Source organism: Vigna angularis, chromosome 2, assembly GCF_016808095.1.
Source record: "Vigna angularis cultivar LongXiaoDou No.4 chromosome 2, ASM1680809v1, whole genome shotgun sequence".
Taxonomy (NCBI): Eukaryota; Viridiplantae; Streptophyta; class Magnoliopsida; order Fabales; family Fabaceae; genus Vigna; species Vigna angularis.
The window spans coordinates 22,156,673-22,228,761 of NC_068971.1; the positions used below are offsets into that span (position 1 = coordinate 22,156,673).

At 32.3% G+C, this 72,089-nt stretch overlaps 2 protein-coding genes and 1 long non-coding RNA gene across 10 annotated transcripts; 1 reads left to right on the forward strand and 2 right to left on the reverse strand.

Annotated features, from left to right (window-relative positions):
• The first annotated feature begins 21,273 nt into the window (after nucleotides 1-21,273).
• Nucleotides 21,274-30,772, forward strand: LOC108328481 (putative E3 ubiquitin-protein ligase RING1b). The gene is made up of 10 exons (XM_017562354.2): nucleotides 21,274-21,437; nucleotides 21,759-21,798; nucleotides 25,335-25,393; nucleotides 27,876-27,957; nucleotides 28,083-28,203; nucleotides 28,288-28,326; nucleotides 28,889-29,353; nucleotides 29,987-30,094; nucleotides 30,174-30,359; nucleotides 30,474-30,772. Exons 1-10 carry the CDS (start codon nucleotides 21,389-21,391, stop codon nucleotides 30,537-30,539), a joined length of 1,215 nt encoding a protein of 404 aa, XP_017417843.1. The 5' UTR covers nucleotides 21,274-21,388; the 3' UTR covers nucleotides 30,540-30,772.
• A 9,044-nt stretch (nucleotides 30,773-39,816) lies between these two features.
• Nucleotides 39,817-40,183, reverse strand: LOC128195222 (uncharacterized). Its single transcript, XR_008246784.1, has 3 exons — nucleotides 40,109-40,183; nucleotides 39,958-40,006; nucleotides 39,817-39,874 (listed from the first exon to the last, which is right to left on the reverse strand). It is a non-coding gene; the product is annotated as an uncharacterized LOC128195222 (long non-coding RNA).
• Nucleotides 40,184-47,856: 7,673 nt separating this feature from the next.
• LOC128195595 (inorganic pyrophosphatase 2-like) lies at nucleotides 47,857-52,156 on the reverse strand. Of its 8 annotated transcripts, XR_008247257.1 has the most exons (5): nucleotides 51,381-52,151; nucleotides 50,795-50,929; nucleotides 50,318-50,375; nucleotides 48,915-49,050; nucleotides 48,409-48,774 (listed from the first exon to the last, which is right to left on the reverse strand). XR_008247257.1 is itself a non-coding variant. In XM_052873707.1 (3 exons), exons 2-3 carry the CDS (start codon nucleotides 50,372-50,374, stop codon nucleotides 48,058-48,060), a joined length of 402 nt encoding a protein of 133 aa, XP_052729667.1. In that variant the 5' UTR covers nucleotide 50,375; nucleotides 51,381-52,153; the 3' UTR covers nucleotides 47,857-48,057. The 8 variants fall into 8 exon arrangements, 2 of the variants coding, with proteins under 2 accessions (XP_052729667.1, XP_052729666.1); XR_008247258.1 differs by lacking the exon at nucleotides 48,409-48,774 and adding an exon at nucleotides 47,857-48,402 and having other exon boundaries at nucleotides 50,318-50,929; nucleotides 51,381-52,153; XR_008247259.1 differs by lacking the exons at nucleotides 48,409-48,774; nucleotides 48,915-49,050 and adding an exon at nucleotides 47,857-48,402 and having other exon boundaries at nucleotides 51,381-52,148.
• Nucleotides 52,157-72,089: the final 19,933 nt, after the last annotated feature.

Consider the following 72,089-nt stretch of genomic DNA (forward strand, 5'->3'; position numbering starts at 1 on the left):
TTTATAATTTTATAATTTTATAATTTTATAATTTTATAATTTTATAATTTTATAATTTTATAATTTTATAATTTTATAATTTTATAATTTTATAATTTTATAATTTTATAATTTTATAATTTATAATTTTATAATTTTATAATTTTATAATTTTATAATTTTATAATTTTATAATTTTATAATTTTATAATTTTATAATTTTATAATATTATAATTTTATAATTTTATAATTTTATAATTTTATAATTTTATAATTTTATAATTTTATAATTTTATAATTTTATAATTTTATAATTTTATAATTTTATAATTTTATAATTTTATAATTTTATAATTTTATAATTTTATAATTTTATAATTTTATAATTTTATAATTTTATAATTTTGTAATTTTATAATTTTATAATTTTATAATTTTATAATTTTATAATTTTATAATTTTATAATTTTATAATTTTATAATTTTATAATTTTATAATTTTATAATTTTATAATTTTATAATTTTATAATTTTATAATTTTGTAATTTTATAATTTTATAATTTTATAATTTTATAATTTTATAATTTTATAATTTTATAATTTTATAATTTTATAATTTTATAATTTTATAATTTTATAATTTTATAATTTTATAATTTTATAATTTTATAATTTTATAATTTTATAATTTTATAATTTTATAATTTTATAATTTTATAATTTTATAATTTTATAATTTTATAATTTTATAATTTTATAATTTTAAAATTTTATAATTTTATAATTTTATAATTTTGTAATTTTATAATTTTATAATTTTATAATTTTATAATTTTATAATTTTATAATTTTATAATTTTATAATTTTATAATTTTATAATTTTATAATTTTATAATTTTATAATTTTATAATTTTATAATTTTATAATTTTATAATTTTATAATTTTATAATTTTATAATTTTATAATTTTATAATTTTATAATTTTATAATTTTATAATTTTATAATTTTATAATTTTATAATTTTATAATTTTATAATTTTATAATTTTATAATTTTATAATTTTATAATTTTATAATTTTATAATTTTGTAATTTTGTAATTTTGTAATTTTGTAATTTTATAATTTTATAATTTTATAATTTTATAATTTTATAATTTTATAATTTTATAATTTTATAATTTTATAATTTTATAATTTTATAATTTTATAATTTTATAATTTTGTAATTTTGTAATTTTGTAATTTTATAATTTTGTAATTTTATAATTTTGTAATTTATTAATTTTATAATTTTGTAATTTTGTAATTTTATAATTTTATAATTTTATAATTTTATAATTTTATAATTTTATAATTTTATAATTTTATAATTTTATAATTTTATAATTTTATAATTTTATAATTTTATAATTTTATAATTTTATAATTTTATAATTTTATAATTTTATAATTTTATAATTTTATAATTTTATAATTTTATAATTTTATAATTTTATAATTTTATAATTTTATAATTTTATAATTTTATAATTTTATAATTTTATAATTTTATAATTTTATAATTTTATAATTTTATAATTTTATAATTTATAATTTTATAATGTTATAATTTTATAATTTTATAATTTTATAATTTTATAATTTTATAATTTTATAATTTTATAATTTTATAATTTTATAATTTTATAATATTATAATTTTATAATTTTATAATTTTATAATTTTATAATTTTATAATTTTATAATTTTATAATTTTATAATTTTATAATTTTATAATTTTATAATTTTATAATTTTATAATTTTATAATTTTATAATTTTATAATTTTATAATTTTATAATTTTATAATTTTATAATTTTATAATTTTATAATTTTATAATTTATAATTTTATAATTTTATAATTTTATAATTTTATAATTTTATAATTTTATAATTTTATAATTTTATAATTTTATAATTTTATAATTTTATAATTTTATAATATTATAATTTTATAATTTTATAATTTTATAATTTTATAATTTTATAATTTTATAATTTTATAATTTTATAATTTTATAATTTTATAATTTTATAATTTTATAATTTTATAATTTTATAATTTTATAATTTTATAATTTTATAATTTTATAATTTTATAATTTTATAATTTTATAATTTTATAATTTTATAATTTTATAATTTTATAATTTTGTAATTTTATAATTTTATAATTTTATAATTTTATAATTTTATAATTTTATAATTTTATAATTTTATAATTTTATAATTTTATAATTTTATAATTTTATAATTTTATAATTTTATAATTTTATAATTTTATAATTTTATAATTTTATAATTTTATAATTTTATAATTTTATAATTTTATAATTTTATAATTTTATAATTTTATAATTTTATAATTTTATAATTTTATAAATTTATAAATTTATAATTTTATAATTTTATAATTTTATAATTTTATAATTTTATAATTTTATAATTTTATAATTTTATAATTTTATAAGTTTATAATTTTATAATTTTATAATTTTATAATTTTATAAGTTTATAATTTTATAATTTTATAATTTTTTAATTTTATAATTTTGTAATTTTATAATTTTGTAATTTTGTAATTTTGTAATTTTATAATTTTGTAATTTTGTAATTTTATAATTTTGTAATTTTATAATTTTATAATTTTATAATTTTATAATTTTGTAATTTTGTAATTTTGTAATTTTATAATTTTGTAATTTTATAATTTTGTAATTTTATAATTTTATAATTTTATAATTTTATAATTTTATAATTTTGTAATTTTATAATTTTTTAATTTTATAATTTTGTAATTTTATAATTTTGTAATTTTGTAATTTTGTAATTTTATAATTTTGTAATTTTATAATTTTATAATTTTATAATTTTATAATTTTATAATTTTATAATTTTATAATTTTATAATTTTGTAATTTTATAATTTTATAATTTTATAATTTTATAATTTTATAATTTTATAATTTTATAATTTTATAATTTTGTAATTTTATAATTTTTTAATTTTATAATTTTGTAATTTTATAATTTTGTAATTTTGTAATTTTGTAATTTTATAATTTTGTAATTTTATAATTTTGTAATTTTATATATTTTTAATTTTATAATTTTATTATTTTATAATTTTATACTTTTGTAATTTTTTAATTTTACAATTTTGCAATTTTATAAGTTTATCATTTTTTAATTTTGTAATTTTATAATTGTATAATTTGTTAATTTTATAATTTTGTAAATTTTTAATTTTGTAATTTTTTAATTTTATAATTTTGTAATTTTTTAGTTTTGTAATTTTGTAATTTTGTAATTTGTAATTTTTTAATTTAATAATTTTGTAATTTTTTAGTTTTGTAATTTTGTAATTTTGTAATTTGTAATTTTTTAATTTAATAATTTTATAATTTTATAATTTTATAATTTTATAATTTTATAATTTTATAATTTTATAATTTTATAATTTTATAATTTTATAATTTTATAATTTTATAATTTTATAATTTTATAATTTTATAATTTTATAATTTTATAATTTTATAATTTTATAATTTTATAATTTTATAATTTTATAATTTTATAATTTTATAATTTTATAATTTATAATTTTATAATTTTATAATTTTATAATTTTATAATTTTATAATTTTATAATTTTATAATTTTATAATTTTATAATTTTATAATTTTATAATTTTATAATATTATAATTTTATAATTTTATAATTTTATAATTTTATAATTTTATAATTTTATAATTTTATAATTTTATAATTTTATAATTTTATAATTTTATAATTTTATAATTTTATAATTTTATAATTTTATAATTTTATAATTTTATAATTTTATAATTTTATAATTTTATAATTTTATAATTTTATAATTTTATAATTTTATAATTTATAATTTTATAATTTTATAATTTTATAATTTTATAATTTTATAATTTTATAAATTTATAAATTTATAATTTTATAATTTTATAATTTTATAATTTTATAATATTATAATTTTATAATTTTATAATTTTATAATTTTGTAAGTTTAGGTTTATAGTTTTATAATTTTATAGTTTTGTAGTTTTATAATTTTATAATTTTGTAATTTTATAATTTTATAATTTTATAATTTTATAATTTTATATATTTTTAATTTTATAATTTTATAATTTTGTAAGTTTATAATTTTGTAATTCTGTAATTTTATAATTTTGTAATTTTGTAATTTTGTAATTTTATAATTTTATAATTTTATAATTTTATAATTTTGTAATTTTATAATTTTATAATTTTATAATTTTGTAATTTTATAATTTTTTAATTTTATAATTTTGTAATTTTATAATTTTGTAATTTTGTAATTTTGTAATTTTATAATTTTGTAATTTTATAATTTTGTAATTTTATAATTTTATAATTTTGTAATTTTATAATTTTGTAATTCTGTAATTTTATAATTTTATAATTTTATAATTTTATAATTTTATAATTTTATAATTTTATAATTTTATAATTTTATAATTTTATAATTTTATAATTTTATAATTTTATAGTTGTATAATTTTATAGTTTTATAATTTTCTAATTTTATAGTTTTGTAATTTTATAGTTTTATAGTTTTATAGTTTTATAGTTTTGTAGTTTTCTAATTTTATAATTTTATAGTTTAGGTTTATAGTTTTATAATTTTATAGTTTTGTAGTTTTGTAATTTTATAATTTTATAATTTTATAATTTTATAATTTTATAATTTTATAATTTTATATATTTTTAATTTTATAATTTTATTATTTTATAATTTTATACTTTTGTAATTTTTTAATTTTACAATTTTGCAATTTTATAAGTTTATCATTTTTTAATTTTGTAATTTTATAATTGTATAATTTGTTAATTTTATAATTTTGTAAATTTTTAATTTTGTAATTTTTTAATTTTATAATTTTGTAATTTTTTAGTTTTGTAATTTTGTAATTTTGTAATTTGTAATTTTTTAATTTAATAATTTTGTAATTTTTTAATTTTTTAATTTTATAATTTTTTAATTTTGTAATTTTTATTATTTTGTAATTTTGTAATTTTGTAATTTTTAATTATGTAATTTTGTAATTTTTTAATTGTGTAATTGTGTAATTTTATAATTTGGTAATTTTGAAATTTTCTAATTTTTTAATTTTATAATTTTAAAATTTTATAATTTTATAATTTTATAATTTTATAAGTTTATAATTTTATAATTTTGAAATTTAATAATATTTTTAATTTTATAATTTGACAATCTACTCAATCTTATAAAATTACTATATAAAATTTATACAAATGATAATGTAAATATATAAGATAGTATATAATTATGATATTGCAATGATCCATAAAACATCCACCACGTCTAACAACATATATAAATGGAGAACTGAAGAAATATATATATATATATATATATATATATATATATATATATATATATATATATAATATGATAAAACATAACTTAACTATATTGTGTATTTTCTTTATCCGGTATTACATTTTCGTCTCCTCACACATTTAAGGTCATTATTGCAAAGAAGAAAAATAGACAAACAATAACACATGAATAACACATATGAAAAGGTAAGCTAATGTACCAAAATGTTTTATCTAAACATTTATAATCTATCAATTTATAAAATAAATACTCTGTAAGTCAATAATATAAATTCGTACATTGATACAACAATTAATACTAACTTAATTATCCAGATATATGTCTTTGACGTAGGCGTGCACTTGTAGTGATATTTATACTCTGTAAGTCATAAATAAAGGGGTTATCACCCTATCATCTACAAGGTTATTCTCATTTGTGCCTAGGACTAAATCAGTGTCCATAGACTAGGACCTCCTGTCACTCTCTCCACATAACTCATTATGCTCTATTTGAGTGTGAATAACTATTAGAGTTCAGGGTATCTCCTTGATGGCCTCTTCATATGTTAATGCATACACTAACATTACCACATAATGTTAGAAGTCCCACATCGATTAGAGATAAGGCCAAATTATAATATATAAGTCGGGTGCAAGTCTCACCATACAAGCCGGTTTTGTGGAGTTGAGTTAGGCTTAAAAATCCACCTCTTAACATGGTATTAGAGTCATGTTTAAAGCCTATCCTAGTGATAACAATTGAAAAACTATTATTTTTATACTTAATTTTGACCTTAAAGTCAACCTATATGACTTAAAAATTAGCTTGAAATCATCTTTTTACTTATGTTGTGGAAATAAGAGAGTTGGATAGGTTTTATGCTTGGTTTTCCTTGTTTTAGAAGGTTTTAAGATGAGTTGAATGAAAGAAGTGAAATAGCCAAAAGTTGGACTCAGAGAAGGAAGGAAAAGTGCACAAAAGAAGAGTTGTAGTTACCGCTCAGCACCACTTTTACCGCTCAGCAGTGCTCTGAAGTCTCGCAGTCACCGCTAAGGGGCAAAACTGCAGCTGAGCTTCAAAATAGAAGAACCGCACTTACCGCTGAGCGCTAATTACCGCTGAGCGCCATTTAGTTTGGGCTTGGGCCTATTTTCTGTAATTTTTAGGAATCTATATAAGGTTTTAGCCGAATTAGGGTTAGTATCTTTGGACAGAAAGAGGCGAAATCAAACTTTCTTCACCCCTTGGAGGAGGATTTTGGATGCTCAAGTTCTATTCTTCAACTTCTAGGGTTCTATCTTTCATTCTTTCATTGTTTTTCATCTAGTTTCACCATGTCTATGGTGAACTAAACCTTCATTGTTGTTGGGGAACCGATGTAATCCTTTGAAACTCTCATGTATTGAATTGTTCTTTAATCTATATGCTTTCTTTCATTAATTGTTAGGATTTTTCTTCTATACTCTATGCATGCTTTGTTTAACTCATTCAATTGCATGATCATTGATGTTATTTGTATGGACACATATAAGTAAATCTAGAACTAAAGAAATTCTCCCAAAAGCAATATTGCCTAGACATAGGGATATGAGGATTAATTGCCTTTAAGGTTCTGTGCGAATGTAATGCATGAATAGTTGCTAGGGAGACAAGACATTGTAAACTAGTGATTAGGAGTAGGCTTTCTTCACCGAGACATCGGGTTTAAGGTAAATTAGAAAGTGGCATTAACATTAATGAAGAAAGATGAATTCTTGAATACATGAGAGTGGATAGGATGAATCGGAAACCCCAACAACATAATCTTTCATATTATACATCAATTTTTTTTGCATCTTTCAAGTCCATTGATCAAAACTTTGCATTCATGTTTATTTTTCATAGTTCAACAACAATATTTTCGGTTACAAGTATAAGATAATCAACAAATCACATAATTGTTTAGGCCGTGAGTCCTTTGGGAAACGATACTTGGTCTTACCATTTTATTATTACTTGATATGATTTGGTACACTTACCAAGGGTTAACAAGTTTTTGGCGTCGTTGCCGGGGATTCGTGGTTTAACTATTTTATTTGTGTGATTATTGATTAACTTTGACTTAATTTTTATCTTTTTGTCTTTTTGTTTTTTTTTATCTTTATATCTTTTTATCTGGTTATCTTTTTAGTTTATCTTTTCTATCTTTTTGTGCTAACAATTGTTTCTAGGGTTTTGTGTTCTTATGTATGCAGGATACGATTTGGACTAGGAGCAAGAAAACTTCGAAATCTCTTCTTGAAGGATTGGACGAAAGCATAAGGAGAAGGAGGATCCGAACTTCTAGAGAATTATTTCCTTCTTCGGAAACACTTCTACAACCCTCACCACAAAGATCTAACCAGAGCACTGAAGAGATGGCCGAAGAGAACAATGTTAGACGTACTCTGGCGGATTACACTAATGTTGTTGGCCCTCATCACTTTAATAGCATTGCTAGGCCGAGGGTTAATGCTGCAAATATGGAGGTGAAACCGGCGTTGATACAATTGGTAAAAAGCAACCAATTTAATGGGCTATCACATGAAAGTCCATATGATCATCTCACCACATTCAACGAGATTTGCAACACTGTAAAGATCAATGGTGTGCCGTATGAAGCGAAAAAACTTAGGTTGTTTCCTTTCTCATTGGGAGGCAATGCTAAGTTATGGTTGAATTCTTTTCCGGAAGGTAGCTTTGTTGAATGGGAAGTCGTGGTTTCAAAGTTCCTAAACAAGTACTTCCCACAATCCAAAATCAACAAAGGGAAGCAAGAGATTTCTTCTTTTAGACAAGGCATGGAGGAGACGCTAGGTCAAACATGGGATAGATACAAGAGCTTGTTGAGAAAAACACCCACTCATGGCTTTGATGAAGCAACAATAGTCCTTCTTTTCCTTGGAGGTCTTGGTTCATAAACAAAATTAATGCTAGATGCCTCAACTGGAGGTAATATTAAATGCAAGACTCCAGAGGAAGCCACATAATTGATTGATAACATGGCTACTAATGACAATGAGATACATAATGAGAGGAAGCTCAAATTCAACAGAAAGGAGTTCTACAATTGCAATCAAATGATGCCTTGGTTGCACAAAATAAAATCATAACTCAATAGTTGGAGAATTTGACAAAGACACTCGCTCAGTTGCCAAAGGAGCTGAAGAATGTTTCATAAGTGCATCAACAACTTTGTGAATTATGTGGTGGAGACCATATCAATGGTCAATGCGCTTTTCCAGTGGAGGCTTTAGAAGACGTAAATTTCATGGCCAATCAATTTCCATACCGCCAAGGTAACTTTAACCAAGGATGGAAACCTCACCCAAGCATGGGTCAAGGTCAGAATGGACAAGCTGGACAAGCAGGACAATTTAATACACAACAGCAGCAACCATCACTATGGCAACAAGTCTCTGCACTAAATGAGAGATCAACAAAGTTAGAAGACACTCTTCAACAATTTATGTAGGTAACAATCTCCAACCACAAGAGCATTGAAGTCGCCATTAGAAACTTGGAGATGCAAGTTGGCCAATTAGCTAAGAAGTTGGAGGATATGCCTGATATGAGTTTTGGGGCTAATACTGAGGTTAACCCTAGGGAAGAGTGTAAAGCTATTGTAAGTGCAGATGATAAGAGGGTGGATGAGAAAAAAGAGAGTGTTGAGTTAGATAAAAGAGAATAAAAAGAAGATATAATAAGTGAGGATGAGAGAAAAGAGAAAGACAAGAAGAAGGGAGAGAAAAAGATTGAGAAAAATGAAAAAATTCTTCCTTATCCTAAGGGGAGTGAAAAGATTGAAAAAGAGAGACAATATGGGCGCTTTAAAGATATCTTCAGGCAATTGGAGATTACAATACCTTTGAATGAAGCACTGTAACAAATTCCAGCTTATGCAAAGCACATGAAGCAAGTCTCCACAAAGACGAGATATCTAGATGAAAAGGGAGATGGCAGTGTTATTGAGAAGAAGCCACTTCCTCCAAAAGTGAAAGATCCAGGAAGTTTTACTATTCCTTGCGTTATTGGGAAGGAGAATATAAGGAAAACCCTAATTGATTTAGGGTCAAGCATTAATTTGATGCCTTTATGATGGAAACCTAATTAGGCAAGCCATCCAAAGGAGTACTAAGCTAAGGCTAGGAAAGGAAAGTTGAAGAAGAACTTTTAAAGGCTCTTTCTTGATTTTCTTTCTCTATGTCTTAGAAGGATTCCTCTTTTAATATTATATGGTTGTTTTGTTTGTAGGATACAATAAAGGCAGGAACCATGGCCAACCAATCAGATTTGGAAAAAGCATTCTTCAAGGAATCAGAACCAAGGCCGCTCTAGCGCCCTCAGACAGGGGGGCTCCAGCTTAGATGCACCAAATGGACTTCTTGGCTCACGTACGCTCTAGCACCCTTAGACAGGGGGGCTCCAACGCCAGCGAAGCACCCTGAAGCACGTTTTGGCAGCATTGTCCATGTGACCCAGCATGCTTCCCGTGACCCAACTGACTTGGCCTCCAAGCTCATCTTTTATTTTGAATTTTGGTGGGAAATTAGCTCAGAATTGAGGCCCTTCTTCACCTATAAATAAGAAGGCCTCCCTTTTGTAATTCTCAGTTTTGAGCTTTAGTGAAATGTTGCAGAATTTTAATTCTAGCCCTATTTGCTCTTGACTCACTTCTTCTCTTCACTTTCTCTACCCTTTTCTTTAGCTTCCTTCCATAGTAGGAAGGCCTTCTGAGCTGAGAGGTCTCTACACACACTCCTTCCATTAAAAACACACCAATCCTAGGCAGGCTTGTTGTTTGGAGCTGCACCTACTTTGCTTGTTGTTTGGAGCTGCAACTTGCGAGTTCCAATCCTAGGCAGGCTTCCATCACTTTATCTTTACTCAAAAGGATTTTTGATCTTGAAGTCAAACCAACAAAGGTGACTTTTATAATGGCGGATGGATCTTCAAAGGAACCCTATGGTGTGGCGGAAGATGTGGTGGTTTGCATAGACAAACTAAAATTCCTGGTATATTTTGTGGTGAGGGAGATGAAGGAAGATGAGAAGGTCTCAATCATTCTTGGAAGACCGTTTATGAAAACGAAAAAGGTAATCATCAATGTGGATGATGGGATGATAATGCTTCAAGACCGAGGAGAAAATGTGATCTTTAATGTCTTCAAAGTGGAGCAACAGATTCAAGGAAAGGAAGCTAGTCATAAAGCTGCATGTAAGGATGCACCTTTGACTAGTTCAAAAGCTGCAAAGTCGGTCTTCAAAGGTAAAAATTGTTTCTTGTCACAGGTTAGGGAAGAAGAAAAATATGGTAAAAGAAAGAAGGTTCATGATGACTTGATGGAAGCACAACTAAAACTTGGCACATCGGTAAGATTCAAGAACAAGTTATGGGTTGTGAAAGACTATAAAGAGAATGGAGTGATAGAGATTGAAGCTCCATATTCAAGGAGAGTAAAAAAGGTGGGCCAGAAACAGCTGATGAGTTGGTGTGATGAAAGAAAGAGGAACACCAACATTGAAGATGGAACTTGAGCTTTATTGGGTCAAACTAATGACATTAAAAGAGCGCTTACTGGGAGGCGCCCCAGTGATTTGAGAACATTAATTTCCTGAATTTTGTTATTTTGGTGATGTAGTTTTATAAACTTTGGGACATTGATTTATGTTGTTTTGAGATTTTGTGGTATAGCATCTACTGATGGATGCTACGTGGTTGAGTATCTACTGAAGGATACTAGGTTAGCAGGCACCTACTGATGGATGTTGGTAAGAAAGATTTGCACTTACTGAAGGGTGCTGGAGGATTTTGGGTTAGGCTCATGACGTTAAACAAGCGCTACCTGGGAGGCAACCCAGTTGATGAACTTTATCTCTATTTGTTTTGATTTTGCTCTAGTTGCATTTTAGGGATTGAATGTATGAGTGATGTGAGAACCTAAATGCATGGGGTGAGTGAGAGGCATTGGTATAGGACACCTAGGGCAAGCTAGAAAGAAGGAGAGTTGGTGCCGCAAATGCCGCTCAACGGTAATTACTGTTGAGCGCGACTGCTGCAGATTTGGGTGTATTGTTTTGGGCTCAGCGGGATTAGGCCCATTAGATTATTTTTATACCCTAGGGTGCGACTTTGCTTCCACTTTCAGATCTTACTCTTTCCATACACTCTCAAGCACTCTCCAAAGAGTTCTCTTCACTTTTCCCTTCTTCCTCCTTCACAAAATCTCTCTTTCAAACATTTTTGCACCAAGTTTCCACTCAAGTTTAGGGGTTTGGTGAGAACATTGTTGTTGGGGGATCATTTCTTCACTTTCTTAGAGCCTTTTTCACTCATCTAGCATCTCTACCCACATAATTACAAGCATTTTACATTCTAGGGTTTTTGAAAGCATGGATTGATATGAACATGGTTGTCTAAGCATATTCTTTAGGGATTTTGATTTTTATGCATGATTAGATGAATTAATTGTTGTTTGAACCGATTAAAATGCTTGATTTGGGTCTGGAACTAGGAAGATTGCATATCGGTGGAGATTATAACATGTTTTGGGCATTTTTTAAAAATTTGCTGAATTGCCGCTCAGCGGAAATTTCCCCTGAGCGCGATTCCTGCAGAGTGGTTTTTAAGCTTGTTTTGGTTGCTGGCTTGATGTACAGATTGCGCTGAGGGGTTCTGTTTGCCCTCAACGTTGATAGGAATGGTTTTAGGGTGTTGTTTGTGGTTTACTAATGCTTAATGATGTTTCTTGTGGTTTTGTGAATTGTGTTTGATGTAGGGATGACTTCCTCATCGGGCAAGAGGATCAAGACGTTGGGATCAAAGAGGAAGGATAAGGAACCAAATCGCTCCTATTCCGACAAGTTCCTTTCTCGCAAGCATGAGCGCCACTTCAATGTTGTTCAAGATAGGAGGCTATTAATGGAAAGGAAGGTTAGACTGATACCTGATTTTGCTCCACAGTTATGTGAGTAATTGGAGAATAGGAACTGGGGAAGGCTAGCCACTTATCCTGCACCAGCTAACATAGTAGTGGTGAAAGAATTCTACATCAACGCAAGGAGGTTGGGTGATCATCCTACTGAGGATTATTTGAGCTATGTTAGTGGACACGTCATTCGGTATGACCCAGATTCCATTAATAGATTCTTAGATATTGAATGGGCTGGTGAGTAGTGTCAGTTTGCTTTAAATATGGAAGAAGGAGCGGACTTTGGTGATGTGGAGAGTGTGATATGTGTGCCTGGAGGGCACTTTCAGAGAAACAGGAATGGTGCAGTTGTGAACATCAGGAGAGGTGATTTGACTCCTCTAGCAAAGTATTGGATGGCATTTTCTCGTGCCAACATCCAGCCGTGTTCACATGTCTCAGATATTATTGTCAGCAGGGCGCTTCTTTTGTACTGTGTGCTCAGAGGGATGAGCATTAACATTGGCCAGGTTATAGCCAATGAGATATAGGTGTGCGCCAACACTATGAACAAAAAAGCACCCTTGGGGCATCCCTCTTCGATTACACACCTATGTGAGCTAGTTGGGGTGAATATCTCTGCACCACCATTTGAGAGGGCTAGGAAAGCTATTGATGAGACCTATTACAGAGTATTGTGGAGGTGATGAGGCAGCTCAGCCAATACCACCACGCCGTCCTCGCAGAGAGAGAGGACCACCATAGGGCCAGGCATCTGTAGAGCCTCATGAGGTAGAGCCATTTTAGATGAGGGATATGTATACTTCTCTTCTAGATGCTAGGATGCAATCCATTCACAAAGGGAAGGTGGCCACAGCTGAGATGATTATTGAGATGTATGATACACCCGCAACACATAGGTGGACCATGGATGAGTTTCATAATGTGGTGTCGTGGCCAGAGGAGCAAGCCCAAGGCAGTAGAGCTAGAGCAGCTGGAGCTTCAGCTATGGATGATGAGGATGATGAAGAGGAGGAAGATTCAGATGACATCATGGGTTGATAAGGAGCTGAGATAGCATCTACTGATGGATGCTATCACCTCTAGAGCAGGATTTTTTTATCTTTTGTTTTGTATTGTTGAACTTATTTGCTTATGTTATTAGAATAGGTTGTGATGTACTCAGTTTGAAACTTTATCTGCTATGATGGTTTGCTTGTGATTTATGCATGACGAGTATTGCTTGATGATGCTTAGATATTGATTGATGTTGAGATTGTGCACTATATGCTGATATACAGGTGGTTGGTCACGAGCTGTGTGTATGTGGAGTGTTGAATGAGCCTATATGTGTGGTTTTGAACTCCAGAGTTTTTGTTAATGAGTGTTATTACTTTGAAATCATGAATGACTTTGCCCAGGTTTCTATGGTTGAATTACTTGCTTGTATGTATCATATGATCAAGGCCATTTGTTGGTAACCCTTTATTAGCCAAATGCATGATTTTAGCCCAATAAAAGAGAGCACAATGTGTTCTATCCTTTGAACCCTTAGCTTTGAACATCATAGAAAATCCTTTTTGAAAAGCTTTACCTTGAGTTGAGTTGAAGATATCTTGTGGTATTGATAAATGTTCAAGTTTGGGGTTGTTGGGAGGTTTAAAAAGGGAATATGAAAAGCATTGTGCTAAGCAGGTGAAAAGTAAAATAAAAAGGAAAAGAAAAGAAAGAAAAAGAAAGGTTCAATGCAAAAGAAAGTTGGGAAGAAGGAATGGTTGTGTTTAGATGATTCACTTTACTCAAAAATTTTGTGATCCAGAAAAACCAATTTTCTTGTTAGCCCAACCACATTATAAGCTATAGAAAAGTCCTTGTGAATGTGTTTGATTGTGGTTAAATGAAAGGCAAAGTTAATTCATGTGACATTGTGATAAGGAGTGACCTCTTATACACTTGTGTGTTTGAGTGAAACACTTTATCTGGTGAGGAAAGATTCCATGAGCACATGATTACATATATGCTTAGTTAATAGATCATTCATGAGAATAGCATTTGTTGGATACTATGTGATTATGTGAACATTAATGCATGTGTGCATCGTGACTAAATTCTTTGTGATGAGCTGATTTGAGTAATTACTTGTCTTGGAAGAAAGAGTTTTGAATGTGGTGAACCATTGTATGGATTGGTGGAAGATTGAGTTACATCTTGTGTGCTTGAGGACAAGAAAAGTTCTAAGTTTGGGGTTGTGATAACAGTTGAAAAACTGTTATTTTTATACTTAATTTTGACCTTAAAGACAACCTGTATGACTTAGAAATTAGCTTGAAATCATGTTTTTGCTTATGTTGTGGAAATAAGAGAGTTGGATAGGTTTTATGCTTGGTTTTCCTTGTTTTGGCAGGTTTTAAGATGAGTTGAATGAAAGAAGTGAAGTAGCCAGGAGTTAGACTCAGAGAAGGAAGAAAAAGTGCACAAAAGAAGAGTTGTAGTTACCGCTCAACGCCACTTTTATCGCTGAGCGGCACTTTGAAGTCTCGCAGTCACCGCTAAGGGCCAAAACTTCAGCTGAGCATCAAAATAGAAGAACCGCACTTAATGCTGAGCCATAATTACCGCTGAGCACCATTTAGTTTGGGCTTGGGCCTATTTTCTGTAATTTTTAGGAATCTATATAAGGTTTTAGTCGAATTAGGGTTAGTATCTTTGGACAGAAAGAGGCGAAATCAAACTTTCTTCACCCCTTGGAGGAGGATTTTGGATGCTCAAGTTCTATTCTTCAACTTCTAGGGTTCTATCTTTCATTCTTTCATTGTTTTTCATCTAGTTTCACCATGTCTATGGTGAACTAAACCTTCATTGTTGTTGGGGGAATCGATGTAATCCTTTGAAACTCTCATGTATTGAATTGGTTCTTTAATCTATATGCTTTCTTTCATTAATTGTTAGGGTTTTTTTTCTATACTCTATGCATGCTTTGTTTAACTCATTCAATTGCATGATCATTGATGCTATTTGTATGGACACATATAAGTAAATCTAGAACTGAAGAAATTCTCCCAAGAGCAATATTGCCTAGACACAGGGATAGGAGGATTGGTTGCCTTTAAGCTTCTGTGCGAATGTAATGCATGAATAATTGCTAGGGAGACAAGACATTGTAAACTAGTGATTAGGAGTAGGCTTTCTTCACCGAGACAACGGGTTTAAGGTAAATTAGAAAGTGACATTAACATTAATGAAGAAAGATGAATTCTTGAATATATGAGAGTGGATAGGATGAATCGGAAACCCTAACAACATAATCATTCATATACATCAACCGTTTTTGCATCTTTCAAGTCCATTGATCAAAACTTTGCATTCATGTTTATTTTTCATTGTTCAACAACAATATTTTCGGTTACAAGTCAAAGAGAATCAACAAATCACATAATTGTTTAGGCCGTGAGTCCTTTGAGAAATGATACTTGGTCTTACCATTTTATTATTACTTGATACGATTCGGTACATTTGCCGAGGGTTAACACCTAGCGAGATCTATGTGGGCATTTTGTTCCACCCGTTGGCAGGCCACTATCGGACCACCCATTAATTCTACTCTCACGCTTGAGATGTTTATACCTAGGCGTGAAGGGGATGTGTTGGAAGTCCCACATTGACTAGAGATAAGGCCAAATTATAATATATAAGTGGGGTGCAAACCTCACCGCGCAAAGTCTTTCCTAACGAGATTTATGTGAGCATTCTGTTCCACCTGTTTTCGGGCTGTTATCGGACCACCCAAAAATTTATACTCTCACGCTCGAGATTTCTATACCTCAGCGTGAAGGGGGTGTGTTGGAAGTCTCGCATTACTAGAGTTAAGGCCAAATTATAATATATAAGTGGGTGCAAACCTCACCTTACAAGTCGGTTTTGTGGGGTTGCGTTAGGTTTAAAGTCCACTTCTAATATGGTATCAAAGCCATGGTTGGAGCCTTTCCTAGCGAGATCTATGTGGACATTTTGTTCCACCCGCTATCGGGCCACTATCGGACCACCCATTAATTCTACTCTCACGCTCGAGATGTCGATACCTCAACGTGAAGGATGTGTGTTGGAAGTCCCACATCGACTAGAGATAAGGCCAAATTATAATATATAAGTGGGGTGCAAACCTCATCATACAAGCCGATTTTATGGGGTTGAGTTAGGCTTAAAAGTCCACTTCTTAATACATTATACAATGTTTTCTTTAAATTCTCTCAACAACATCTCAAATCATATTCTCTGTCCATAAAAATAGCGTCATACATATTAAGCATATATAAGCACCATAATCAATCTTATATCTATAAGAAACATGCATAGAATCCAAAAATAAAGTACTCAAACTAACACTCAGACTAACACTCAAACTAATGTTCAATGCCAAGTCTCGTTGTTCAGCACCAAAACTCTCACATTTTTACTCCCTCAACGAGACACTCTCGTTGCTCAACGGAAAAGTGAGAAAATAGCTTCAGACCTGCAATTAAGACAAGATCGTCTAGAGAATGAAAAATCTAAACAACTCAGGTTTTGAAAAGTTGTTTTAGATGTATACTTTAATGCATTTTTCATTAGACGATGTTCTTTATAAACTTCTTTCATTTACAACACTACTTTTAGATGTAATTCCTTTAAGCTTCAGTGTTCAATAAAAGATATTTCAACTTGAGAGCTTGAGAGCATATCCTACTATTTTGCACATATTTCTAAGAGAATTCCTTCATGACATATGTTTCTTCGTTTGTATATTAGTATAAGTTCTTAAGTATGTTATCTCTAAGGCTTTCAAGTAGGCTTTCCTTAATGATCAGACGTTTCCTATAAACAATATGTTAGATGATATATACCTTAGAGAAACGTTGTTGTGTATGTTCTTACTTTCAAAAGACTTTACATTAGTATTTAAACAATTTACGTGGCTTCTCGTATAAACCCTGAAGTTTTGATTTGACTCGAGTAAGTGCTTAGATGTTATAGGTCATGAAGACACTTCTCTTCCTAAAAGGATATTTACCTTTAATACTCTCCTTATACAAATTAATTTGATGATTTAAAGATTGAAAAATAAAACAAATATCGAATCAAACATTCCTCTTATCATAGTGATGGACAAATTTTCTTGTCAAAGTTTCATTTATTGGGATAACTTTGTACAAAACACTAACTCAAACAAAGTATGTCATTCAAGAGGAACCATTCTTAAGGTAAAAATATTAATAGATATTGACCAATCAAAATAAAATCACTTAAAATATATATATATATATATATATATATATATATATACACATATGTATATATATATGTATATATATATATACATATGTATATGTATATATACATATGTATATATACATATATATCGAATCCATCAGGTGGGCTTAACCAAAATCCTTTATGGTGACTAGTATATAATTATGATGAACAAATATTTGTGTGAATTTTTTTATTAATTAATATAACTTGAGCTACATTCACTTTGAAAAGGTACATTACTCAAAGATAATAATGTATACAACAATGTGAATAAGCATATAAGTAATGAAATAGAAATAAAATATCAAAAATGAAAAATGAAATAAAAATGTAATAAATATAAGATTGGTGGTATATTGAATCCATCAGGTGGACCTAACCAAAATCCTTTGCCGATGATTAGACCGAAATCATGATGAGAATATTTTTGTGTCAAAGTTTCAATGGATAAGATAACTTGATTGTGCAATACTCTAACCTTAACAGGGTACATTACCCGAGGCTAATAATGTATAAAACAACACCATCAGTAAATGTTTAAGTAATTGAATAAAAGTAAAATGAATGAAGATGACAAAGAAAATAAATATGTAAAAAAATATAAGATTGATAGTATTGTCATATCAAATCTATCTGGTGGACCAAATCAATACCCTTCACTTGTGATTGAAATGTATGCAGAAAAATTTTGCGATAAAGTTTATTCGGTTGAGATAACTTTAGTGTATATCATACTAACCCTAAGAAGATATGTTAGCCAGGGACAACAATGTGTAAAAAGAAATTAATAAATATTGAAGTAATTAAACAAAAACGAAATTATTGAAAATGAAAAATAAAATGAAAATTTAAATAAATATAAGATTGATGGTAATATTAAATCCATTAAGTGGACCTAAAAAAACCCCTTCAAGATGATTGGATCGTAACCATGACCAACAACTTTTTGTGTCAAAGGTTCAATGGTTAAGAAAACTTGATTGTGCAACACATTAACCTTAACAAGGTACATTACTCGAGGCTAGTAATGTATAAAATAATAATGTCAAATAATATTTAAGTAATGAAATAAAAAAATAATTAATGAAAAAGACAAAGAAAGTAAATATAAGATTGTTGATAATACCAAATCTACCATGTGGACCAAACGAAAACCATTTCATTGTGATTGGACTATATTCTTGATGAAAATTTTTGTGATAAAATTTTTATGGATTAAGATAACTTAAGTGCACAACATATTAATCCTCATAAGATATGTTAATTGAGGACAACAATGAGTAAAATAAAAATGTTAATTAAAAAATTAAATAAAATTGTTATTAATTAAATTGACATGAAATACATTATGTGGACATAACAAAAACTCATTTTTGATGATTGGACGGTAACCATGACCAACAATTGTTTTGTGTCAAAACAGTAATGGTTAAAAAACTTGATTGTGCAACTCATTAACCTTAACAAGGTACATTACCCGAGACTAGTAATGTATAAAATAACAATGTCAATTAATATTTAAGTAATGAAATAAAATAATAATTAATGAAAACGACAAAGAAAGTAAATATAAAATTGTTGTTAATACCAAATCTACCATGTGGACCAAACGAAAACCATTTCATTGTGATTAGACTATGAAACTTTTTGTGATAAAATTAAGTGCACAACATACTAATCCTAATAAGGTATGTTAATTGAGGACAACAATGTATAAAACAAAAATGTTAATAAAATATTCAAGAAATTAAATAAAATTGAGATTAATGAAAATGACATGAAATACATTAGGTGGACCTAACAAAAACCCCTTCGTGATGATTGGTTTGTAACCATGACCAACAATTGTTTTGTGTCAAAACTTCAATGGTTAAGAAAACTTAATATTGCAACTCATTAACCTTAACAAGGTACATTACTCGAGGCTACTAATGTATAAAATAACAATGTCAATAAATACTTAAGTAATGAAATAAAAAATTATTTAATGAAAGCGACAAAGAAAATGAATATGAGATTATTCATAATTCTAAATCTATCAAGTGGAACAAACGAAAACCATTTCTTTGTGATTAGACTATGAAATTTTTTTTGATAAAATTTAATTGGTTAAGATAACTTAAGTAAACAACATGCTAATCCTAATAAAGTATGTTAATTGAGGACAACAATGTATAAAACAAAAATGTTAATTAAATATTGAAGAAATTAAATAAAATTTAGATTAATGAAAATGACATGAAATACATGAGGTGGACCTAACAAAAACCCATTCACCATGATTGGACTGTAACCATGACCAATAATGTTTTTGTGTCAAAACATCAATGGTTAAGAAAACTTGATTGTGAAACGCATTAACCTTAACAAGGTACATTATTCGAGGTTAATGATGTATAAAATAAGAAAGTCAATTAATATTTAATTAATGAATTAAAAAAAATAATTAATGAAAATGATAAAGAAAGTAAATATAAGATTGTTGGTATTACGAAATTTATCATGTGGACCAAATGAAAACCATTTCATTCTGATTGGTTGTATCCTTGATGAATTTTTATTTTGTAAAATTTAATTCGTTAAGATAACTTGAGTGCACAACATACTAATTTTAATAAGGTATGTTATTGGAAGAAAACAATGTATAAAAAAAATGTTAATTAAATATTGATGAAATTAAATAAAATTAAGATTAATGAAAATGACATGAAATACATGAGGTGGACCTAACAAAAACCCCTTCACGATGATTGGACTATAACCATGACCAATAATGTTTTTGTGTCAAAACATCAATGGTTAAGAAAACTTGATTGTAAAACGCATTAACCTTAACAAGGTACATTATTCGAGGTTAATGATGTATAAAATAAGAAAGTCAATTAATATTTAATTAATGAAATAAAAAAATAATTAATGAAAACGACAAAGAAAGTAAATATAAGATTGTTGGTATTACGAAATTTACCATGTGGACCAAATGAAAACCATTTAATTGTGATTGGGTTGTATCCTTGATGAAATTTTTTGTCATAAAATTTAATTCGTTAAGATAACTTGAGTGCACAACATACTAATCGTAATAAGATATGTTAATTGAGGACAACAATGTATAAAACAAAATTGTTAATCAAATATTAAATAAATTAAATAAAATTGAGATTAATGAAAATGACATGAAATAAAAATTTAAGTTAATATAAGATTGATGGTATGAAATCCATCAAATGGACCCAAAGAAAATCCCTTCGAAATGATTGGAGTATAATCATAGTGAACAAATTTTTGTGTTAGTTTTATTAGATAAAATAAGGGTATGTTATTTGAGGCTAACAATATATAAAATAACAATGTCAATAAATATTAAAATAAAAAGAAAATAAAATTAATGGAAACAACAACTAAAATAAATGTAAATAAAAGTAAGATTGGTGGTAATATCAAATTCATCCGGTGGACCCAGCGAAAACCCCTTCGCATTGATTGGACCGTAACTATGATGAATACGCTTTTGTGTCAAAGTTTCATTGGTTTAGAGAACTTGAGTGCACAACACACCAACCCTAACAAGGTATGTTTTTAGGGGGCAATCATGTATAAAAGAGTAAAAGCCTCACCATTTCCTTGTCACCTTTCTCTTGCTTCTACCACCTATTCTTTTCTTTCTTCACATATATTAGAGAAGTGATTCTATGGAACACAATTGAAAACCTCTAAACCAAGGTTATCACTATGAAAAATAAGAGAAACAAGCAAAATCTTCGTCGAAATGCACCCAAAGGTTAGTTTTTTTTTCTTTACTTAATTATTGTCTAATTTTTTCGATAATGATCGACCATTGAAATTTCAGTCATAATGTACCTAAATTTTTTGTTTAGGGGTATGAGATATGTGTATTCTCAATTTTTTATAAAGTTAAAAACAATGGTGAAATTTAAATCATGATTGCATTTTAAAACATTAAATTTTGTTATCAATTTTCCAAATCATTTAAAGATCTATTCTATATATGTGGATTTTTTTTAATCCTTGGCTTTCATTACTTATGGCACTTGTTGGGTTATTTTTTGTTTACCTTCTCTTCTCTTACATGTTTTTGTAGGTCTTACAAGTCAATTAGGGATTGAAGACGATGATGAAGTGTATGTTAGTCCAATTTTTATTACCTATTTCCTATTTTATTAAATTTAATTTCCCATTTTGATTTAACTTTATTTTTAATTTTTTGCTCTATGAACTTTTTTTATCGGTCTGAACTTGATTAATTATACCATAATTAATTGTGTTATTGTTTTACAATTTGTGTCAATATATGCTAAAAAATCTTAATAAAGGTTTAATATTTTAATCATAAATGAAGTAATGGTAATTAAATAATGTTTTTGTTTCTTGAAATAATCCTAATTGAAATATTTGTCTCCTATACCATAATTGTGCAATTTTAGTTTCTTGAATTGTAAATAAAATCTTCATTTTTTATCAACAATAAATAATAGATATAATAGGAAAACACTTGGATTGTTCTAACATTTTACAAAAAGACACTAGTAAAAAATTGCATTTTAACTCGTACATTATGCTTCGATTTTTCTGGAACCGAAGCATATCAAAACGCGGTGGCAGTCTCATAATTTGGAAAACACTATATGCCTCGGTTGTTAAGCAACCGGTGTCTAAAGAGAATACTGCCTCGGTTGGTAGGGTGAACCGAGGTATAAACCTCACGTGGAAAAGATATTGTCTCGGTTGACAGATGGACCGAGGCATATAAGCCTTTCTAATGGGACTTAAAGCCAGTAAAACCTAGCCTCTTAGTAGTGAAAGAGGAAACTTTTCCCCAAACACCAAGCACCTCTCCTCTTCTCCTTTTTCTCGAAGATGTGCGATGACGGTGAGAGCCTGCGACGGTGCGACGAGAGAGCCCGCGACGGTGCGGTGAGAGAGCAGCGACGGTGCTGCGATGGCGGAAACTCTTTTCTCATGAAGTGGCGAGGACGCGACGACGGCGGCGTGGTGGCGGTTAGGCGCTAGATCTACGTTTTTGGTTTTTGGTTTTTGGTTCTGTTTCTCTGCAGGTGAATGGCGAAATGGATAGTGTTTGCGGTTTGGTTCTGCATCTTAGTTTGCTCTGCGGGGCTTCTGATTGCTTGCTGGGAAAGAAGAGAGTGAAAGAAGGGAGCATCTTGATGGCAACAGTGGAGTGGTTGAAGCGTCCCTAGTAAACATTGCTCCAATCTCCGCTGGACTTCAACCTCAGCCGCTTGGATCTCCTCCGCCGTATACTCATGAAAGGTGCAGCGCGTGTCGGCAAGCCTAGCCGCCATTCCAATTGCGTCCTTCTGCTTGTAGAACTCGATCCTTCGGTTAAGCACGTCTCTCTAGCGCCTAAGCTCCTCGATTTCTCTCACCATCTTTGTTCTCTCCCCTACCGCCCTCTCGAGCTGCGTCTCCGCCCGAGTCTTGGTCAGCGTCCATATTTGAAGCCTATTGGAGAGCTCCGATTGCACCTCCGTTAGGGAACTGAGCTCTCTCTCCGCTTCCTATTTCCCCCTTCTTAGATTGGAGCAATCATTTGAGTTTGTCAAAAGTAATTTTGCCTCCACTTGTGTTAAAACATGGATGAAATAAAATTGCACTGCTTGAGATTAAAAAAGAGAGAGAAGTTTAAGGCATAAAGAGAAGGAAAAGAGAAAGCAAAAAAGCATATAAAACATAACAGAACGAGGAACCAGTGATCTCGGTTGAGATTAAAAAAATTAAAAAACTCTACTACCTCGGTTGTCTGTGAACCGAGGCAGAATCCGAACTCTTTTGACTCGGTTCAGAACCGAGACAAAAATCCTATCCCTTTTTACCTCGTCTGTATATGCTTCGATTACGGAACCGGTGTCTATAAGCAAAAATAACCAGTATCGTTTCCCTGGACTGTGCACTAGTGAGATGTTTCAACCCTCTTAAAAAAAAATTCCTATGAATGTTTGAAGCTATTGATGATAAGAGAAACAAACCAAAAGATAAGAGAATAACACAATAATCTAAAGCGTTAATATCACACATTGTCTTGTTGTATTTTTTTACACCAAAATTCAGTTGTAAAATTGCCTAAACTCTCTTTCAAAAAAGATATAGACTGAGAACTTCACTTGGATTTTGATATTATGTTTGTATCTTGCAAAGTTACTCTATCGATCTTATTTTGGTTTTTCAGTCTTGTTTTACCTCTAGATATCAATTCATCCAAAATTTTGGATTCTTTCTCGGTTATCAAAAGTATTTTTATAAAGATGTTAATGATTCTAATATTTTGTTTTCTTCATAAAGGAAAGACATTTTTTTCTGGTGAATTATTTTACGCAAATCAATCTTTAGTTATATTTATGCATGAACTTATTTTTGCCAAATTTACACCATTTCTTTGAAAGACAAGTTTTCATTATCAAATGGAGAAGTTTAGTCAAGAATTTCTATTCAAAATTTGTATAACTCATTCAATCCCATCGGCTATTATAGCCATATGTTAACAATATAGAGTGTATGCATATTTGATTTGGAAGTGTTGTTCCAAAATGTTGTTTAGGCTTTAATTATTAATTTTATTAATTAAAAAACTTGCAAATCTATGTTCTCTTTGGAAATTTTTACCATAAATATTCTTTTTTATTGCTCTTCTTAGTTTTGAGAGGTTTTGGATTTTGGTTATTTTCTTTAGGAGACAAAATTACATAGAAGAGTTATTTACTTAACTTGATATTTCCAAGGAATTCTACAAATAATTTGAAATAACATGTTAGCACTAAAAAGGGTTAAATAAAGTTTAAACTTTTTTTTATTTTTTAATTGCTGGAAAATACATAGTAATTGGTTAATGGTCTAATAGAAAAACATCTATACTTTTAAAAAGGCTTTTGATAAAACAATTTTTACAAAAATTTGAATTCAAATGTTTAGCATAGTAAACAATATACAAGTGTAATAGATAAACATTCATTTTTGTACTGACGTACTCCTCTTATGTTATTTAATTTTCCTTCAAGTTACTATTGAAGGGTCACACTAAATTAATCTTGATTATATAAGTATTATATACTTCTATTTCTATCTTACACCAGTACATATGTAACTCCTAGAAAATCTCTTAATCTCTCATGAAGATTTATAGCACAAAAGTATTCTTTGAAACTAACTTTAGTATTTTTACTAGTTTGCTTTTAGGCATAATTTTATTCTTTATAAACTAAAATTAGTTATGCATAAACTGATTTGTCAAAATTATCTAAGAACTTTAAATTCATATTTTAAGAATGTGTAACAACACCTAGAAACCAAAAACCAAATTGAAATATTTTATATATAACTTTAATTCAACAAACATAAAAAATTTAACATTACTTTTAACTTCAAATTTTAAAACAATGAAGTTTATCAATTTTTATCTTATATAGTGTTTAATTTTATAATTTTTATCTAATGTAAAACTTGTATCTGGATTATTCTCAACAGAATTGTTTTTTTTTTCTGTTGTGTATTGGTTATTGCCTCTTATTTCTTTTTATTTTATCATTATTAATGAATTTAATATATGTTTTCAAGCTACAAGAAAAAACTATAATTAAAAAAAAATGTATCAATTTTGACGTCTCTGAGTTTTCCTAATGTCCTAACTTTTGTTTTTTTATAGGTTGTATCCTTTAGACCTGGCAGACCTACGAAAGGATGTCGAATGCCCAATTTGCCTTGGTATGTATAAACATTATTTTTAGAGAATGGAAATATAATGGAAGCAAGGTTTTGTTGAAACATAATTGTTTAAGAATAAAATAAGGCAATTGTGATATTTTTTTTAACAAGATAAATGTGATAAAATGGTATATTATGATAAATCCATGCTATCTTTTAATGAGCAACAAATTTTGATAAAAAAAAGAAAAAACAAACTTAACTAAATGTCTTAGGTGGCTTTCGATGAAGCTAATCATGAAAATTAATGTATAAAATTTCATGTTCTGATAAGCTTTTTGTCAACATTTCACTTTTCCATTCCCTTTATTTTCACATCTTTATTGTCTTACAATGATGCCACTTCAAGAAGTGTTCATGATTCAGAGACAAAACATTAGTGTGTAGGATCAAAAAGGCTATTTATAACCTAAAACAAAAACAAGCTCCTAATAATGTTTCATAGGTTTCAGTCTACTGCAATTTAATTTTAATGCCAACAAATCCACATCATTTTAATATAATGTAGTGGAATTTTTATTGTTACTAATTCAAACCTTAATCACTTTGTTCAATATTCAATATTTTTCTTGATTGATAATTGAGACTACACATTCTACTATAGATTTAAAGACATATATATTCTTCTCAAATTTATCTTTCATTTGCTCCTCACTATATTAAGGTCTAAACTGTGAGTGATCTACCCTAACTAAGTTAGCTTGGACTATTAGAGATAAATGTTCTCCCTTTTTGAGATTTTTTTTTTCTTTTCTTTCTCCTCCTAACATTATGTAAGCTCAAGGGCTAAGAGAGTTCAACAGAGGCCATAATCACATGAATTTATAGTTGCTCAAAATCTAGACTTTGATTTGGGGTTTAGTGATTAAGATTTATGCCAAAATTAATAGACATCACAATTAGGAGACGTAAAAGTCGTAGCACATACTATAAAAAAAAATATTTTTACACATATTATTTTACATTTATTTGTTATTATCCGTTTTTATTTTTTATTTTATTTTTAGTTGAAAAACTATAAAAGGTTAGTCTTTTTTTGTAATGTGTCAAATAAAAGTAATATATGTCATCCTATCATTACTCTGTATTATATTTGTCTTAAAATAAACTTAATATTTTTCTTAATTTTTATTATCTCTTTATTTCACCTTTCTAATATATATAAAATGAATGTAAATGTATCTCAATTACAATTACTTTGAATATTTTTTAACCAAAGTTTTTTTAATTGGCATTAAGAATTGAATAAACAGATAAGTAATTTGGATACTTCAACTTTTTTACATTTGACACATATTCCTTACTCTGGAATCCTAACATTAGTCGGTGTAATTGTACCCTATGTTGAATTCTTTTTCAGTCTCTTATATGAAACATCTTCATCTTTCTTAGAACAAAGTCATTTTATCCGATTAAAGATTATGACATTATGATTTTTAAGATCATTTTCTTCATCCTGCCATTCCTGTAAACCAGCACACAACTAATAAACAAAATGCAACAGGGTCTAACGGACCTTTACCTCATACATTAGCTAAATTTTCAATATTCTTTCTTAAATGAGTAGTTCAATCTAACTTATTTTGTTCTTCAGTTTTCTTACTCTCAAAACCTGAAGCGCATATTTTTAGCTGAGCACTTCCAAATATACAAACCTATTGTAAAAAGTCTAGTTCTAAACCCATATAAATCTAAATATAATTTAATTAACTTACTGTAAAATGTCTTATTTATTTGGTAAAATCTCTAAAGCATAATAACACCACTCACCTGGAATTTGATTTCTTGGCTAAGTTTTGTAAGCTTTTCTTTAATTTTCAATTGAATGAAAATTACACACAGGATCTTGAATTTTCATGATACTCACTATTTTCTCATACACAGTAAAGAAGAACTAACCTGGGTCCATTGTGCACTTCTTCCTGTCTCTTCCTGTCAAATGTTCTCTCTCCTCTTACTCCTCCTTAATGCCTTCTTGATGATATAGAAGTTGTAGGATGATTTTCTCTGTCAGTTTCTATTCTTTCCTGAGAACGTTACGTTCTCTATATCTCTTCAGAAACTTAATGTGTCACCAGAACTAAAACTCTTTCCTCTTTTATGATATTTTAATTAACTTTAATAAAATACCAAAATGCCCTTTTAGAGTGAGAAGAGAGGGATTAACTTTAATAACTCTAAAATAATCCCAATAACTTTAATACCTTATATTCTAATAATCATCACATTAGAATCCTTACATCAAAGTTATACTTTAAATTACATGAACCAATGTAAATTATTAATATAATTTAACAAGTTTCAGTGCACAAGATTTGTAGAACTCCATAAAAAATATTTATGCATGTACGAAACACACAGAAGAGATACTTAAAACTAGGAATATTTTAAATTACAATTTCTTAAAGCGTGATAGGGATATGGATGTATAATCTAACTTGTTATGCTGTTCTCTATTTTGATGGTGGTCTTATATGTGTAGGGATCATTCGAAATACAAGAATGGTCATGGAATGCATGCATCGCTTTTGCAAGGAGTGCATAGAGAAATCCTTTCGCCTCGGGTTTATCCTCAAACAACCACTATTTTTGTTTAGATATAAACTGGGATGACTGTGCATTTTTTCAAACTTTGTTTTTTTTTTATCATTTATATGATTTTCAAAACAATGGAATGGTTTTGTTGCAGTAACAATGAATGCCCTGCTTGTCGTACTCATTGTTCAAGCCGAAGATCGCTAAGGGAAGACATCGTCTTTGATGAAGTGATTGCTGTCGTTTTTCCAAACATTGATGAATACGAGAAAAAGGTAATAATATCCATATGTTTTGCACATTGGCTTGTTTTTCATTTTTCAAAATGGAAAAAACTCATTAGAATGTTTTTGACCCAGGAAATAGCTTTTTCGGATGATGCAAAGAATAATATAAAGGTGAGATTTATACGTTAATTTTCCTTAATTTTGTTTCTCATATATTAATCCTCTGAAGTGCTTTAGTTAATGCACAACTAGTCAACCTAGACTTGTATTTAGTTATGTGGGTATGTACACTGAAATAAAAACTTTTAACTCAGGCAACTTATTCAATGACTCTTTTTTCTTAGTTAATAACTCTAACAATTTTATAATTTCTTATAAACTTTAACCAATATAAGAGATTGAGTTAGGAAGAATATAGTCACCAATGTCTCATTTGATTTGTAAATATCCCAATGCCCCCACACGGTCACATGTTCCCTCAAACTCTTAGAAAGCCTTTAATTATTTTATCCTTGACGTATCAACTAGTAATAAAACAGTTTTGTAAATCATATTTTTACAAGATTGAATTAGAGTTAAAATTTACTTCTTAACAATTATTCATAATTCCTTTAATATTTTTATCAATTTTAAAATTGATTAAGAGCTAGGGACAGAGACTAACATGATGTCCACGAGACCTTTTACTTGTGTCTGTAATTGTGAGAATTGAGGTGTTTTTGTGATTTGGAAGTCAATGCAAGAAGCGTATGGCCAGACTCTTGAACGACAAAATGAGGCACTGAGAAAGAAGGCTGCTGCTGCTGCAGCTTCTGGGTCAAAAGATAAATACTCAAGGAGTGGAACTCAGACACTGAGAAGAAGTGCAAGAAATGAAAGTGCATTTTCAGAATCTAGTTCTAGCAGGGACATGACATTGCCTCCTATTGCTGAAGAGAGAGAGACACAAGTCATACCTGTCAGAGACTTTGCTGATTTACAGATACAGCCACAAAGCTCTCAGCATGAGACTAATGCAAGAACAGTTGCAGGTGGAACAATTCAAAGTCTCATTGCCTCATCTGATAAACTTGTATGGGGGCGATTTGGCCCCAGGAGTCACACCAACAGCAATGCTAGGCATGCCGCTGCTTTGAGGAGCAATCGCTTGGAGAGATTCATTGATCATCTGCAAAACTCCAATCAAAATGATGATGAGGTACTTTCTTTCTTTAAACCTTTATGTATCTCTCTATTTTATATAAACTTACAAGTAATGGTACCATGAAATACTGTTATATTCATTTGAAGAGTAAAATGATTATAAAAATGTAAATTTTTATATTTTTTTAAAAAAAAAAGTGTGTAAAAACTAAGAAAGGATAGTATTAAATAAATGTAAAAAATTTAAATGTGTCAAAGAATTAGTTTTTATTTACAATCTATAGTTTAAGGATTTCATAAATAGTTTTTTTCCACTGTTTATTAATGAAATTGTCATTTTATTATTTCCATGATAGGGTTGGACAAGAAAACCCTTATAAATGCATGCATGCAGACCTTTAGTTATTTAGGATTCAGGTGTTCCAATTTGGACAAGGGTTTGAGTGTTAATTGGCTGATTTCTATTAAAATCTCCTTAAAACTTAGGTATAAACTATAAAAAACAATTAAATTAACATCTTATTGTACATATTATATATGTGGATATAAGCCTTCTGTTGAACAGCAGGTCAAAAGCATGTTATCATCTCTTCTCCATATTCATTTCTATTTTCACTATTCTGATTATCAGTTTTCAAACTACAACAATTAATCTTACATATACAATGATTTTTAAACCTAATTTCAGCTGGACATCTATATCAAACTTGTCTCTTTTGAGGAAGAAAGAGTGACAAATTTGGCAAGGCCATACCTTAACTGCAGACCTACTCTCTCAATCGACCAACTTTGCCAGGTTTTTCTCTTCCCATCTCATGAAACCTTTTATTTTAGTATATGTATTTTTGGTGCTAACGTTGTTGTTCTGTCCGCAGTATGTTGCCATTGAAACCTTGCTGCAAACTGAAGAAATTGAATTGTACGTGGTGAAGGGGTGTGAACCTGGCTTTGTAAGCGGTCGTGAAAAATTTGTTGCAGACAAATATGAGACTCAATTTCTTGAGAGAGGGGATAAAACTTTGGCTGAAATCATACCAAACAATCTCAGCCTTGGCCATCTGGTAATAGATTTATTCTTTAAAACTTGAACATGTTACTACACACGTTAAATTAAAACAAATAAACCATAGCTTTTACGAATTTTAATAATTGTCACTTTTTGTCTATGTTTTCAGGTCTTAGCTTACAAGAGGAAGAAGTGGAACTTGAATGAAGTGTTATCCTGCTCTGGTTCTGAATGATGAGTTTCTTACCTAAACTATGATGCGTTGAATAAATAATATACTATTAAAGCATGAAAACTTTCAATTATGCTATTTATGACTCTCTTTCTGGAAGCACAAAGAACTTGACTTTACAATGCTTATAATAAGGTACCCTGTGTATCAGTCATGTTATGAACATGAAACCATTACAGTTTGTTAAATGTTGGTATTATCTGACATTGGATACATATTTCATTGTCTCTTTTCTATTTTTCTTTCTTGGCTGGTAAATTTATACTCCACATATATGTAGGAATTGTTTAGATAACTTTCTCCATGAATTATATATTGAAAATAAATGTAAGAAATTTTGAATTGAAGGTTTTATTTTATAAGTTAAAATTATTTTATGGATAAACTCATTTGTATATAATTTTTTCAAAATTTGATTTTGGACTTGTGTACATAAGTTAATTTTAGATTACACAAAAAAAAAGTGTTTTTTTTTTTCTAAAAGGCCTTTTATTAGTTTGATACAATAGGTTGAATTTTCCTTATGTGAAAATCACGTAAAAAATGTTTTTAGGTTAAAAAAAATTACATATTTATTCCTCTAAAATAACAATTTTATGAGAAACGTAGTGTTGGTTGTAACTGAAATACCCTTTTACTACCATGAATTGATCGATGAAAAATGGCTCAGTCTTATTTTTAATGGTCTTAGGTACTTGATTAACTTGTTAAATATTCTTATTATTTTTTATTATTTTTTGGTTTTGTTTTTTATCACACGATGCCATGCTAGTCAACACTAACTTATATATGCTCGACAAAGAGTAAATATTTTACACAATATCAAATATTTGGCATCTTATACATGTTATTTTGTAAACTAAGTTTGTAAATTATAATGATAAGTAGAATGAGTAATGAACTTTTATACATTGTTTTTGAGCTTATATCGATTTTAAGGAAACATTTTTATTATTATATATGAATATAGATAATATTTAATTTTTTAAATTAATAATGAAACTGGAATAAGTATGTATATATTTATTCCCGTTTCAATACATATCACTGTCATTATACTTATTTTCTTTTTAAATTATTAAAATTATTTTAATTTATTAAATTATATAAAACACTTGTATGAAATATTTTTTCTTAGTTTCTTATCTTATTTTTAAATACATTCGATTATTTTTACTAGTTTTAACTTATTTTATCCTTTTCAATTTGTTATTTTATAATTTTATTTGATATTTATACCATTCATTTTCTTCTTAATATTTTTTTGGAAGAGAAAATTGTTTTCTATATATATATATATATATATAATATTTTCTTTGTCACAATTTTTATTTTTTTAATAAAATTATTTAATTAATATTGACAAGAAACGAGGATAAGATAAATTTTTATTCTAGAAAAGAGGACAAAATACTAAATCTGCATCAACTTCACTCTTTATCATCTATAATAATAAAAATAAATATATGACATGGTATATTATATACTTTAAAAATGTTTTTAGCATATATTTTAAACCTATGTCTTTAGTTTTTAAATTTTGATGTGAAATTAAAACTTATTCATCCTAAATTTTGATACATTTTAGTCTATAAACTTTAAAGTTTTAAATACTCTATCATTTTCTAATCACTTGATTCTTTCAATTAAGATATGTCTCAATCTTTAATGCTATAACATAAGGGATTTTTAATTCCCACACATTGTTTTAACCCAACCTCAAACATGCATAGGATTATAAACAATGTGGTTTTGTAATTTAATAGGGTAAAGACCATCACATAGGTCACCATAATCAACAATTTTCAATTTATTCTTTAAAATAAAATCAAAATCCATAAAATTAAAAGAAAACACCATATGTGCAAGTTAAGAAATGGAAATTAAGTTCTCTAAAACTAGGAACATAGAAGATTTTTTTCTAAACAAAAAGTAAAACCATTGCTTAAAACTAAATTGCATGTCTTAATGGCCTCCACATGTTAACTTATCTTGCTTCCTCAACAGATACAATGCTTACTTCCCATTGGTCTCTTTAGCTTTTGTATGTGTTGTATGGTATTACAAACATGGATTGTAGATCAGAAACTTAAAAGAGTATCCAACAACATCATACTTAAATAGAGAAACTAAGTTTTTAGTGATGCGATACATAAAAAGTATCCATCAGGTGTAAGAGAAATACAATTTCAACTATCAAACGATAGGTTCTGATAACTTCCATTGAAACCTTCACTTTATTCCCCTTAAAGATGAACTTCTCATTTCGATTTATGTTTTGGGTTGAAAGGAACCTCTACATCACATTAGAAACATAAGTCAAACATCTAGAATCAATCCACCAAATAATATGGGAAACTCCAGTTAAGTTTGATCCGAAACATAAGAATTATGTTCACCTTTCTTTTCAAACCATGCTTATTTAGGCATTTCTTTTGGAAATGTCCAGACTTCCCGTAAAAATGAAATTTATCATTTTTCTTCTGGATTTTAGTATAGGACTCGTCAATCTTTAATGGTTCTTTATTCTTTCTATGTTTATTAATAGTTTTCTTTCCAGCTCATTGATTTCTCACATAATTAACAAAGTGGCTTCCTAAGTTCTTTAGTCTGGTTTCCTCTTGAACTAACATACTATGCAATTCATGCACATTCTATTTGTCTTTCATGGTGTTATAATGAGTTCAAAATGAATTGCATAAGAAACTTTTCATCCATTGTCATTCCTAGAGAATTGGGTCTTGTTGTTATATTTGTCATATCAATCATGTGTTCATGCGTGATACAAGAACCATTAAACTTCAAGGTGGTTAAGTTCATTAATTAATGACCTAATAAGGGACTTGTTAGAAGTTTAAAAACGCTCTTCCACAAATTTCATAAATTCTTTCACATTCTTAGTTTTGGGAAGAGTGAACTTAATGTTAATTACTATGGTCATTGTTGATAGGAGGAGCACTGTGATAGTTGAACCCAATTCCTATGATATTTTTTGATGATGACAACACATTGTTAATAAAAATACATGTGTATGTATTGCGTTTAGGGCTGGGCAAAAATAACTGATTTATACTGTACTATAGTTAATTGTACTATATTATACTAAAAAAAATTGATCCATTTTTACTAAAAGTTAAATATATTGTTTTATAGTTCAGTTTTAAAAAACTAAACTTATGAAATTTTCTGTTTAGTTAACTATAGTTAACTGTATTGTGTTTTTACGAGACTAAGGCTCCCTTGTGTTTAAGCCCCTTCTTCCTTGCATCACTCTCTCTCATCTTCCTCCAACATCAGATTAGGGTTCGAGTCTTGCGATTCACAGTCTCTCACGCAGTGTCTCATGCTAGCCGTTAACAACTGAGATTGAAAGATGGGCATGCTTGTTTTTTTATCAGACTATCAATTCTGTGTTCCAACTATGAGATCGATTTCTTTTTCCACAATTAATCGAGTAGATTTCTGTAAATGTTATAAATGCAAATAATTGGAGTGCACTCCCTGCTGTGAAGTGTGAACAGGGGAATCGCGTGAAACACGATTTGGGATTTTAATTATATTAAAAGTAACGTTTGTTTTCACTCGAAACATTTTCCAATATTAAATCACTATGACAGAGTTTTTATTCCAAATAAAAAAAGAAATTTTTTATTCCAAATAAATCACTGTGATAGAGTTTCAAATCACTGTGACATAGTAGTGACATCCACCTTATCAAATTCTTTATTCCAAATAAAAGAAGAAATTGTTTTACAAAAATTGCAATCAAAATGGTTCAATTTCAGATTATAATCTAAAGTGACTTTGTTATTAGATAGTGTTAAAATCAGATTTTAAAACTAGTGCAGTGTAAAAATCAGTACAATTCAGTTTAAAATTAGTAGTTCGGTTAAAATTAGTGCAGTTTACAATTCAGTTAGTAGTTCAGTTCAGTTTATATTGTAGTTTAGTACAATATAGTATAGTTCAGTTCAATCCAGTTTGATAAAACAAAAAACAGTTCAGTTCAGTTTGTCTGAACTATTTTACAGTTCAGTTCAGTTTTAAAAAAATAGTTTTTAGTTTAGTACAATTTTTAGTAGTGCACTACAGTTCAGTTCCATTTGCCCACCCCTAATTGTGTTATATGTGTTTATGCTTATTGTGAAATATGCGCATATTGTGATCGTCACATTTGACATATTGCGTTGACTGATGCATGCTACTGTGTTTGTAAAGTGATCATATTTGTGTATGCACAATATATGTTTTGAAATAGAAAAACCACATGCACAAAAGCATATCTGCATGACTTAATCGGTTATAGTGTTGTGATAATCAATTAAGGTCATCAGACAACTTGAGTTTTAAATTGTGACAAAACAACAAGTTTTGAATCGATTACGTTATCGATTAAAACTCATGTGTTTGCACATATCATTTCCAAAAGTGCTGTGATAAGTTTTGGGAAAGAAAAATTTTCAAAAATCTTCTAAGTGTTAAAGATTAATCGATTACATGGATTATGTATTCAATTAAGTTTGTTAAGATTTGAAAACTGACTTATGCTTATCTAACTGCTATAACAGTCATATTTTTAAATATGTTTGACTAAACATTTAATGAGAATCGATTGTATTAATTGCGTATTCAATTAAGGAGCCAAGTTGGTTTTAATTCTGTTACACTTGTGTAATGTAACCGATTACATAAGTTGGCTAATCGATTAAATTGTGTCAGGATTGACTTAAACTATATATTGACGCATTTATTGAAATTCTGTAAGAAAAGAAGAAAATTGAGATTTACATTTTTCATATCTGATTCATATTCGTTTGAGAAGCTTTACAGAGGTGATCAAAAGCTCTAAGAAACAAGAACTTGAAGTGGTTTACTATTCTTGAAAATTTCTTGAGAGGCAAACTTGACTGGATTGAAAAGGATGATCGTTCTGAACAACTGAGGTGCTTGTTGTTTGATCAGGAGAAGAAGATTCACAATCTTTGATTTGTGGTTCCCTGTGCGTGCAGCCAAGAAGAAGAACGAGGAGTTCTTTGTACTTTGAGAGGGTTCTCAAAGGGGTGACTACAAGAGAGGATTGTTCTTGCTGCAGGTTTTTGTATTGGCTATATTAGATTAGTGAGTTAGAGAGGTTGTTTACATTTTGACAGGTTGGTCGCTGTAAAAGCCTTGTTGTAAAAACTCAGATCTCTATAGTGCAATTGGCTTTCAATCTCAGGTTAATTAAAAGGACACTAGATGTAGTCATTGAGGCCAAACTAGTATAAAAATCAGAGTTTGATTTTTCTTCTCCCTATCTCTCTACATTAATCGATTACATATTGTCATTAATTTATTACACATACTGTTACATTGCACGCATATTGCTTACTGTCCAAGAAAGGTTTAAAGAATCATACCATTTGCGAAAAAGATTTGAAAAGCGTTTATTTTGATAAAACACCAATTCACCCCCCTCTTGGTGTTGAGAAACAAAGCTCATTAATTCTAATAGTTATTCTCATAAACATCAGACTAAGTTTGTTAGACCTTTCTTGAGTTCTATAATGAGTTTTCTCTTTATTTCAAATAATGGAGATTGGATATATGTAAAAGTGGGAGAAAATTTTTCCTATTCAAGGTTATTCACGGGGAAGGAAAACTGATTTTTCAATTCGCGGCTTCCTTTCCAATTCCAATTGGAATGACATTCACCATGACAATGAAATACAATTTCACCAATGACAGCGGAAAAAGAACATACGCATATATTTATGATTTTCATTTCTACAGGATTGGTCAGACACTCTTAACTCTTTAATGTCTTAGTCTTCAGGTTTTTCCAATCTTCTTTGTCCAATTTAAAAAATGTTTCGATCATTGAATCGCTCGGTTGACACTTGTAGAAGACACTCTAATGCTTAAGTTAATATATGTTTAAATGTAAGGGTATAAAATGCAGTAATCAATGTATCAACAATATTACTTGGATCTTTTATTTATACTATTTTGTATTAAGTTTTTACTTACTACTGACCAAATTACGACCAAATTGTGTCTTAATAAAATTATTTAGCTTATCTGTGTTAAGTTGCTTTTAGATTGATTAATTGTGCCAGATGTCTATTGATCGATCATGTTCGATGTCAATAATCGACATGTCTAATCGACCTTTAACTTGGTCCACTACCTTTAGATGTTTGACCAGACGATCTTTACTAGTTCATATTATACAATTCAAATTTGAAATCAATTACACTTAGAAAGATAAAATTAAGGTTAATATCAATTTGGAAAAAAATTAATTTGAAAAAAAATATCATAACATAATAATCATAAATCTAACGACACATTCTTTTATATATATATATATATATATATATATATATATATATATATATATATATATATATATATATATATATATATATATATATAAAAGTTACTCTAATTTTTATGATTTTCTAATTCAATTTCAAAAAATTACTCTATAAAATCTTAAAATTTATGATTCTCACACCTCCACATAAATCATAATAAGATATTAACATACGAGATATTCAACAAAAATACAGTGAGAATATGCTCTCCATTATCCTTTTTTTTTCAATCTTTTCTCCTCTCTACTTTTTTATGATTTATAATGAGAAAAATTTATGCCCAAAGAGAGAACTCAAAATTCTTTTATTGATCAATGTTTGGCAAATTAAGTACTCTTGATATTTATTTTATTATAAGTTTTTTATTAACCAATAACTTTTTATATTTTATTAAATCACGTTTATGTTCATCATCATTATACTTCATAATATAAGTAGTATAATTGATACACATGAGTATTTATGTAAATGGATAGACATCTATGAAATCTTACTTTCATATTTGATTGGCATAAGATAAAATTCAAAAAGAAGCACATTCAAGGATTAAAGAAGACAGCACTTGAACAAATCAAAATAGAGATAAAGGCACAACATGCATAACAGGACTGAAGTGGAAATCCTGTTAAAAATAGACAATCCGTTTAAGGTAAGGCCAGCTAAAATTTTATTAGGATAGGTTTTCGGTAAACTACGGATTTTTAACTAACTTTATTATATTTTGTTTTTCTATTTTTCTCTTCTACAAAAATATTTATATATTTTATTTGTAATACACTTATTTAAGTTTTTCTAATATGATCAAATGAATTTTATCACCCATATTTAATTAGTATGTGTTAAAATTTAGACTTTAAGCTTAACTCAATCACACAAAATCAGTTTATAAGGTGAGGTTTGCACCCACTTATATACAATAATTGGTCTTATCCCTAGTCGACATGAGACTTCCAACACACTCCCTCACGTCGAGGTATATACAGATCGAGCATGAGACTAGACATTAGTAGATGGTCCGATAGCGGTAGTCTGATAACGAGTGGAAATATACCCAACAAACATCAAATATCTCTAGGATAGGCTCTAACCTGACTCTAATACCGTGTAAGAAATGAACTTTAAGCTTAACTCAACTCCAAAATCAGCTTGTAATGTGAAATTTGCATCCACTTATATACTCTAAATTGGCCTTACTTCTAGTCAATGTGAGACTTCCAACAATAAGAAATAGATTTGAAATTTAAATCAAACTTTTAAAAAATAAACTTTAAATCTAATTCAATTTTACAAAATCAGATTATAATATATATATATATATATATATATATATACACTCTAAATTAGTTTTTATTTATAGTAGATAAATACTCTCAACACCTTTCATCCAATTTTTTTCGTTGAAATGTTGTAAAACCTGTTTATATTGAAAAATCCATTTGGTTTCTGAACATTACTGGGTAAATTGTACCATCTCCGTAAGGCTAGAGATTTGATTACCTGTGAAATTGTAAGGCTCTTCCGCAAGCAAAGGCATGAGATTTTTTCGACATTCTTCTTTTTTTCTTTCAAACCATTTCGACCGCCAACCTTATGCAGGATTTTTCTCGCGGATCATAGGATTTGGGTTGGCTCACAAACTCTATAAATAGAGTGCGATACATTGTCCAAAATAGACACTCATTCTCCTTTTTCTGTTATTTTCGTCCTTCTATCTTTTCTTTCTTAAAATATCTCAAGTTTATTTTTCTATTCTTTTTTAGAGTTCCTTGCTAGTTCTAATATCCTTAGAAATTTTCGAGAAGTTCTTGTTGTATCGTAGGGGGTCTGCACAACATACCACAAATCAGTCCTTAAGGACAATGGATCTACACACCTCGAGAAATCTTTGCTCGTGGTTTTTATTATTTTTGTCAACATCTTTACTACAATCTTAAGGACTTATGACTAATATCAACAACCCAATTCTAGAGAATCAGAACATCGTTTTCAAAACTCAAACAATCTTCACAAAACCTTTCCCAGATGTATCAAAATTTAAGGTCTTCTCTGGTATGAACTTCCAGTGTTGGCAACAACATGTGTCTACCCTATTAGACATGTATGTAGTTGGTACTACTTTGTCATTTAAAAAAACCCGACTCTAGCCTTCCTTCAAATTCAAAATAAGTTGAAGATTCACTAGTGCAGAAAGGGCTATAGACGTCCGTTCTGTGGGCCTTTTGACGTCCGGCGTTTCCCCAACGTCTATGTGGGTGACGTCTATGTAGACGTCCGTTGTGTCAGGCCGGACGTTCATATAGATGTCCGTTGTGTCTGGCCAGACGTCTATATAGACGTCCGCAGTGAACCCTCGGACGTTCATATAGACGTCCGACACCTCTCCCCCGGACGTCTACGTGGCTGAATTGTTAGTGGTAGGGTCTGGGGGGTTGGACGTCCGTTAGTGCACTGCCGGACGTCTATAGACGTCCAATTGTGCACTAACGGACGTCTACTGGGCGTCTTTTTTTTAAAAATTGATTTATTTTTTCAATAAAACCACACCTGAAAAGCAGAAAAATGTCCCAGAACAATTTTGCAATAATATAAATATGCGTTTCATATAAACAAAGTTCTACATAATATGGAGTTCAATCCACTACCAAAAGTATCAACATAAAACTTAAACTAAAACTAAACAATGTTCAACAAGAAATAAAACTATTCCTAACTCCATCTTTGTAGAAGATAAGCGGTCCACTCCTGCCTTATCTGTTTAATTGTGTCCTCTGGAATAGGCGATGTACTCTTGAAGCGTTGCAAAATTCAAGAAAGATTCATTATGGTTTCATATATGTTGAAGATGAATTTGATTTGTAATGTATTGAAGGTATACATCATTACCTCATTCCAGTCATCTGTAATGACAGCTCGAATGATGGTCTTAATCCAACACATCACATAGAAGCCACATTCCCATGAATCTAGCTGCTGGTTACACTAAAATGACAAACTAAATAGTTAAGAATTTAGATCATTCAATAACATGGAAAATGAATTGGAAACTATAAATGACTTACAACCTTTGGATACAAAATTTGAACCAGTTGACCACGAGATTTACCAATAACTCTGTACAGATTGAAAACACAAAGTATAATTAATATGACTATATTTATCATAAAAGTTAAAGGTGAACATCAAATTCAAAGTCATTTTTGGAGAAACATTTACCCTTGAAGCATGGTTCTCAAGTCATTTTTCATCCTCCTGTGCAACGAACAAAACCATATAATTTTACATTGTTTGGGAATGATGACCACCAACTGCCAGTGCGACCTATCACGAAGGACAAATAGTTATTCAACTAATTAAGGAAACTATAATAATAAACTGACCACATATAACAACACCTACCCCTCAATGTATGGGACAAGGTATACGTCTCTTTTTGACTCATCCATCCATGTTTGCAAATAATGTTGTCTGTTTTGAAGTGTGTTACCAGACGGTTGAATGGTCTGAGGTTCAACAAATCCGTACATGGAAGACCGACCTTGGTTTACAACGATTGTATCCATGTATCCATGTACCTAAAACCACATGTTGGACAATACTTTAACGAAGCAAACTCCTTTGTGTACAAAACACAATCATTAGGACAAGCATGTATCTTTTGATATTCAAGACCCATTGGACATAAAAAAATTTTGGCCTCGTAAATACAAATAGGTAGAGTATTATTTTCTGGAAGCATCTCCTTCAACAACTCCAACAACTCGGTGAAACTTTTATCGGTCCATCCATTCCTTGCTTTTAAACTAAACAACTTTAAAGTTGAAGACAAACGTGTAAAGTTCGAGCATCCTGGGAATAACGGTTGTTGTGAATCATTAATAAGAGAATTATACAAATTAGCCCTTCCAAAATTACCTTCACCGACATCACGTATCATGTCCTCTAAATGGTCACTCATCCATTCTTCCACATAATCCGTTCCTCGTGACGTGGTAGGCTGCTCCAGTACTTCTCCATGCCAAGTCCAAACGGTATAAGTCCTCATTATGCCGTACATGAATAGATGGTCACGCACATTGCCTAAGTCTTGCCGTATTTGATTAAGACAACGCACACAAGGACAAAAATATGTCCCGTTGACAGACTTAGCATTTTGTTCAACGTATTGCAAGAACTTCGAAAGACCCTTCTCATATTCTTCACTGATGCGACGTTCGTTCATCCAACTTCGATCCATACTATGTTCGTAAAATCATCAGTTCAAGTGTTTTAACTCTCACAAGGTTAGGCCCTACCCATTCAAAAATATTAATTTTCATAATTTGCTCAGCCACGTGCATTGAAGTCTACATCATAAAATTGATAAGATTTCGGCAGCATTTCGCATAGGTCTCCGAAATACACGAAATGAGAGTAGTCAACGATGACCACAATCAAATATGCATCCAGAGAACAACACTAGTATTGAACCGAAATTTTATCAATCTTATCCTTAAACTCCAATTGACATGTTATTGCAAATTATGAAAATTAATTTTCTCAAACTGTCCAATCGGACAATTCAAAATTTAACACAAAAGATTAAAAGATTAATCGTTTGTCTTAAATTTCAAACGGGAACTAAGTGTCACTCAATAATTTGATACTTATAATAACACAACTAATACACATATATTCAAAAGCCAATAACACAGTCACATTTTAGAGTAAAAAACGTGCATACACAAAACCCAATTACATGCATACAAAAAATTTTCAACCAACAAGCTAACCTGAAAAGTAGAATCGAAATGAAAGGGAGGGAAATCGAGGAGGGAACGGCCTAAAACGCAGCCCAAAACAGTCAAAGAAGCCGCCCAAGAACACGCAAGAGACTACAAAAAAACGGACCGAAAACGATTTTTAATCGGTTCAAATCAAAGGTATTTCATCATAGAGCAATGTAATCGGATTGAAAATCAATTTAAACGGTCCAAAAGAGAGAAAACGTACCTGGAAAATCAATGGTGCAACAGCGTTCGCGGAGGAAGACGATGAACAGTGTTTCGCGTTTACAAAACTTAACTGGTCACGGGTTCGCGGGAGCAATATTAATACAGTTAGATGTCCGGTACGCTGGGGCACGGACATTTATAATATTATAGACGTCCGGTTCGTCACTAATATGACGTCTTTGGGGATTTAAAAATGATATTCGCGGGTGGGTTTAAACGTCCGTCCTGGGTCGAGCCGGACGTCTATAATATTATAAACGTCCGTGTGAGGGGGACGGACGTCTACTACACTGAACATCTGAACGTTTCAAATCCCCATGTCAGCCCTTAAACGTCCGTCCCGGGAGGGCCCTGACGTCTATAATATTATAAACGTCCGGTCCCCCATATTGGACGTTTAAGGGGCTGAAGACAATTAAATCTCCAACCATTAAACGTTAGTTGTTCAGCCTCGTAGACGTTCGTCCCCCTCACACGGACGTTTAAGGGCTAACATGGGTACTTGAAAACGTTCACTTGTTCAGCCTCTGAAACGTTCGTCCCAGTACGACGGGCGTTCATAACATTATAAACGTCCGGCTCCACCAAGGACGAACGTTTAAGGGCTGGCATGGGTACTTGAAAATGTTCACTTGTTCAGCCTCTTAAACGTCTGTCCCCCTCACACTAACGTTCATAACATTATAAACGTTCAGCTCGACCAAGGACGAACGTTTAAGGGCTGGCATGGGTACTTCAAAACGTTCACTTGTCAGCCTATTAAACGTCCGTCCCCCTACGACGGACGTTCATAACATTCTAAACGTCCGGCTCGGCCAAGGAGGGACGTTTAAGGGCTGGCATGGGTACTTGAAAACATTCACTTGTTCAGCCTATTAAACGTTCGTCTCCCTACGACGGACGTTCATAACATTATAAACGTCCGGCTCGACCAAGGACGGACGTTTAAGGGCTGGCATGGGTACTTCAAAATGTTCACTTGTCAGCCTATTAAACGTCCGTCCCCCTACGACGGTAGTTCATAACATTATAAACGTCCGGCTCGACCAAGGACGGACGTTTAAGGGCTGACATGGGTTCACTTGTTCAGCCTATAAAACGTCCGTCCCCTACGATGGACGTTCATAACATTATAAACGTCCGGCTCGACAAAGGACGGACGTTTAAGGGTTGACATGGGTTCACTTGTTCAGCCTATAAAACGTCCGTCCCCCCTACGATGGACGTCTATAATATTATAAACGTCCGGCTCGACTAAGGACGGACGTCTCGAGTTTCACTTATTTACGAATATTCCACCGGTCAATTATATACGTTGGGTCTATTGGGGGACGTTAAAAGCCAATTCTGCACTAGTGATTGGATTCATGCGAATAAGGTATGCCGACATACTTTACTTAGTGCATTGTCTAATGATTTATTCGATGTGTACTTCTCTTATAAGGAAGCAAAAGACATTTGGGATTCATTGATTCTCAAATACATTGCTAAAGATGTCATCAAACAAAGATTTGTCATTGGAAAATACTATTGTTAGGAAATGATTGCTTTAGCTTTTAAGCAGAGGATGGTTGGTCATATCATAGTTGGTTAAGATAGATGCATGGTTTGAATTGTGATTATTATGCTTGACATGATGTTTATCAAATTGTGGAACCTTGAGTTAACCTGTGAGAGGTTGGGCTTCAGAGTTTTTGTTATTTAATGCTATTGCTTTGGAATCACAAGTGATTTTGCCTGAGTTTCTCTATTTGAACAATTTGCTTGCTTGTTACAAATGATCAAGGCCATATGTTCTTATCCCTTGTAAGCCAATGCCAAAATTTCAACTCAAAAAAATTTTAAAAATTTGTTTTATCCTTTGAACCTTGAGCCTAATGTGAAAAAAAAACCCTTGAAATCCTTGCCTTGAGTTGAGTAGAGTATGCATGTGTGGGGTGAATCGATTAAAACTCGTGTCTTTGCACAAACTTTTTTCAAGTGTGCTGTGAGAGTTTTTCAAAGAGAAAAGTTTTCAAAACTTTGCTTAACATTGTTACATAATTGATTGCATGTGATATGTATTCGATTAAGTTTGTTACTGTTTTGAAATATGTTAATGCTTGATATAACTGTCACAACGGCTATATTTTTAATTGTGTTGACCAAGCATTAAATGTTATTCGACTGCATTAATTGTGAATTCAATTAATTGCTTTGACTGCTACTAAATGTTATAACTGAATTGGTGTATTCGACTACATTAGAAGCGAAGCCGATTATATTGCGTCTGATACGAGTTTATCTATATATTGATGCGAATTTGATTTCTGTAAGAACTTTTGTGATTCTAACATTTTCATATTCTTTTGAAGAAAAGTGTAAAGCTTACAGAAAGAGAAAAAGCTCCAAGAAACTAGTTTGACCGTGGTGATCAACTACTTGTGATTTCTTGAAGAACAAGATTGTTGAGTTTCAAAGTCTGATCTATCTGCACATTTGGGTGTCTACTACAAGATCGGGTTCTACAATCTGCTGAAGATTGGGTTGAGTTCCCTGTTGTGATTACAAGAAGAAGGACGTGTTGCGTTCTTGACTTTGAGGGTGCCTCAAAGGGATTAGACTACAGGAGAGGGGATTCTTGTTGCTAGTATGTTTATGTACTGCCTATATTTTGATTGGAGGGTTAGAGAGGTGTTTTATATTTTTTATGCTAGGTATCTATAAAAACCTTGTTGTAAAAACCTTGATCATTATAGTGCATTGGCTTCCTGTGGTTGGAAGGACACTGGATGTAGGGTTGGCCGAACTAGTATAAGAACTCAGCGTTTGATATTTCTTATCCCTACTCTTTTACATTCAATCGATTATACTTTATACTCATTCGATTAAATCTCCGCTGCATTGAAAATCTTTTAACTTGCGTTTCAAGAAAAGTGTAAAGGCATCTCTTTTGGTGAAAAAGATTTTGAAAGTTTTAAATTTTATACTTCACCAATTCACCCCCCTCTTGGTGTGAGGAATTGAGCCATTCTATATTAACAGGTTCCATGCACTATAGGATAATATTTTGCTTGGTTGTTGATCACTCATAAGGCTTGTGCATCTGTTGTGTATTCTGTGTTATGTGAGCACCATAGTTGAAGCTTGATTGGCTAAGACTTCATTATATCTTAACTGATCTTTCTATGATGGACAAACATAAGTGATTTACTTGTCCTAGAAGAGAATTTTTTTGGTGTGTTAGACCATTGTAGCATGACTATGTTGTTTGGGCTGAGTTACATTTTGCTTGAGGACAAGCAAAGTTTCAAGCTTGGAGTTGTGATAACGGTTGAATTTACCGTTATTTGTGATGCTATTTTGATACTAAAATAACCCTTTTTGACTTTGAGGCTTGCTTAAACTCTTGTATTAGTTGAATTTGGTAAATAAGTGAAGAGAGGTTATAGTTTATGATTTTGTAGGTTATTGGTATGATTGAAAGATGAGCAAAAGTATGAAGGAGTTGGAACCCAAGAGGGACAACAAAAGCACTAGGAAAAAAGGCTAAATAAGGCCCATAGGGCGCCTGGTTGCCCTTTTTTGGGGCCCTACGCGCTGGTTGTCATGCAGCCACGCCTGGTTGCCCTCTTTAGGGGCCCACAGTGTCAGAAGTCTCGCAAGGGCGCCTGGTTGCCCCCATTTGAGGCGCTGAGCACCACTCACCTCGTAAGCACGCCTGGGCGCCCTCTCTAGGGGTACTGAGCGCCAGTTGGTTGTCACACAAGACGCCTGGTTGCCCTCAGCCAAGGCGTTGAAGGCCAGTCTCTTCGTAGTCACGCTTGGTTGCCCTTAGTTGAGGCGTTGAGCGCCAACGACGTTGGTCGATGATCCAATTTTGATCTATTTAAAGGCTTCTACACACTAGGGTACACATCTTTGGACGGTTGAAGCAAGGAAACACTATTTTCAACCCTTTGGAGAGAGATTGGGCATGCGAGAGCTTTCCTTCTCACTTTCTAGGGTTTCCATTCATTCATTCTTCCATTGCAAGCCAAGGTTCTCCATGACAATGGAGAACTAAACTCATTTGTTGTTGGGGATGATGTAACCTCTAAACTTTCATGTATTTGAATATGATTTAAACATTTTATGCTTCTTTCATTGAATTTTAGTGATTTTCTCTTATTCTTAACGCTTGTTATGTTTTGGTCATTCATGAATTGATGTTTGATTTATTTGAGTATTGGGAAATATCTTATGAATCATGTTCTAGAGGATTTCACCCAAAGGGAATATTTCCTAGGGATAGGGATAAGACGTTTGGTTGTCTTAAGCTTCTTTTCTTAATGCGGAATTGATTATTAGGGATTCAAGGAATTGAGGTCTAAGAATTAAGACTAGGCTTTTTATACCGAGGGATCAGGTTCTAAGTAATTTTGTAAGTTACATTAACATTCCAATGAAGAAGATGAATTCTAATATGCATGAAAGTGAAGTAGGTGAAATCTAACCCAAACAACATCATCATCTCATATTATAAATTTCATCCATTCATTCTTGTGTCAAGCCTCAATTGATCAATTTGCATTCATATTTACTTTTGTTGCATTTGCATTTAAACACCAACAAAATAACTTTTAAGTCTTAATTAACTAAGGTATTACACAACTGTTAAGTAACATGAGTCTCTTGGGAAACGATACTTGGTCTTACCATCTTATATTACTTTATACGATTTGGTGCACTTGCCAATGGGTTAACAAGTTTTTGGCGTCATTGCCGGGGATTCGTGGTTATACTATACTTTTGTGTGATTCTTAATTTGTTTAGACATTTTCTTTATTTTTTAATTTTAATTTTTTTTTAATTTTAAATTGTTTGAGCTAATTTGGTACTCTAGTGTAGTGTTCTTTAGTGTATGCAGGACAAGATTCGGACTAGGAGCACAAAACTATCTGAACCTCTTCTTACACATCTGGAAAATAGTAGAAGAAGAAGGAAGAAAAGGATTTCCAAAGAAATTTTTCCTTCACCTGAAACTCTTCAACAACCTTTCACATTATCTGACCAGGAGACAGAAGAGATGACTGACAATCATAATGTTAAACGTACCCTGACAAATTATGCAACAGTCACAGGTTCTCTTCATTTTAATAGCATTGCAAGGCCAAGGGTTAATGTCGCAAGCATGGAGATGAAGCCTGCTCTCATTCACTTGGTACAGAGTCATCAATTTAATGGCTTAGCTCATGAAAATCCATATGAACATCTAACATCTTTCAATGAAATATGCAATAAAGTGAAGATCAATGGTGTGCTAGATGAAGCTATCAAACTTAGCTTGTTTCCTCTCTCTTTGGGAGGCAATGCTAAGATGTGGCTAAATTCATTCCTAGAGAATAGTTTCACAGAATGGGAAGATGTGGTGGCTAAGTTTTTGAACAAGTACTTCTCTCAGTCCAAGATAAACAAAGGGAAGTAGGAAATCTCTTCTTTCCAACAGGTCATGGACGAAACCCTAGGTCAAGCATGGGATAGATTCAAAGGCCTATTGCGGAAAACTCCTACTCATGGATTTGATAAACCTACAATAGTCATTCTTTTTCTTGGAGGATTAAAATGCACTACAAGAAAAAATTAAATTACATACAGACAAAATCCGTATATAAGGTCAAAAATCCGTATATAACACTTAGTTACATACGACTTATATACGGACAAAAATCCGTATATAAAACTATCGTAGATAAATTATATACGGATATATCCGTATATAATTTATATACGGATTGTTCCGTATGTAAAATCTGTATATAAATTATATACGGAAAAATCCGTATATAAAATCCGTATATAAATTATATACGGAAAAATCCGTATATAATTTATATACGGAAAAATCCGTATGTAACTTACGGTTTTATAAAAAAAAAATAGATGATCTCATATCTACACCCAATAACTAATAGTTTAATATACTGATAAAAATCAAATAAAACTGTCAAATTATAAAAAATAATACCAAATATATCTCAATTTTTATTAAAACGTGATGTTTACAACTGGATGGTCCTACCTCATTGTAACTAGATTGTTATAGGATATTACAGAAATTACGGCAGAGGTAACTGACTATGCAATATATACTATTATACTATTGAGACAAAAATTAGTCATGTTATATTCTACTTTGGTCCATTGCAAAAGTTACAAAACTATGAAACTATGGTCGAACTGGTAGAGCTTTGGGCAAAGCCTCATGAGCAGAGTGACTGACAGAGTCTGAAGCTTGCAATAAGAGGAAATGAAGGGAGAATAGTCTCCACTTCCATCTCCAAGTTCTTCTCCATCACTCCAATCATGAATGTCAGCCTTAAGAAGTGAAGGATCTCTGCATATCAGATCCCACAATGCAAAGTTCTTCCTTGGCATCATAAAGTCCTTCTCTTTCAACCTCAAACTTGGACAATAGTCTCCACTTCCATCTCCAAGATAGATCAACCTCTTATCCTCTTCTGATATTAAATCTTGGATTCTCTCTATCACTAAACCCTGCAATCACAAAATAACGTCTTTCAATCTTTGATAATTGAAGAAGCTTCAACCCAACATTTCATAATTTTGTATTTATTTGGAACTCTTGGTGGGGCCTATGTAAAAAATAATCCTTATTCTGTATTTCAATCAAATCCCGTGGGCTCATACCAGAGACAAAACCAAAAGGGCATGGTTGCTTGGTTAAGAAAAATTTTGATATTTTTTAAGGCCGAGAAATCAGGAAACAGCACTCCACAGTTAGCACTTGTCAACATGATTAAAAATAGAAAATAATACTTTCCCAGAAACTAGAGCCAGGTAACATCAACTTGAAAATAATATCTGGAAATGTGTATAGTTGCCAACTGCATATACCACAATACAAACCTATAATATATATAAACACAACTATCCATCACAATAGTTTTCATTCAACATCATACCAAACATTTTACATTTAAAATAGATATATTACATAAACTTAACAAAATATACTCAAACCTATTAATGAATTATTGAACACTTACAATATCAAATTTACGATTTTTCATACAATCAAGAGGCGTGGAAAGATTTTGTTTGGATAATGATATCTCTTCCAATACATTGTTGAAATTGCACACAAATTCTCTAATTTTCACTTCAAGCATCTCAATTACAATCCTGAAAAGAGAAAAGTACTATTAAAATTGGTATGTTACTGTATTTTCTATAGCTAAATTTTAAAATTAAGACATAATGATTGTAGACCTATAACCCACAAAATATGGCAGCACATTCTGAATGAGGTACAAGGCGTCCAATGAAGCTAGAAGAAATAAAACACGACATACTTCAATTAAATTTTTCCAAAATAATAAAAAAATTTATATTGAGATTTACAATGAAACACATGCCTCCAATTGAAATTAAACTAAAACTAATTTGAAAAAGGATACTTACACTTCATAAAATTTGCAGTATATCAATACATCAGCATGGAACTTTAATTAGAAATCCTAGGAAGATGATAAGGCAATGGGAATTTTAAAAAAATATTTCTAGGATCAAACTAAAGAAAACATAGAAATTAGAACCACTTTACTTTTTAATCTTATGGATACAAAGAATGTGAGACAGTAATGTCCCATGATATTCACACTAAAATGACACCTATGTTAAAGTTGTATTTTTTTTCCTTTTTATAATTATAATTACCAAAGACGAAGATATTTCTTCGACTGCAATTAAAATATAATGAAAAGGTACTTTATTTCACTTGTTAAAAAACTTCACTTATTTCGTTTTGACCCTTTTCTCACAGTAACTATGTTACAATGATCACAGACAAAGAATTTAAGATCCAAGATAATCAAATAATATATAGATTTATTATGTGTTAAGTCTAGGGGTGGACAAAAATCCTTTTTCCCCATATGATCAACTTTTGCACTGTTTTGATCTATTTAGAATTCATTTCATCAAATCTGTTTTTTGGTGACTATAATTGAGTACCAGGAGCCTCTTTGGATGAGCTTCTTTATAAGCTCTTTTTAAAAGAGAAATATAAGAAGAACCTTTATCATAAACTAAAATTAATTTATCCATATGTTACTTTGCAGAACCTTTATCATAATTCCTCTAACTTCTTATTTTTAACTCATGCATAAACTAAATTTGGAACTTGTCAAGTAGCTATACAAACAAGTTAAAGTAAAAAAAAAAATTAAGACTCTCTATATGCCAAGGATTATGATTGAGCATTTAAATATTCATGTGAATTACATCACCCCTACCTAATTTTGGGCCACACAGTGATAAATGGCATCCTTTGCATTATAAGAATACAAACACACAACCTGATTTCAAATTCATGATGATCAAGAGTTTATTACTTGAGCATGGCAATATCTATTCAATTATAACTGCTTTCACATTAAAAATGTCTCACCTTCTCAATAAAATCTGTCAGGAGAAATAACAGGTCCATTGCGTAAGGTCTTACCATCCTGCAAATATATGAACTTTTAGTATCACCTAAAGGTAGGGAATGTACAAACTAACAGATATAATTCTGCTTTGAATGATATATTATTCACAGTTTTTCTCCTCTTCTTGAAACCAAATCAGAGGATAATTTTCTTGGTAATTCATATTTTACACAATTTGATTTCATAAAGTAAGGCTACACACTAAAGCTACTTTTTTATTACAAGCCACAAAAAACCTTCATGTTCGACAGAGTAGACAACCCAATTTTTATGTTGAATCTAGCCTACTTGGGTTGCATTGCTACGCCATTTCTCCAGGTAGTCTTAATTATTTATAGCTGATATAGAAAAGAAATTTAAGGTAAAATGGCTTATTAATTAATAACCAAGTTCCAGATAACAATCTTAGTGGGGTCAGGTGCTCAGAACAAAATAACCTTAAAGATCATTCTATTTTTCCTGTACATTCCTTCCAAAGATAGCCTTAAAGTAAACAACTAATTCTCCTGAGATTGATGACCACAACGGGTACATGTATAGAAAGTAGTTTGTCCTTCATCTGCTGATCTCATCTGAAAATAGAATGATTGAAATAAATAATTCTGGACTATAAATAAGATTCAGATCAAATTTCCAAATATACATTATAAAGTCTAACAACACCTGTCGTGGTGAAGCAGTAGCCTTCAAAACAGAAATCTGGAGAAAGTGATGCAAACCAATCTCTCCCCATTACATAACTCCATGAACATTCATACAATCATTTCATCAAAAACCTAGAGTGCATTTAAGCTTCTCTTACGAATTTCATCAAACATATTCGTAGAGTTTGTTACTCTTCACATTTTAGGTACTATTATAGGTTGGATTAGTTTACAAATAGTTAATATCCACATTTTATACATTCTCATCACTCTATACAATAACATTTGCATTTCAGAATTAGAATAGAAGAAAACAAGAAATAGTCTTGCGTTTGTGACTCATTCAATAATATTCTCAATCACAAAACACAAAATATACCTTAAAAGCCCTCTGAATCCTCCCTAAACGCAACATCGGTAATACAAATATCATTGTATGAAGGCCTGAAGGCGCGATTTAAACTGTAATGAGGCACCTCCGATGAAGAAACGCAGCGGAATGATGTAAATTGGCAAGAGAACTCGAGACCAAGAGCCGAATCAGTGGAGAACGAAAACAAACCCTGAGAATCCAGGAATACTCCAAAAACGGAGAGGATTCGACGCGAAGAACCCTAAAACCCTAGGTTGACGAAGGAAACCTAAAATGGATCGATTAATCGGTGTAAATGATGGTAATCAAAGAATCAATCGGTGGAAAGGCTTTTAATCGATAGAAAAGAGGATTTAATCGGTTGAAAATGAAGAAAATGGTGAAAAGAGGTTGGAGCCCTAACGAGAGATGTAGATCGACTAATGAATCGGTAGAACAAACGTTCTATGGTTGCAAAGGCTATGGAAAAGCTAAATATGAAAGAAGAAAAGATTGTGTGAAGAGAAATGGCTTGTGAATGAGGAGCTCTCGAGTGGAAAGAGGAAGCTCGAGGAAGACGAAATCTGAAAGATGAGAGCAAACCTGAAAGGAAGATAGCGTTCAAGACGAAGGGGAAAAGCCACAAGCACGCACTAATGAAAGCAAAGAAAAAGCTCGAAGGAGGGATCAAGAAGTTCACGTCGAATTGAAGGAAAAGCATAAGGAGGAGTAAAGATGGGGAAGAAGCTCAGAGAAGAGAGAAAAGCGAAGAAGGTTAAGGAAAGAGGGTTCGAGGAAAGAGGCTGAAACTTTGATTTTTCTTTTAAATAATGATTTTTCAAATCCGTATATATTATCAGTAGATAAAACTTGTTTTTAGTTATATACGGATTACAACAACTACATATGGATTTTATCCTTCGAAAATCTTCCCGCCATCACGCGCTAAAATTATATACGGATTTTATATATGGATATTCAGTAGATAAAAACCCGTATATAATATCCGTATATAATTTATTTTTTAAAATCCGTATATAAAATCCGTATGTAATATCTGAATTACATACGGATTATAATCCGTATATAAATATCCGTATATAAATGCAATATTTCTTGTAGTGATGACAAACTAAATTGATGTTGGATGCCTCAACTAGAGGTAACATCAAGCACAAGACTCTAGATGAAGCTTATGAGTAGATTGAGAATATGGCTACCAATGATAATGAGACACACAATGAAAGAGGTCAATTCCAACAAAAAGGAGTTCTCTAACTGCAATCTCAAGATGCTCTATTGGCTCAGAATAAGATAATGACTTAGCAACTTGAGGCCTTGATGAAGAAGCTCTCTTAACTTCCTAAAGAGCTTCAAAATGTTTCTCAAGCTCAACATCGACTTTGTGAGCTATGTGGTGGAGATCATATTAATGGACAGTTTGTTATGCAAGCTAATGCCTAAGAAGAATTGTATTATATGGGTAATCAGAGCCGCCAAGGTAATTACAACCAAGGGTGGAAACCTTACCCAAGCATGGGTCAAGGGCAAGCTGGACAATTCAACAGACCACTACAGAAGCAATGGCAACCACAACCATCCTTATCTGAAAGGACTGCAAAGCTAGAGGAGACACTCCAACAATTCATGCAAGTGTCCATCTTCAATCACAAAAGCACTTAAGATGCCATTAGAAATTTGGAGATGCAGGTTGGCCAACTGGCTAAGAAGTTGGAGGATAAGTCTGAGAAAAAATTTGGGGCTAATACTAAAGTTAACCCTAAGGAGGAGTGTAATGCCATGATGACTAGAAGTGGTAAGATGTTAGAGGAGAGAAAAATTGAGAGAAAAGAGAAAGATGAGTTAAGTGAAATTAAGAGAGATGATGGAGAGAAAAAGAAAGAAGAAGAGGAAGAGAGAAAAGAAAAGAAGAGAAAAGAAAAGTAGAGAGAAGAGAGGGAAAAAGGAAAAGAAATTGAGAAGCCCCTTCTTTATCCAAAGAGCTTTTCAAAGAAGGAAAAAAAGGAGCAATCTGGGCGGTTCATGGAGATCTTCAAGTAATTGGAGATTACTATACCCTTGACCGAAGCACTGCAGCAAATTCTTGCTTATGCAAAAAACTTGAAGAAATTTTCCACTAAAAAGAAGAAATATGTAGATGAAGAAACAATTGAAGTGCAGGGTAATTGCAGTGCCATTATGCAGAAGACTCTTCCTCCAAAATTCAAAGATCTGGAAGTTTCAATATCACTTGCACCATTGGGAGTCATGACATAGGAAAGGCTCTAGTTGATTTAGGGGCTAGCATTAATCTGATGCCCCTATTTTTGCTTAAGAGGATTAGTGGTCTTGAGGTCAAACCTACAAGAATGATCTTGCAAATGGCAGATAGATCCATCTAGCATCCTTATGGTGTAGTAGAAGATGTTGTGGTTCAGATTTATAAACTCCAATTCCCAGTTGATTTTGTGGCGATGGAGATGGGGGAAGATGTAGAAATCCCTCTCATTCTTGGAAGACCATTCATGAAGACAACCAAGGTTGTAATTCAAGTAGATGATGGAGTTTCAACATTGAAATATCAAGATGAAGAGGTGACTTTTAATATCTTTGAAGATGTGCAGTCAATTCAAGCAAAGCAGACTAGTCCTAAAATAACAGATGAAGTTCTATTTGTGACTAGTCTACCTAATCAAGATGCTAAATTAGTCAAAAGGAGCCATAATTGTTTTTCTCCAAAAGTAAAGGAGGAGGATGGAGATAATGAAGAGGAACTAGTGCACCAAGACTCGGTGATGGACAAAAATGAACTCAAACCTAGTAAACTATTGAAATTCAAGAACATGTTATGGGTTACCTAGGATATCAAAGCAAATGAAGTTCTTGAGATTGAGGCTCCTTATTCTAGGAAAGTCAAAGTGGTGACTAGGAAGTTGTTGAAACTATGTTGGTGTGATGAAAGAAAGAAGCACGCCAATATCAAAAATCCAAATTGAGCATAATGGTGTCAAGCTAGTGACGTTAAAGAAGAGCTTACTGGGAGGCAACCCAATTTTCTAAACCTTTGTTTTTATTTTTTGTTATTTTTTTGTGTTTGATTTGTCTAGTGTGATCTAGTATGCAATGGTATGTTCTGGTTTGGGGTGCATGTTTGTGAAATGATGCATAAAACTTTAAGAGTCAAATGTAAAATGTGAAACCTTGAGTTGCAGAAATAGGAAGCTTTGAAAGTGCAGTGGAATTGTCATCTTAGACTGATTGACGCTGATGGCCCTATGCTTGTGGGCGCCCAAGGCCAGCAGATTAGCTGGAGATTGCAGGACCGAGTCGCGCTTAGCGCCCTCCCAGGTGGAGCTCAACGCCGACGCTGTAGGTTGAATAGTTTGGACTTTTTGGGCTCAACGTAGTTAGGCCTAACCAACCCCCTAACCCTAAAAGACTATACCAAACCCTCACTTTTCAGCCCCTCAAATCCTAAGAGTTCTCTCTCATTCTCTTCTTCCTTCCCACCACCAAGGATCATTCCTTTCACTCAGATTTGCTTACATACTTTAAGTTTGGGGTGGTTTCAAGTTGTTGCCACTGTTCTCTACCCAAGCCCTAAGTTTTCCAACTCTCTTGTGCATCTTTCAAGCTTTGCATCCCCACTCGAGTAGGCATTTTCATTTTGTTCTTAAAGTTTTTGATTTGTTGATGATGTTTGATTTTATGCACTATATAAAGTTGACATTGTTGTTTGAACTGATTGGGATGGAGTTTTGATTGATAATTTTTTAGTGAAGCATCTGCACTGATCATTAGAATTGTCAAGACACCATGCTTTGGTTACTGTCATGACGTTGAGGGCTCCCTGAGTGGCGTTCAGCGTCGATGAGTCTGTGTGTGCTAGAATTTTAATTTTTGCTGGTTTTATCTAAGGTGCAGGTGGCGCGGAGGGCCTCTGTGAGGGGCGTCCAACGCTGGCAAAAATGATTATGTGATTGTTTTATTTGTGCTTTAATTTTCAGAGGCTTATGCTTGATGTTCTCTATGATTCATTTGGGAATAAGAATTTTGTTTTGGCATATGAAAGCATATATGCGACCTTGGATGAGTAATGGGTATAATTGGATTGTTATGTTGCTTACTCATTAGTTTTTTGTGTTGTGTATAATTGTGGTGCAGATATGGCCTTATCCTCAGGTTCTAAACGTATAAAGACTACTGTTTCACAAACAGAGAAAGGGAAAAAGAGGAAAGAACATCCCTATTCCAACAAGTTCCACTCACATATGCATGAAAGACATTTTGAAACAGTTCAAAACCGTAGGTTAATGATAGAGAGGAAGGTTGGGTTGATACCTCTCATGGCCCCTCAATTTGAGAGGGAGGTTGGAAGAAGGCAATGAGAGCAACTGACTTCTTACCTTGCACTTGTCAACATTTCAGTAGTGAAAGAGTTTTACACTAATGCAAGGTCCTTTGGTGTTGACCGAGATATGTATATGAGCTATGTTAGGGGCAAAAGGATCCCTTATAATGCTGACACCATCAACACTTTCCTGGGTACTGAATGAACAAGATAACAATGCCAGTTTGCTTCTTCAATTGAGGAAGACATCAACTATGCTGAAGTGGAGAGCACCTTGTGCATCCCAAGGGGTCATTTTCAGAGAAATAGGCAGGATGTGCCTATTCATATTAAGAGGTCATTCCTTACCCCCTTGGCTAAATACTGGATGGCATTCACACATGCCAATATTCAGCCATGCTCTCATGTGTCGGATATCACCACACATCGAGCCATCTTCCTCTATTGTGTCCTCAAAAGATTGAACATTAATGTGGGGCAGGTTATAGAAAATGAAATCAAACAATGTGCCCATGCTGTAAGTAACAAATCTCCTTTAAGGCACCCATCTCTCATTACACATCTTTGTGAATTAGCAGGGGTGAACATATCTACTCCTCCATTTGAGAGACCGAGAAAGGAGATAGATGTCTCAAATTATACCCAGTATTGCATGTTGGACGAAGAGGGGTTACCCGTACCAGCACCTCAACCTCTCAGGGTCCATAGGAGACCTCCGCCTGCTCAGCAAGATCTGTTTTAGATGGGAGACATGCACATGGAATTAGTGAATGTTAGGTTTGATGCATTGTATAGAGGTCAACAGGTGTTATTGAGGAGCATGACATCCGCCTTTCCTAAGCGTTAGTTCATGTCTCCGGACGATTTTTCAACCTATGTTGCATGGCTTGGGGACCAGGCCCAAGCTAGTGGAGGAGGTGGCATGTCCCGAGCTGCAACTATGGATGAGGATGATGATGGTAAGGATGATGATGGTGAGGATGCAGATGAAGATGATGATGAGGATGCAGATGAGGATGATGATAGGATGAGGCAGATGAAGATGATGAGGAAGACTCAAATGATAGTAGAGGATGAGGAGACATAAGCATTTACTGATGGATGCTGCTAGATCAGGATGTGTCTTTGTCTTTATTTTTATGCATGTTGAATTTTGTTTACTTTGTTTAATTTTAGTAAGTCATGTACTTGGTTAAATGGATAGTGTGCTAAATTAGAAAGAGAGATTAATGCTAAATTATGAAGTAATTGTTCACTCTCTTAACTCAAGGTGCTTTATTGTATCCATAAAAACCAGTTTTCTTCTTAGCCCAGCCACAATACAAGCCTTAAAAAGTCCTTGGGATGATAACTTGCTTGTGAATGTGTTTGATGTGTTTAAATGAAAGGCAAAGTTGAATTGTGTGACATTGTGATGGTAGAGTGAAACAGACACCTCACTATACACCTTTGAGCTTGAGTGAAACACTTTCTTTGGTGAGGAATGGTTCCATGGACTATAGGATAATATTTTGCTTGGTTGTTGATCACTCATAGGGCTTGTGCATCTGTTGTGTATTCTGTGTTATGTGAGCATTGATAACGGTTGATTTCACCGTTATTTGGGATTTAATTTTGATAATAAATGAACCCTTTTTGACTTAGAAACTTGTTGGATCTCTTGCTTTTAGCTTATTTTTGTGAATAATAGAGTTGAGGTTATACTTGAGGATTTTATCATTGAATTCCCTTGATTTTGTAGGAAATTGGGATGAATTAGAAGAGGAGTTAAATATCAAGTAGTTGGAACCCAGAAAGGACAGAAAGAGCACCAAAAGAGAAGGCTGCAAAACGTCGCAGGACGCTTGGGCGCCCTTTGCTAGGGCCCTCAACGCTGATTGTCTCGCAACCACGCCTGGGCGCCATTTTCTAGGGCCCTCAGCGCTGGAGGTCTCGCATCCACGCCTGAGCGCCTTTCCAAGGGTGCTGAGCGTCAGACTTCGAGTACCGCTTCACGCTTGGGTGCCACTCCTGGGGCGCTGTGCGGCACCTCTCTCGCAAGCTCGCTTGGGCGACCTAAGTAGGGGTGTTGAGTGTTGGCGACGTTGGCCCACGATCCAATTCAGCTTTATATAAGGACTTGCACGTTCTAGAGGAGGTATCTTTGGGCAATAGAGATGCAGAAACACAGTTTTTCACTCTCTAGGGCAGAATTGGATGCAGGAGCTCTCCCCTTGAATTTTTAGGGTTTTTCTATCACTTTTATTCCATTGTACATCTAGTTTCTCCATAATTATCGAGAACTAAGCTCATTTGTTGTTGGGGAAGATGTAACCTCTAAACTCTCATGTATTTGAACTTGTTCTGAATTATTATATGCTTTTTTCATTAATTGTTAGGGATTTTCTCCTTTGCTCTATGCTTGTTATGTTTTGACCATTCATGGCATGATTTTATGGTCTTCTTTGTTATTGGGAAATTCCTAGAAACCACGATCTTGAGAATTTCTCCGAAAAGCAATATTGCCCAAGGATGGGGATAGGAGGTTTTGTTGTCTTAAGCTTTTGTTTGTAATGCAAAATTAATTATTAGGGATGCAAAGGATTGTGGTCTAATAATTAAGGATAAGCTTTCTTCGCCGAGGGATCGGGTTTTAAGTAATTTAGATAGTGACATTAACAATTGAATGAAGAAGATGAATTTTTATATGCATGAGAGTAAACTAGGTGAAATCTAACCCCAACAACATACTCATCTCATATTATAAAAATCATCCATTCACTTTTGTGTTTTACCCCAATTGATCAAATTGCACTCATATTTTCTTTTTCCACATTTTGCATTCTAAACCAATGAAATTTTTCTTAAGTCTTAATTAGTTAAGGTATTACATGATTGTCTAGGGTCGTGAGTCTTCTGGGATACGATACATGGTCTTACCATTTTATATTACTTGATACGATTTGGTACACTTTCCTATGTGTTAACAAGCACCATAGTTGAAGCTTGATTGGCTAAGACTTCATTATATCTTGACTGATCTTTCTATGATGGGCAGACATGAGTTATTTACTTGTCCTAGAAGATAATGTTTTTGGTGTGCTAGACCATTGTAGCATGATTATGTTGTTTGGGCTGAGTTACATTTTGCTTGAAGACAAGCAAAGTTTCAAGTTTGGGGTTGTGATAACGGTTGAATTTACCGTTATTTGTGATTCTATTTTGATACTAAAATAAACCTTTTTGACTTTCAAGCTTGCTTAAACTCTTGTTTTAGTTGAATTTGGTGAATAAGTGAAGAGAGGTTATACTTTATGATTTTGATCACTAATTCCCTCAATTCTGTAGGTTATTGGTATGATTGGAACAAGAGCAAAAGTATTAAGGAGTTAGAATCCAGGAGGGACAACAAAAACATAGGGAAAGAAAGCTAAAGAAGGCCCGTAGGGCGCCTGGTTGCCCTTTTTTGGGGCCATAGGCGCTGGTTATCACGCAGCCATGCCTGGTTGCCCTCTTTAGGGGTCCTCAGCATCATAAGTCTCGCAAGGGCGCCTGGCTGCCCCCATTTGGGGCGTTGAGCGCCACTCACCTCGTAAGCACGCATGAGCACCCTCTATAGGGGCGTTGAGCGCCAATTGGTTATCACGTAGGATGTAAGACCCGTATAAATAAATGATTTCTTACTTTAAGTATTTTATTTTGTGGTATTAAACAATAAATTGTGATGTGAAACAATGTTGAGAAATATTTAAGGAAGGGAAGAAAATTAAATTAATATTGGTTTTATATTAATTTTTGAAAAAGGTTGAAAGAGTATTTAAGTATAATTGTTTGCGCTATTATATCAGCGGATGAACCTTGGTCGAGTTGTTGTGACTGTGCATGGGAGGGGGTGAATGGCTTTCGAAAGCCTTATTTCTTTTAGTTTTCTTACTTTTATGAGGAAAGAGAAAGTGTATGTGGGGTATTAATATTTTATTACTTTGGAAAGAGAAAAATTGAATTTTTGGGGTTGTATTTACATGTTGTAGAGGTGGTATTCCTACCTTCTTGGTTCTTTTGCTTTGCTTTACTTTATTTTATTAGATGCGAATTTGGATGGTTGGAGAGAGAAAAACAAGGGAAATGGTGGTGCATTTATGTTGGTTACGTGAAAGGTTCAAGGTAGTGTATTTTCTACTTTACATAGGTGTTGGGCACACTTTTTCTTAGCTTTGGAAAGATTATAAGTGACCTTTGAATTCCTTGGGAGGTTACCCATTTAATAAGAGTTGTAGGCTACCTAAATTAATATTATGGAGGCACTTTAACACTACCACTTATCACCATTAATGTGAGGTTATTAGGATAACGAGGAGTTAGGAATGAGAATCTGAAGTTAGTGGTATAGGGTGTCCTTGAGAATAACCTTTAGTGGTTAGTGAGGTTTAGAGTTAGTTTCTACTTAAGTGAGTAAGTTTAAGTTAGTAGGGTTGAAAAATAAACACTTGGAGAGTGGAAAAGAGAGAGAGAACCGTGAGTTGGAGAGGCACTTTTGGAGAGCAACCAAGTTGGTGAGAGAGAAGAAAAGAGTCACCCTGGTTTGGAACTATTGGAAGTCCCACATCGACTAGAGATAAGGCCAAATTAAAGTATATAAGTGGGTGCAGACCTCACCTTACAAGCCGGTTTTGTGAGGATGAGTTAGGCCTCAAGTCCACTTCTAACATGGTATTAGAGCTATGGTTAGAGCCTATCCTAGCATTATTGGTTGTTTGTTGGGCATATTGTTCCACCCATTATCGGGCCACTATTGGACCACCCATTAATGTCTAATCTCACGCTCGAGATGTATATACCTCGGCGTGAGGGGGGTGTGTTGGAAGTCCCACATCGACTAGAGATAAGGCCAAATTAAAGTATATAAGTGGGTGCAGACCTCACCTTACAAGCCGGTTTTGTGAGGATGAGTTAGGCCTCAAGTCCACTTCTAACATGACTTGGGACATAACTTGAAGAGGAACCTAGAGAAGAGAAGGGCTTGAAGTCTAGTGAAGGGAGGAAACGTAAGGACTTTGGAAGCTTGTTTGGAACTAGAGGTAAGGAGTGTAACTTTGGAATATAAAATGATGTATGATGGATGGGTGTTATTGTTAAATGATGATGCTTATATGTTCCTTGTAATATTTGTGTTTCTATGTGTTGGGTTGTATGAAGAAGAGGGTTAATCATGCATGTTTCAAAAATTGGGGTTGTTGTAAATGGATACATTGTTTGGTTTGAGAATATATGGTTATTCACTTTCTTATGATGAAAATGTTGCCTGTAATGACTTATTCCCTCGTTTAATTTGTCAATGGTAAACTTGGGGCACATTCATACACTCCCTAATCAAGAGTGTGGTGGGTGTGAGGATTGAGAGTTCCTTTTCCTAGTAATGGAAGAGAAGGGTGAGAGAGTTGGAACCAAGAAAAATGATAACAGTGATACTTTGGGTTTGGTTGGAATAAAAAAGAGAGATGGTTTTTGGGGTCTCACGTAAGATGGGTACTGGTGCATGGGGTTGCATGAGTGAAATGGGGTTTGGGTTGTTGTGGTGAAAAGAGAAGAGAGGTTGGAAATTGGTAGAGGTGCATATGATTGTCCACGTACGTAAAAGCAGAGGAGGAGAAAGATGGCAGTGTTTGTGTGCTGCGTGAGTGAAGGAAAACAGGTGTGTGTGGGAATGTGTATTACGAAAAAGAGAAATAAAAAAATGAGAGTTAGTCAAGTATTATGGGTTTTATAAAAAAATAAATTATAGAAGAGAGTAGGGGTAGAAGATTGACGTAAGTGAGGGTGAGAAAAGTGAGAGTTAAAGTGGGCGTTGAAAAGTCAAAGGGAAGTAAGGAATGAATTTAGAAGTGTGTGTGATGTGTGCGTAGGGCGCTGGAATGGAAAAAGGAAGAGATGAGGAAGATGTATGCATGGGAATATATGTAAATTGTAGTGAGTGAAGAGTGTGAGTAATAAATGAAACAGAAAGAAGAGTGTAGGTGTGAATTGTGTTTTACGTAGAGTGAAGTGAGAAAATCAAAATGAAAGAAGGTGTGGGAGAAGTGTGGGGCCGTGAGCATTGAATTGAAGAGAGAGAAGTGTGAAATGAAAAATGTACTGTGTGAAGGGTGAGGAGAGTCCTACGTAAATGATTTGTGCAGGGGAGAGATAGAAGTTGCAACTTTTAGCTTAGTAAAAGAGAGTAAAAAGTGGACTAAAATGGGAACGAGGTCCACGACATTTTTGTGAGAAAAGTTTGTGAGAAAAGCTAGGTGATCGGACTTTATGTAATTAGGTGAAAAAAAGAAGAAGAAGAAGAAGAAAGTATTTAGTGATTCATGTGGGGTCCACATGGTTAGAGAGAAAATGGTTTGTATTTTAAAATATTAAGGGCTAATGGGTCCCGCTTGTAATGGTAAATATAAAAGGAGTGTATTTAAGACAAAAAGGAGTACATTGAAAAACAGTGTGGTTTCTTTATTAATGTAAAGGTTTAATCCTTTTCGACATCCCTATTTATGTACAAATGTCTTAATTGGGTCCTCGTTTTCTAAAGTGTATCAAAATGGTCCCTAATTTTGAAAATTGATATCAATTGAGTCCTTTCCGTTAAGTTGGCTGAACGGCGTTAAAAAAATTGATGAGTGGATACTGAGATGACGAACGAACGCTCGTCCACCAACGAACGAACGCTCGTCCATCAGCGAACGAACGCTCGTCGACCACCGAACGAACGGTCGTCTAGTGTGGAACGAACGGTCGTCCAGCAGTAAGAGGTCGACGAGCGTTCGTTCGCTGGTGGACGAGCGTTCGTTCGTCATCTCAGCATCCACTCATCAATTCTTTTAACGCCGTCCAGCCAACTTAACGGAAAGGACTCAATTGGTATCAATTTTCAAAATTAGGGACCATTTTGATACACTTTAAAAAACGAGGACCCAATTGAGACATTCGTACATAAATAGGGATGTCGAAAAGGATTAAACCTAATGTAAACTTAGTAAAAATGTGGGTGCACTAGAAATACCGTTGTAGTTGACGGGAGTGTGAAATTAGTAATTTCACGGGGTGCATTGGTAGAAAATTTATTTATTTATTTATTTTGTGAATTTTAATTAATTATTGGTCAATGAATTTGGTTGACTTTGTATAAGATGGTGATTTGTGTAAAGTTGAGATGGTGAAGTTGTGAGAGCAAGTGTTCTATCATTTCCTTAGAATTTTTGTCGAATCGATGGTGTTTGTATTGCGATACTATAGTGTGTTGAGTTCTCTGCGGAGACTGAGATTCGAGTGTCACGCTTTCCTCGTGCGCGAGGATTATAGAGGGTTGGATGTCTCACCCAATGACTTCGGCTCGTGTGAGTATAGTGCTCGGTGGGTGCGCCTAACCAAAGTTTTTACTCGTAATTCCTTGAGGAGTCAGGGAGATATGTCTGAAGTTGCAATGAAAGACGACTTGAATCACCCTGTTTTGCGAAACAGGTTTGGTACTACAAAATTCAAGGAAACAACAGAAGCTTGTGAGAATGATCTGAGTCATTGTTTCGAATACAGTGATGTATTGTGATGTTATGACTATGATAGTCTAGGTGGTGATGATCTGCATTATGAATTGAATAATGAGATGTATTGTAAGGTTATGACTAGGATAGTCCATGTTATGATGTTTTGACATTGAAATTATATGCTATGTTATGTTCTTAGTTACTCACCCTTTCCTTTTGAGATTTTGTTTCCGTGATGTTATTTTAAAAAAAAAGAAAAAAAAAGTTAAAAGAATTTGGCGTAAATTTTGGATTTTGTTAGTTTCTAGTGACACTCAGTTAGGGGTGTTACACAGGACACCTAGTTGCCCTCAGCCAGGGTGTTGAGGGCCAGCGATGTTGGCCCATGATCCAATTTTGATCTATTTAAAGGTTTCTAAACATTAGGGTTCACATCTTTGGATGACTGAAGAAAGGAAACAATATTTTCGACCCTTTGGAGGGAGATTGGGCATGTGGGAGCTTTCCTTCTCACTTTCTAGGGTTTCCATTCATTCATTCTTCAATTGTAAGCCAAGGTCTCCATGAAAATGGAGAACTAAACTCATTTGTTGTTCGGGATAATGTAACCTCTAAACTTTCATGTATTTGAATATGATTTAAACATTTTATTCTTCTTTCATTGCATGTTAGTGATTTTCTCTTATTTTGAATGCTTGTTATGTTTTGGCCATTCATGACTTCATGTTTGATTTATTTGAGTATTGGGAAATGTCTTATGAATCATGATATAGAGGATTTCACCCAAAGAAAATATTGCCTAGGGATAGGGATAAGACGTTTGGTTGTCTTAAGCTTCTTTTTTTAATGCGGAATTGATTATTAGGGATTCAAGGAATTGAGGTCTAATAATTAAGACTAGGATTTTTATGCCGAGGGATCGGGTTCTAAGTAATTTCGTAAGTGACATTAACATTCCAATTAAGAACATGAATTCTAATATGCATGAAAGTGAAGTAGGTGAAATCTAACCCCAACAACATCATCACTCATATTATAAATTTCATCCATTCATTCTTGTGTCCAACCTCAATTGATCATTTTGCATTCATATTTACTTTTGTTGCATTTGCATTTAAACACAAACAAAATAACTTTTAAGTCTTAATTAATTAAGGTATTACACAACTATTAAGTAACACGAGTCTTTTGGGAAACGATACTTGGTCTTACCATTTTATATTACTTGATACGATTTGGTATACTTGCCAATAGGTTAATAGAATTTTGTTTTAATGGTAGCTTAAGTATTCTTGGTTGGTTTTAGTGAGATTGCAACGTTTTCCTTGAGATTGTTGGTATATCATGGTGATTTTTTTGTTTTAACCTTGCTCCACATTTAATTATGTTTTATGCTTGCAATTGGGTACACGCTTAGTTGCCTAATTATATTTAATCTTCGCTTAGTCGATTAAACTGCTTTGCTTAATCTGTGGCAGCGTAGAAATGATTAAATGGGAGCATTGTGTTTGCTTAATTCGCTTTTATGAAAGCATGATTAGTCTTCGCTTAGTTGGTTAATTCATGTTTGATTAGGGGTTAGAGTAGTGTGTAATTGTTGTTAATTTGTGATTGGAAGCATTGTAATTAAGGTAGTGGCCAACCGTTTTGAATTAGTGTTTAAATTCAAGTTTTAATTTACTTTGTTTCAAGTCACAAAACTGTCCACAGAAGCCCTCTACCAAGTGTTTGATCTAATGACTGAACCAATATTTGGTCCTTAAGAGATGATCTAGGAGTTACTTCCTAGTCTATACTGCATTGTATTGCATATTAATTTGATTCGGGTATGACCTCAATCAAATTTGGCGCTGTTGTCGGGGACCAATGGTTCAGTCTTGGGTCTGTGTTAGTGTTTAGTGTGTTGTTTGTGTTTTGTGTTGTGTGATTTCGTGTTGTCTTTGTGTTGAATTATGGTCACATTGTTGCATTGTGTTTTTGTAATTGTATTGTTATTGATTCTACCGTTGTAGTGAGTGTTGTGTGCTGCAGAATTGAAGTCATTTTGTGCGCTGTTAGTAGTGTTTTGTGTGTGTTGTGTGTATTTAGTGTTGTGTTGTGCTGCAGAGCACTGAGCAGCAGAGTGCAGGGGCGCTGAGCGGCATTGATGCAGTGTTGTGAATAATGCTCCTACGCAAGTATCGTGAATATTGCCCATTTTGCCTATTTTAATTGACGATTTTTGTTTTGGAAGCTAGGAGTTCTATCTTTCTTTGAAATGTTTTTTGTGCACTTCTTATGGTCTGTATTTTGATAGAAAAATCATAGAAGTAGTTGTGGTAATCGCAGTTTGGAGTTATAACCTTTTTTTGAAAACAAGAAGTGTCAAAACTTCAAACTACGATAACTTTAGATGCTTTTATCAGAATTTGACGAATTTTTTTATTTTATTCTGCATAGAAAAAAATTATGGATCCATCTTAGATGGCGTTGCCGTCAGCCAAATCTCAAATTTTCAAAAAGAGGCTTTTTTCTATTTATTTTTTATTTTTCAAGTATAATTTTTCCATCCTTCCAAACTTTCTTAAATTCGTAAAAATAATTATCCTTTGAATTTTTCCTTGCCAATTTTTGTGCTATCATTTCATGATTGTAGGGTGTTGCTCACAAAATTTTAGCCCATTTGGATAAGGTTTGCATATACTTGCAGTTCTACCCCCCAATGTTTGTTTGTGTTGACTTTTGCTGATAGAGTTCACTCAGTGTATGACTAGGGGCAATCTTGGGTCATGACCACCCTTTGATCCTGATTTTGATAGGACTTTTCATAGATTAGTTTGGCATTCTAGGAATTTTTAGTCTTTGCATTTACATAGCCTTAGTTGCATAATTCACTACATTCTCTTGCCACATGTCTACCTATTTTGGTTATCTGCATAGTGCTTATTTTTCCAGTGGCTCTAATTATGAGTTTCCTTCTACATCTAACAATGATTATCATTCTCCTTTTGTGTCCAGTGCTCCATATTTTGGGAATATTGCATTTGTTGCATCAAATTCTACTTCTGATTCTCATTTGTATTCTACTGATTTCTATGCTGAGAACAATATGGCTCATCCTCCAACTTGTGAAGGTGCTCTTTGGGAGCCAGTTCCATCTAATGAGGATGATGTTCATTGCGTTCTCAATACTGGACTGATACATTTTTTGCCTAAGTTTCATGGTTTTGGAGGTGAATACCCACATAAACATTTGGAGGAGTTCCTAATCATTTGCTCTACAATAAAACTCCACATGTCTAAGATGATCACATGTTCTTAAGGGCATTTCCACACTCATTACAAGGAGTAGCAAAGGATTGACTTTATTGTCTTCCTCGAGGGTCCATCGTTAGTTGGGAAGATCTTAAGCATATATTTTTGGACGAATTCTTCCATACTCAGCATCATTTTGTTTCCTATAATTACAACAATAATCCAGGATGGACAATTGACCTTGATTTGAGATGGTATGATGCTCCACAATAGCAACATCAATATCAAGAACCACCATTTCAGGATACTTGTATTCCTCCACCAGTCCAGCAATATCAGCCACAGCAGCTGCAGTAGCAAGATATGTCTGCCTAAACTACTCCTCAACTTTCTACTTCTACTTTTGAGCCTACATTGGAGGAGTTATTGAGGCAAATGACCATGCAAAACATTCAGTTCCAGCAAGAGACCAGAGCCTCAATTAAAAGTTTGACTAATCAGATTGGGCAGATGGCCATTTAGCTCACTCGGGAACAATCTCAAGATTCAAAGCAATTACCATTTCAGATTGTTCAGATTCTGGAAGATGACAATGCCATCAACATAGGAGATGGGAAACAAAATCGTGTGCTCTTTGTGCCACCTACTTTCCCACCTTTTTATGCCCCTACGCTTGCACTTGAGGAAGTTGATATGAATGAAGATTTTGAGGACCAAGCAGGTATAAGCAGGAATTTTGAGCTAGATAGACCATCTTCATCTTCCACCACTAGTTATGATCTATTGTAGTCTCCTATTCAAAGTAAGAAGATTAAAGAACTAGATAAGGAGACTATAACAATCTTCAGGGAAGTGGAGGTAAACATACCTCAATTTGATTATGTTGTTGATGAGTATGCTTCTGATTTCCAATCTTTGCATTGTGAGAAACAATTTTTGCCATCCTATCTGAATACTTCTTATCCATGCACTGAACATGAATCTGAGTCTGTTATTGTTGATATTGCTTCTAAATATGAACCTCATTCATGTCTTGAGACTTTATATGATGTTAAGTTTGATACATTGGGATTGGGTGTTATACCTCTGCGTGTCAATTCTTTGGATCCACAATGCACTAACCTTATTGTAGGAGGTACACATAGCTCTGACCAACAAACACCCACAGTTGACGTCAAAGGTGCTCACATACACAAAAGCTTGAAGATCAATAGGCATCGGCTGAACCCGCTCATCATCAATCCTTCCTTCCTTGACCTAGTTCTGGAAGACATCTCTTTGCGCGATCATATTTGGTGGATGAAGCAGTCCTCCAGAAGTAGTTCCTTCTTAGATCCAGTGGTGGAAAACACTTCTCTGCTAGATCAAGTTTGGCATCTTCCACCCTGACTCAGGGGAGTTTTCTTTTCCCTTCTCCTCCCTTCCCCACTTTTATTCCACTAGTCCATGATCTTTTGATTGTACTGATTGCTCTAATATTATGTTTGTGACACATTGGGGACACCGTGTACTTTAAGTGTGGTCTATTGGGGGAGATTTTCATTTTTCATTGTTTAACTTTTTCTTTGTTTAGGTTTTTCTTTGTTTAGGCTTTTCTTTGTTTAGATTTTTCTTTGTTATAGGTTGTTTTTGTTGTTTTTGGTTACTTTTGTTGCTTTTGTTCTTTTAAGATTAAGTCTTGTGTACAATTTTGCATGTTTCTCTTCATTTCTAGATTTTGTTTAGGTTGTAGGCTCTTCCTGCATTTGATTGATACTTATGGTTTGAAATCTTTGCTTTTCTCTGATTGGAAAGATGATTATGATGTTTGAGAGGTTCATTTGATTGTGATAGAGATACCTTGTGTGAGGTTTTAAGCCACTTCATGTTCTTTCTTGTGTGATATATCTCCTGATTGCTTGCACATGTGCCTTGACTTGACTCTTGTTGAGAATTCTTGACTAATATGCATGTTTAGAAGTGATAAAGACAATTTTGTTCTTGAGCCTCTCTAGCCAAATAAGCTTACCTTGTTTTAATCCTTTGATAACCCCTTTGAGCTTATGCTTTACCGTATCTTTGTTTTGAAGCTCATTAATTAGCCTTAAGTGAGAAACCATGATTACCTGAACCTTAGTGAATTTTGGAGCTTTGGAATTGTTTTGGGAACAAGTGTGGTCTTCCTGGGGATTCTTATGAATTAGCTAGTTGGTTACTCTTCTTATTTTGTTTTTGTAAATATGATGGGTATCTTGTCTCTTACAGTTGTGTTCTAAAGAAAAAGAGAGAAAAGAAAAGAGACAAGACAAGAAAAGAAAGAAAAATACAAAAAAAAAATCAGAAAATAAAATCTTGAATAGTAGTGGAGTCAAGAAGAGGATTGAATTAAAGGTTTTGGGTGTGATTTGATTGTGTTTTCACTTGTTCCCAATTGCTCCTCTATTTCTTTTGGTTTGTAGCTTCTCATCAATATATTATCCTCCCTTTTCCTTGGCCCTATTACAACCATGAAAAGACCTTGTGTGTAAATCTATTTGTTACTTGTGTGTCTTTTTGTTTTTGTTTTCTGAGGTTGTGTTACTCTCTTCATGTCTTTTAAATTGTTCCTTGTTCTGCATCTTCATTTTCCTACGAGTGCAAAAGACTAAGTGTGGTCTATTTTGATGAATTACTATTTTGTATTATTCACATAACTTTTTGCACCGAATTGTGTTAGTGAATTGTGTTTAATTCTACATTATTGTCTCATTTTTACTATTTGGGCTTAATTAGACTAGTAATTCTTATTTTAATTAATTTGAATTATTTGGGCTTAATTATTCCAATTATTATTTGCAGGACAATTTTGGGATCATATTTTGGGACTTCAAGAGGGTTGTCACCTCATCTAATTTCGTTTTGTAATTTTAATTATTTTAGTTTTGACCAGATTTGACTTTTGGGCCTATTTTTGGTCAATATTTTGTAGAAGTCCATTAGAAGGGAAAAATCGTAATATGGAGTGTATAAACCCCAAATCAGATTTCACTTTCCCTTCTTTTCCTCTATTGACGTTTTCTTCTTCTTAGGTTAGAGCATTTGGCGTTTTCCACCCCTCTTGGGGGCTTAGGTTTTGTTCTCTTTTCCTTTGAATTAATGAATGAATCTCGTTTTTAATTTCAATTGCATTTGCATTTTCGTTCTTGCTTCCATTTTAGATTCTAGTTTCGTTTTCATGCTTGATTTTTGCATTCCAATTTCGTTTCAAGCTTGCATTTACATTTTATGTTTCATATTTGCTATCCAATTTAGATTTGCGTTTTTATTTTCGTTTGTTGTTATTGTTACGATTTATGTTCTCTAATTCCATTTTGTTTGCTGTTTTAATTTCATTTGAATGGTAGGTTAAGTGTGCTTGGTTGGTCATTAGTGAAATTGCATTGTTTCCATGAGATTTCTGAGTTGGAAGTATCTGTTTGCTGCTCTGACTTGGTTAATATTGAATCTGTTTTGCGCTTGCGATTGGGTATACGCTTAGTTGCCTAATTGGTGTCTAATCTTTGCTTAGTTGATGAAAGTGTATGTTGTAGAATTGGTTGAATATTAGCAAAGCGTTTGCTTAATTCACTTTTATGAAAGCATGATTGGTCTTCGCTTAGTTGCTTAATTCATGTTGGATTAGGAGTTAGAGTAGTATGTAATTGTTATTAATCTGTTATTGGAAGAATTGTAATTGAGTTAGTGACCAACCGTTTTCAATTAGTGTTCAATTCGTGCTTTAATTCATTTAATTTCACTACACAGATCTGTCCATAAACACCCCCCACCAAGTGTTCGATCTAATGACTAAACCAATATTTGGTCCTTGAGAGATGACCTAGGAGTCACTTCCTAGTCTATACTGCTCTTAATTGCTTATTAATTTGACTCAAGTACGACCTCGATCAAATACTACTCGGGTTTGGCCTTGGTTCAACCGAGGTAATAAGGGGGGTCTATGGCAACGGTTTAAGTAGGAACCGAGACCATAACTCTTTATATTATTATTCTTTTTTAAATCTGTTCGACCCTTTTGCAGCAGTTGTAGTTGAACCGAGGCCATAAACAACTTTCTACCTCGGTTTTGGCCACAACTGAGGCCTATACTCTACGATTTTTTTAATAGCAGGTCTGTTTTTGTGACATCCACTATCAAAAAAGTAGACCTGCAATGAGCAGAACCACACAATAGTGTTCTCCAGTATTGAAACAATAAGTAGCTGTCAATGGTGCCTGAAATTCATAATAACTTAATTTTTATATATTACAATCACATATGGAACTTTTAAGTTAACAAACTTCACTTACCCATAAAGTTTCTTGTAAGGTATGTTTGGATGTCATCAAATTTATTTCCTTCGTGAGTGCCTTGGGGATCAATGAACCCATAAACATCATTGTACCCCAAATTGTTACTTAAATCAAAAATTACATTTGATATAAGTAACTTGATATATAAATCAATTTTATATAAATAATTGCTCATAGACTTACATCATCCATAGCTGAATTAATGTAATATTCAACTCTTCTTTCCCCGACGCAAGCTTCGTGACATCTTTCCCATGCAAGTACAATGGGATCTCAAAGCCTCTCCTAAATAAATTAGGATCATATTCAACCATCGTCGGCTTATCTGCAATGATATCACAAACTTGGTGTAATGCACAAAGAGGATCGTCCTTAGATAAAAGAATCTTGTAATCTCCATGTGTTTGTTGTTATATGGAAAAATAAGATAAGTTTTGGCATAAACAACATGTAAACTTTAAAATTAAGAAGTGTAAAGTAGGAGTCCATACTGGGGGGTCAAAAATAAAGCCAACTAAGTGTTTAGGCCAAGCGATAAAAGATTGGAATGTTTGTGCCATAGTGAAATCTCATATATTGGTAGGGGAATTGAGGCATTTGGTATGATAATGTCGTCTATTGTTCCACGAGCCATCAGCATCATCCTGGTACCATCTAAAACATATAGTAGACATGGATAAGTGTTGTTCATGTCATCCCTTGGGCTGGCTGGAGCTGAACAACTTCCCTTACCGCTTCTACTTATCAAAATAAATATTAACTTATACAAATAATAAATTATTGAACATAAATGTTTATTAATTTTACCTGTGGGAAGCACAACATGTTCCACTACAAGAGATGGCTGTAGACGCATACATAACTCAAACTGCTGCTGAAATTGGCGCATAACTCTTTAAGTCACTTTTGAAGTGACTTCATCATACAATTGTGCCCTAATCTTCTTCGTGATCTCGTACATCAGCCTTTCTTCATACTTTTTCCTGTGTGCGTATCAACTATGACGCGTGGAGCTCCCAAAATATTCTTTAATGCCTACATCAGTTCCAGTAAAACACACTCATCTAGGGTGTTGAGGTCGTCTAATTGCAGTAGTAAGAATATCATGACGACCTTCTGTAGTTAATTGACCTTAGGAGCTCTACTCAACCAAGGAGTCCTATAACTTAACAAAACATCATTATTCTTTAAAAATTTCAATGTAATATGTATAATGAAACTATTATTATTGTAGAAAAAGTGATATCTTACATTTTTTTTATATTTCTCATGCAGTCTCAGAAGTGTAGGAGTCTGATGATCGTAGATGGACTAACTTTCAGTTCTCATGTCGTGGTGGTG

Coding starts and splice junctions, on each gene's coding strand:
- LOC108328481 (XM_017562354.2), top strand. CDS start 21,389: ATGAAAAATAAGAGAAACAAGCAAAATCTTCGTCGAAATGCACCCAAA. Junction 25,394..27,875: donor CGAATGCCCAATTTGCCTTG/GTATGTATAAAC, acceptor TTATATGTGTAG/GGATCATTCGAAATACAAGA. Junction 29,354..29,986: donor CCAATCAAAATGATGATGAG/GTACTTTCTTTC, acceptor ACCTAATTTCAG/CTGGACATCTATATCAAACT.
- LOC128195595 (XM_052873707.1), bottom strand. CDS start 50,374: ATGGTAAGACCTTACGCAATGGACCTGTTATTTCTCCTGACAGATTTT. Junction 48,403..50,317: donor TGACAGATTTTATTGAGAAG/GTGAGACATTTT, acceptor TTGTGATTGCAG/GGTTTAGTGATAGAGAGAAT.